This window comes from Zingiber officinale, chromosome 10B (genome assembly GCF_018446385.1).
Source record: "Zingiber officinale cultivar Zhangliang chromosome 10B, Zo_v1.1, whole genome shotgun sequence".
In the NCBI taxonomy this organism is placed as follows: Eukaryota; Viridiplantae; Streptophyta; class Magnoliopsida; order Zingiberales; family Zingiberaceae; genus Zingiber; species Zingiber officinale.
In genome coordinates, this window is record NC_056005.1 from 79,948,941 (window position 1) to 80,021,029 (window position 72,089).

Consider the following 72,089-nt stretch of genomic DNA (forward strand, 5'->3'; position numbering starts at 1 on the left):
ATGTTAGTGTGGACGTATACAAATTCAACATTTGTAAAAGGAGGGTTTTAACCCATTAATTTTATTATCTTGTCAACCTAACTTTTTGACAAATAAAATTAATAGTTGGTATCATTTGGTCACACAAATAATAGCAGTGGCTCTGATGGGGAGGATACTATTAAATGTGTCTAAGTGTATACCATTACTTGACACTAAGTCCATTAATAAGATTATGCCCCTTCCGTTGGGGAAGATCACACGCTCTTAATTAACTTCCTATAGTCATCCAAAAATGGAAGTCTGTTCTAGTGATCCACAAACAAGCTCATCCGTTATGGAGGAAGGCACTCAGAGCCAACGCGCAAGCTTGTTTGCATCACTTACAAACCAGTAATGGAGACCATGGGATTTACTTAAAAATCCCTCTCCCACTTAGTTATTTATAAATGAGGAATTTTAACTATGCTAGCCTACTAAATATGTAAACCAACATGCACACACAACACAATATAAAAGCAATAAATAGAAAATCTAATTTTCAACTATTATGGCTTTTATCTCTAGTTGTCCTCCGTGTGTTGTCATCCCAAGCTGCTGCCATATTTGGCCACCGCCACCGGGTCTAGCTGTCGCATCCATCTTGCTCCTAGTTCAGCTGCGCCTCTGGTCCTCAGAAGGTTCCACGCTTTGCAAGATTCGATCCGCGACATAAATAGAATTTTACATTTTTGATCCTATATTCCATAAAAGAATGTGCATGTATCTAGATCAAAAATAAAATCCTAATAAAACTAAATACAGCTCCTGCTGTATTTTATAATACAATCATACACACACAATAAAATGCCCTTGACATGTCCAAGGGTCCAATCACACACATAATAACTATAAGTCATAATAGTTGGATCCTGCATCCACAAAGTTAGCACATCCTACTATTATCCTGCCTAAATTATGTATAACATGTGCATAATTAAACTAATACCAAATACACAGAGGCAAAACCCTAGCTCTGATACCAATTGTTGGTTGCTACTCGGAAAACCTAGAGGTTCCACTGTACAAAAATTTTATACAAAGGTCTGAACATTTTCCTAGCTACCATGTGTTCTTTTAAATTAAATTTTGGATCGCCTGCGAAACTTAACACGTTTGATCCAAAACTTAATCTATTTGTTCTTTTAGGTTTTGACTTGGATCTCCTGCGGAACTTAACACGTTCGACCCAAATCTCCTTAAGTTATTAATTCCATTAAATATTAATTTCCATAATTGGTTCCCAGTACTGACGTGGCGAGGCGCATGGCCTTCTTGGATATGGGAGCAACCACCACCGACTATACAAAACCTTTTATGGAAAGATAATATTTAATTTCCTAAAATAACTTTAGGTTAACCGAAAAGAACAATCAAATCACAAGGGAAAGAAAAACAAAAGAACACTATATCGAAAACAAATTCAAAACTCTAGAATCGTATGCCTCTTGTATTTAGTATTATTTTCAAAAATAACTAGTATGATGCGGAAAGAAAAATACTAGTTATACCTTTTAGAAAAACCTCTTGATCTTCTACCATATTCCTCTTCTAACCTCGGACGTTGTGTGGGCAACGATCTTCCGAAATGAGAAACCACCAATCACCTTCTTCTTCCTTGCAAGTTTCGGCCATCAAAACATCTTCTAGGATGAAGAGGTTCGGCCACCACCACCATGCTCCAAGGGATGCTAGAAAAGAGGCTTCTTTTCTCTCCTTCTTCTCCTTCTTAGATCCGGCCACCAAAGCTATCTTCACCATGAGAAAGTTTCGGCCACACAAAGGAGAGGAGAGAAATAGGGCCGGCCACACCACCAAGGAAAAAAGAGGGAGAAAAATAGAATAGAGTCCTTAGCCTTGAAGCCTCCTCTACCCCCTCTTTTATAATCCTTGGTCTTGGCAAATAAGGAAAATTTAATAAAAACTTCCTTAATTCTTTTGCCATTGAAAAGGAAAATTTATTTAATTAAAAATAATTTTTCTTTTCAATTTTGCAATGGCCGGCCACACCAAGAAATCTCCAATAATTTAATCCCTTCATGATTGGTTTATAAAAAGGAAATTTAATAAATTAAAATCTTTCTTTTAAACATGTGGATAAAAAGAAAGTTATCTCTATAAATTAAAATCTCTTTTAATCTACAAATAAGGAAAGATATCAAATCTTTTCTTAATCTTTTGTAGAGACTTATAAAAGAGAATATTTAATTTAAACTCTCTTTTAAATCATGAACATGATTAAAAAGGAAAGTTTTCTTAAAATTTAAAATCCTCCTTTAATCAACAAATAAGGAAAGATTTCAAATTTTAAACTCTCTTTTAAACATGTAGATGATTTACAAATAAGGAAAGTTTTTACCAAAAATTAAAATCATCCTTTTAAACTACAAATAAGGAAAGAGATTAATCTCTTCTCTTAATATTTTGTAGAAAGCTATAAAAGGAACTTTTTAATTTTTTAAACTCTCTTTTAAAAACATAATATCCACATAAGAAATAATTTTAATAAAAATCCTTTTAAATATTCTAGTGGCCGGCCACCTAAGCTTGGGACCCAAGCTTTGGCCGGCCACCTACATGGCTCATCCACTTGGTCTTGGCCGGCCCTAGCTTGGGTTCCAAGCTAGCTTGGCCGGCCCCATTGGATGGGTAAGAAGGTGGGTATGCGGTGGGTATAAATCTCTATATACTAGAGGCTACGATAGGGACCGAGAGGAGGAATTGGTTTTGGTCTCCCGATGAAATTAAGCATCCCGTGTTCGCCCCGAACACACAACTTAATTTCATCAATAATAATTCATTCCACTAAAGAACTATTATTGAACTACCGCACCTATCCCAAATTACATTTTGGGCTCCTTCTTATTATGAGTGTGTTAGTCTCCTTGTGTTTAAGATAACAAATGTCCACTAATTAAGTAAGTTACTGACAACTCACTTAATTAATATCTAGCTCCAAGAGTAGTACCACTCAACTTCATCGTCATGTCGGACTAAGTCCACCTGCAGGGTTTAACATGACAATCCTTATGAGCTCCTCTTGGGGACATTCTCAACCTAGATCACTAGGACACAGTTTCCTTCTATAATCAACAACACACACTATAAGTGATATCATTTCCCAACTTATCGGGCTTATTGATTTATCGAACTATATCTCACCCATTGATAAATTAAAGAAATAAATATCAAATATATGTGCTTGTTATTATATTAGGATTAAGAGCACACACTTCCATAATAACTGAGGTCTTTGTTCCTTCATAAAGTCAGTACAGAAGGAACGACCTCAAATGGTCCTACTCAATACACTCTAAGTGTACTAGTGTAATTATATAGTTAAGATAAACTAATACCTAATTACACTACGCTCTTCCAATGGTTTGTTCCTTTCCATCTTGGTCGTGAGCTACTGTTTATAATTTATAAGGTACTGATAACATGAACTTCTGTGTGTGACACCACACACCATGTTATCTACAATATAAATTAATTGAACAACTACATTTATCATAAATGTAGACATTTGACCAATGTGATTCTTATAAATGTTTATACCAAAAGCTAGACTTTTAGTATACACTCTAACACTCCTGTTGTTGTTCGGCTAGTTGCTTTTGTAACTGAGCCACCACCTCTGTAAGGTCTGGGGGAGGCACTGAGCTGCCTGCCTCATGCTGGGGCTCAGTAGTTGGTGTCTTCCTAGCTGGGCGTCCTCGTACCATTTTCTAGAGAAATAGAGGACATACATAATTAATACAATCATAGGTACATAACTACTATTATCATGTTAGATGTTATCATATATAAACAAGCTCTAGTCATCTATAAACATGAAAGCAAAACATATATAAAGTGAGAGGTATTCTTACTTGGAAGTTGCAGGTTCAATGCTGATGTGTGTGTGAGGAAGTATGGAACTTGCTCTGATACCACTCTATAACGACCCGCCTCCTCAACTGTCTCAGCTGTGAGACCGGGGGTTACATTATGCTAACTATTCTTGTGCGGAAGAAAAACTGAACTAATTAAAACTCTCTGCTATTTACTATGAAATTTGGAAATTATTCTCAGAGTACACTTCTGAAGTTGTACATACGCTAAAGAAGGGAACTTGACTTTCTATTTGGTCAAAAACTAAAATTAGGTACTTCTAGCTGAAATCAGACATTTCAATCGATCGGCTGATCGATTGGAGTTGTCTGATCAATCCACTGATCGATTCAACTCGCTACTGTGCACGAGGTCAAATCTGGATCGATCGGCTGATCGATCCAGCCTGGCCAATCGATTTAATGATCGATTCAGAGGCTCTCTGTTCGTGGAAATTAAATTCCTGATCGATCAGCTGATCGACCCATGACCGATCGATCAGCTAATCGATTCAACAGCTCTCTGTACGCGACAGATTACCTCCCAATCGATCGGCTGATCGATTGGAGCTCTGATTTATGATGCATTTCAGAATCTTGTGTACAACATGGTTATATCAACTAATAAACACTAAACTCTTACTAAATAGGTCATGATTCATAACTCACCGACTGACATCAAGGTAACTAGAAGTCTAGGCATAACATAGTGCATACATTCACAATTCATGACACATAATATTCTAGAAGTGCAGAAAATAACCAAAACTGAAATACTGAGTTCTTAAATTTGCTAGTTTCCCCAAAGATCTTCATTCCAAGTTCCTTCTCACACACATCTTTATCGCATTACCCTCCAGCCTCCGTTAATCCATCTTCCCTTTACCTTTATCTGTAGTATAAGGAAAAAGGAAACTATAAGCTTGGGAGCTTAGTAAGAAACCATCTACCTCACAAAAGCATGCATTCAACGAAATCATGCTTTCTTTTTAAAATATGTTGTGCTAATGAACATGATGAGAATCATACTAGAATACTGAAACATGGCAGTCAACTACTAAACATAGCTATTTGTGTATCAACAAGAACGAAACTGATATATAAGATAAGCTAATTGTTATCACAATAAGAACTAAACTGAAACTAAGTTGTATCCACATATTTGTTTTGTGAAGTTTGAAAATTATTTTCATAAATATATAAAAATACTAAACATGCTGCAGATGGGCCCGGCAACTGTACTTGCTGTGTGCGCATCCCTAACTAGGCCCGAGGTAGCAAGTCCCGAATCTGGTAGGGTTACTAGGTTATCTAAACCTAGGGACAACTATGAGAGCCCAACCCAAGCACAACTGAGGTCCAGTACAGTGCCACTGATACAGTAAAATACTGTTTATAAGCTTATTTATCTTATCTTGCTTTTACTAGGTTATCTGAACCTAGAGCTAGGTTATCTGAACCTAGAGGCGACTATGGGAGCCCACCCATTGGACCGTAGTCCCATATCAACTGAAGCAAGACTAAATAGACTATTTAAAATGCACCTATGGCATTTAACTGAGCTATTAAAATGCCTATTGTAGCATATAACGGTACTAGGCATTTTATCGAACACCTGGTGTGCTCTAATTCTCCTTAACTGAAGGATCATGCGTAAGGCTAAACTGAAAACATAAAAATGTATGATTAACTACTTATACTGCAGGTGAGGGGTTACTTACATCCTGCGCTAGATTTCTTACAATTCCGATCGCTAGGTTTCCGGAGGAGATGATCGTTTTGGCGATCGTCTTGCGTCTACGCTTCCTTCTCGCGGAGGGGAGCGTCCTCGTATCGGAGACGTCGTCGGGAGGTGCTCCTATGGCTCTAGGGATGAAACCCTATGTTCCCTTGGCCTTGTGCGCTGAGAGGGTGAAGGAGAAGGAGGGGGCGGCGTGTGAGGGTGAGGGAAGAGAGTTTCCGATCCAAATAATAACTCTCCACTTAATTTCCCTATTTATATTAAGTGGTAAATACGCCCCAACTAAACCTTAAATATAATTGCCCTCCTTTCCTTTCAGCACACCCTTGCTGGGGCCCCTTGGTTACTAGAATCACCCTATATGTTATAGAGTCCATAGGTCTCGGGTTCGATTCCCGCTTAAGCTGTTTTATGTTTTCATTTATTTTTGTTACTTCGGCTATTCTAAAAATTCTATAAAAATATTCTAAAATTCCAGAAAAAAATAATAGAATATTTCTAAAATTAATTTGAGAATTTTCGAGCGTTACACCTTATATCCAGAGTCACACAGTTGACTTATACTAAGAAGGTTGTATTTGAGTTTTTCAACAAGTAATACTTTCTTAATAAAGAAATTGGTTTTGAATTCAATATTACCTATCCCAATTACCTTAAGTTTGTCATTGTTTCAAAAGGTAACTGTTCCTAAACTTTTATAGGTTAATTGAGTGAATTTGGAGTGATCCTCAGTCATGTGTTTGGAGCAACTACTGTCCAATATCCACTTGGTTCCCTAGAATAGGTAAGAATTTAATATTAGTTTTATTTTAAGTTTAAGTTTAATTAAATTTTTAAGTTTTTAATTTAAAGTTTAATTTAATTTTTAAGTTTGGGTTTAATAAAAATTTTAAGGTTAAGTTTAAATTTTAAGTTAATTTAAGTTTTATGTTTTATTTTTAAGTTAATTTAAGTTTTAAGTTTTAACTTTAAGTTAATTTAAATTTTAATTATTATTTTTAAGTTAATTTAAGTTTAAATTTTTAATTTAAGTTAATTTAAGTTTAAAATTTTAAGTTTCAATTTAAATTTAATTTATTTTAATTTAATTTAATTATTTAAATTTGATTCAATTTATTTTAATTTGAATTAATTTAATTTAATTTATTTTGATTTAGTTTAATTTAATTTTAATTCAAGTCCTTAGTCATCTCATCCGATCTATGTTTTCAATTAGGGAATTCTATACTTTTTGTGAGATGAGTTAAGTTCAATTTTAGGGTTTGGTTTAACTTTGTGTTAGATTCAGTTTTAGCTTTGGGTTCAACAAACATACATTCTTTGGATAAACTTCTTAGCTATGATGAGTCACCTGGATATCATTAGAGTAACCATACCTTCGAAGTTTTCCAAATAGTCATATTCACTGAACTTAGTACAAAATCTTCGTCTAACTAATTATGATTCGTATGGGGTAGCTTCAGTTAGTTCCACTCAGCCAAATGCACCAGGTCGAAGCCATATCTTCCTAGACATGCATACACTGAGCTTCCCTAACTTACTATCATTCAAAACTTTACCAGTACCGTAGGTCAAGTTAAACTTTGTCCCTTTTCACTCTAATCCTAATTACCCTGCCAGGTAGGTTATTTTTGGAGGTGTCAACTAGTTTGTAACCTCCTCCTGAATTATTGATCAGAATTTCTTAAGTTTTGGTTTTGAGTTTATGTCAGTTACTCTTGTAATTATAGTAGACTTGATGATAGTTTGAGTTTGAGTTTATTCTATAGTTGTTTTTATGATTTAATTTTAGTTTAGTTGATTTAGTTTTATAGTTAGGATTTTAAATTGGGTTTTTTTATTTTACATAATATATTTTATTTTTAGGTATATAATATTGGTTAATTCCTACTTGCATGGTTAGACATGTTTTTGAAACCCAAGCTTTAGTTTGTGTTTTGTTTTGAGTTACAAGTGACATAAATGATTTATTTGTTGAGTTGGACTTGTATCCAAGTCCAGATTTGTTGTTTACACTTTTTTGATTTTTTAGAATTAAATCCAAGTTTTTAGATCTAGTTGTAAAGTTTTCTAACAATCCTTTAAGTTTATTAATTTCAATTTTTAATATTGAGTTGTCCTCCTCAAGCTTTATAATTTGATTTGGATTTTCAATTTGTTCCTTGAGTTGTTGGTTTTCCTCAAGAAGCATTTTATTTTGATTTCCATTTTCAATTAATTTTCTATTTAAGCATGCGATGAATTTAAAAATCTTTTTGCTTAAATTAAAGTATAGCTCATCGGAACCTTCAGAAACGAGTATGGACTCGTGGCTTGATTCGGGTTCGGACTCGTCTTCCGATTCGTCCTCTGATTCTAATTCGTAGGCCATCAGCAAGAGGTAGCTTCAGTGCTTCTGATCTTCGGCATCCGATTCATCTGATGATTTATCCCACGTCACCTTGAGTGCTTTCTTCTTGGTTGTTTTATTTTTTTCATTCTTCAGCTTTAGGCACTCGTTCTTGTAGTGACCCTTCTTGTTGCATCCGAAGTATGTCACATTTTTTGTATTATAGTGGAGTTGATCTTCTGCAAGCCATTTCTACTGAAGTTCTTCTTTCTCCTGGTGAACATTTTTCTTACCAAGTTCATCAGGTATTCTTCATCTTCTGAGTCTTGGTCAGACTCACCTTCAGATTTAGGTTTGGTTCTTGACTTTTCCTTGGAGGAACCTGCAAAAAGAGCAATTCCTTTCTCAGCCTGTTTTGAGTTAATCTACTCATAGAGTTCGAGTTCACAAAATAATTCGTTAAGTTTTAATTTAGAAAGATTCTTCGAAATCTTGTAAGCATCCACGATGGATGTCCACAGTGCAATTTAAGGAAATGCATTCAGGGCATACCCTATTAGATTGCGGTTCTCCATTTGGTGGTCGATAGTGTGAAGCCTGTTGAGGATACCCTTTATCCTCACGTGGAGTTGACTCGTAGATTCTCCTTCCTGCATTTTAATATTAAATAACTTATTTAAGTAGAGGTCTCGTTTGGTTACCTTCGCATCACTGGTTCCCTCGTGTAGTTCGATGAGCTTGTCCCACAGTTCTTTTGCATTTTCATATGGGTCGATGTGGTTCAGTCCTCCTTCATTAGCCGACACTGGAGGGTGTTGAGAGCTTTGAAGTCTATTTGGACATTCTTCTTCATCTCCGGATTCCACTGTTCTAGGTCCATTGAATTTTGGGAGTTGTCGACGGGTGCGTTATAGCCTCTGGTGATGCTGAACCACTAGTTGAAGTCGGTTTTTAGATAGACCTCCATTCACTTCTTCCAGTATGAGAAGTCATCGCCGTTGAAGAGGGGAGGACGGATAGTGCTAAATCCCTCGATTTGGGCCATAATTCTTGCACACAAAGAAACAAGGGAAAGAATCCCAAGACTTGGTCTTAGATTTAGCAGTGTGGGAGAAAAAGTAAAAATTTAAGACTGAATTGGTGTTACACCAGTTCAGTTTAATTTGTTACGAAAAAGAATTTTCTAAAGAGGTAATTACACTAATTTGGATTATGTCAAAAAACTTAAAATCGAGAAGAAAAAAAATCACCCCCTTTGCTTGATTGGTGGTTGCACCAAATCAGAATGGTACCTGCTCTGATACCACTTGTTGGGTCATAAGGTTCGCTAGAGGAGAGGGGGGGTGAATAGCGATCGTTGAAAATCATAAATCGAGTACACAACGGAAATAGAAAAATTGAAGCAACGCTAACAAACCAATTTTAATTAGTTCGGAGCCTTCGTTGACTCCTACTCTAAGGCCCGCACGTGAGAGTGTTTACATTGGGTAATCACTAATAATTCACAAAATGTATTATACAATTTAGTACACAAACTATAAAAATTACCGACAACAAGGAAAAGGAAACTAAGTTGCAGGTTGTCGGAGGAGCTTCGCAGCATCGCAGGAGCGTCTTTGGAGTAGCGCGCAATAGAGCAATCGTAGAAGAAGTTGTGTTTGGCTCTTGGTGGAAGACTGCTTATATAAGTAGTTCTGAGCACCCGGATCCCTTCCGGGCGCTTGGACTATGATGTCAGCCTAGCCAATCAGCGTGCTCCACGGTTGCGATGAGATAGAGTTTTGCATTCTGGGCGCCCGGTGTAACGACCCGACTCCTGGGTACCAGGCTGTGAGCCGGATCGCTACATTAACTACTGAAAATACTGTGCGGAAAACTGAGCAAATTTGAAATTTGCTAAACTAATTACTGTAAAGTCTTAACCTGACATTCTAGGAGTACCTGAGTGTTGTACACATGCTAGGAGAGACAATCTATGCCTCTTGGATGTCCTGCTAGCTGCAGTCAGACATTTCAACCGATCCGTAAGTCGATTGAGCCTTCGGAACGATTCACAGATCGTTCCAGCTGATACTGGCACGGATGCACCCTCTGGATCGGTCGGGAGACCGATCAGTGAGCCTCCGTGCTTCTGCTGCGTTCTGTTCGCATCTGGATCGGTCTACCGAAGGAGCACTTGATCGGTCGGTAGACCGATCGGTGCGCTTTCGTGCCTGTCTGGATCGGTCTGTCGATCGATCCAGTGATCCGATCGGTCGGCCGACCGATCGCTGATCGCAGATTTCGCCCCGAACTCTCTTCGGTCTTGGATCGATCGACGGACGATCGATCGATAGCATCTGATAACATTGTATCTGAGGCTCGATCGGTGGCCGACCGATCCAGATCCTGATCTTTAGAACGGATCGGTCGGCGGACCGATCCAATTTCTCTTCGAGTTTCGATTTCAGAACTTCCGCACTCGAACGTGCCACAACTCACAGAGACCAGTTCTAGATACATGAAAACACTCAAGAATGTGAATACTCATATTCTAAACATGATGACTAAACAAGATATAGTTCACTAAACTGTAACAAGACTAATTCATAAAACCAGACGTGTTAAGTACTAAAACTGAATTAAAAGCGTGTAGATCCCAAGGATCTTTATTCCGACCCCTTGCACACACACATCATTGTAGCATCGCCTCCAGCCTCCGCTAGTCCACTTTTCCTTTACCTGTATCTGCAGTATAAGAAAAGTAGTACCTGTAAGCTTAAAGCTTAGTAAGAAACCATCTACCTCACTAAATCATGCATACGATGCGAATATGATTTTAAATCATGTTGTTTGAAAAACATACTGAACATGCAAGCATGGCATGGCATATCAAACAAAGCATAAACTGGAACTGAAACATGGCATAACATATAAACTGAGCATGAAACTGAACTAGTCATGCATATGTCTAAATCTGTACATGAACTCAAATCATGTAAACTGAACCTGAACTGAACTGAAAGCTAAATTAGTGTTCTCATCACTGGTTTCAAATTTGAAAACTATACATATAATAGATGAAAATACTAAACATGCTGCTGGGGCCTGTACTTACTGTGCGCGCATCCCTACGAGACCCGGGATTGCAAGTTCCGAATCCAGCAGGGTTACTAGGTTATCTGAACCTAGGGACGACTGTGGGAGTCCAGCCCATGGATATCTGATCCAAGTACAGTGCCAACTGAATAAAAGTAAAATACTGAATACTGTTTTATTTTACTTTGCTATTCTAGGTTGTCTGAACCTAGAGCTAGGTTATCTGAACCTAGAGGCTACTGCGGGAGCCCACCCAATGGATATCTGATCCATATAGCTGTAATAACTAATAATAAACTGAATAAAATGTTTCTATTACATTTTATATGCTGTTAGGACGCCTATTGGTACATCCTTCTGAACTGGGCATTCTACCGAATGCTTGGTGTGCACTAAAAGCATGCCCTAAAACTGAAAACTATAAAATTACTGAACTAACGCCAAAACTAACAAGCGAGAGCAATTATACTGCAGGTGAGGGGTTTCTTACCTCAATCGTAAGGTTTTCTTACGATTCTATTCGCTAGGTGTTTCCGGAAAACTGTCCGCTCGACGAACCGCTTCGCGTTCCTCTCGCGGAGAAGAACCCTTCGTGTTGGAGTCGTCGCCGGAAGATGATCCTATGGACCCTTGCCTTGGTGTGCCGTGCGTGAGGAAGAGGAGAAGAAGGGAGAGGCGGCGGTGAGGTTTTGGAAGAGAAAGTGTCGTGAGGTGAAGAGGTGCCGAACCAAAATAAACCAAACCCCACTTAAGTTTATTATTTATATTAAGTGGTTTAATGAACCCAACTCTAATATAAATATATTTGGTTCTCCTTCCTTTCAGCACGGCCCTCTCTGGGTTCAACTGGTTACTAACATTATCCCTTACACCATAGGTCTCGGTTCGATTCCCCCTAAGCTATTTTACGACCTATTTGTTTTTGCTACTTCCACTCGGAAAATTTCGGAAAAATATCTAATAATTCCAGAAAATCATAGAATAATTCTAAAATAAATTTGGGAATTTTTCGGCTTTACAATCCCCATACCTTATAAAAGTTCGTCCTCGAACTTAAAACATTCTGTCTCATGCTGCCTCTGTCTCCCAAGTCGCCTCTGATTTTGCCAGCTGACTTTAACTAATGGTACTTCCTTGTTCCGTAATTTCTTTATTGCTCGGTCTATTATCTAAATAGTATCATAGCTGAGATCATCACGGACTGTACTAACCGGGGCTCAATCACCGGTGGCGCCTCGGAATATGCTTCTTGATGGAAACATGAAATACGCTTGGATCGCTGACATCTCCTGAGGTAGCTCTAGCTCATATGCTACCTTGCCCACTCTCTTCGTAATAAGGTATGGTCCCACATATCTGGGAGCTAGCTTGCCCTTCTTCCCGAAACGCATGACTCCCTTCATGGGAGCTACTCTGAGGAAAACTGTATCCCCAACTGAAAACTCTAGGGGTCTGCGTCGTGTATCGACATAGCTCTTCTGACGGCTCTGTGCTGTCTCTATCCTCTGGCGAATCTGCCGTATGGCTGCTGTGGTATCTGCTACTAGATCTGTCTGAAGCTCTAGTTCCTTCTGTTCCCCACTCTCATACCAGCAGATTGGTGATCTGCACCTCCGCCCATAGAGTGCCTCATAGGGTGCCATGCCGATAGTGGCCTGATAACTGTTGTTGTATGCAAATTCCGCTAGACTCAGATATTTGCACCAACTTCCCTTGAAATCTAGGGCACAAGCTCGGAGCATATCTTCGAGTACCTGATTTACTCGCTCCGTCTGACCATCTGTCTGAGGATGGAAGGCTGTGCTGAATTTTAACTGGGTGCCCATAGCTGACTGTACACACTTCCAGAAGTGTGATGTAAACCTGCTGTCTCTGTCTGATATAATGGTTCGTGGGACTCCATGCAATCTGACAATCTCCTGGAGATACAACTGAGCTAGCTTCTCCATAGAGTAGGATATCTTGATAGCTAAAAAGTGGGCTGATTTAGTCAACCTGTCGACTATTACCCAGATGGCATCAAAACCATTCGTGGTTCTGGGTAGTCCCACTATGAAATCCATGGAGATATCCTCCCACTTCCATTCTGGAATCTGTATAGGCTGCAGAACTCCTCCTGGTCGCTGATGTTCTGCCTTGACCCTCTGACAGGTGAGGCAGATGCTAACATATCTGGCGATGTCTCGCTTCATCCCGGGCCACCAAAAGCGTTTCTTCAGGTCTTGATACATTTTGGTGGAGCCTGGATGCATCGCGTAGGGAGTCCTGTGAGCCTCGTCTAAAATCTGTCTCCGTAGCTCCTCCTGATCTGGAACACAGAGTCTGTCGCCAAAATACAACACCCCGCTGTCGGACACTCTGAATTCTCCACTTTCCGATTCTGCTAGCCCTTGCTTGATTTTCTGAATTTCAGGGTCCTGATCCTGAGCTGACTGAATATCACCAAGCAAGGTAGACTCTAAGGTCATAGTGGAAAGTTGTCCGACTATAAGCTCGAGACTAAAGGCCGTAATCTCCTTCCTTAGGGGTGGTGACATAGTCTAAAGATAATAAGGTAGCACTGGACTTCCTGCTGAGTGCGTCTGCTACCTTATTAGTTTTTCCCGGATGGTAGAGGATATCTATGTCATAATCTTTGACTAGTTCTAACCATCTACGCCGCATATTCGGATCCTTCGAGTAAAGAAATACTTGGACTTTGATGATCTCAGATACACTCGCTGAGCTCCGCACAAATAATGTCTCCAAATCTTGAGAGCGAACACCATTGCTGTAAGCTCAAGGTCGTGAGTAGGATAGTTCCTCTCATAATCCTTGAGTTGGAGGCATAGGCGATCACCTTGCCTTCAAGTATCGCTCCTAATCCCAATTTAGAGGCGCCACTGTATCGAAGCTGTCTGTGTTTTCTGGTATAGCTAAAATAGGAGCATTGTCAATCTCCGCTTTAGTTCGCTAAAACTGTTCTCGCAGTCCTCCGTCCACTGAAATTTCTTGTTCTTCCGGTGAGGGCCGTGGGGAGGCTATTCTGGAGAAGTCCTCTACGAATTTCTGTAGTAGCTGCTAATCCCGTAAAGCTTCGATTTCACGGCGTTCTGGGTCTCTTCGATTTATCGCTTCTATCTTCTTGGGATCTACCATAACACCATCTTTGGAGATGATGTGACCGAGAAAGGCTACCTGGTCCAGCCGTAATTCACATTTCGTGAATTTGGCGTACAACTGGTTCTGCTGAAGGATCTATTTTCAGATGCTCTGCATGGTCCTCCTGAGTGCTGAATAGATAAGAATGTCATCGATGAACACGATGACAAACTTGTCTATGTATTCTCTGAATACCTGCTCATGAGGTCCATGAAAGTAGCTGGAGCATTTGTCACGCCAAAGGCATGACTACGAACTCATAGTGTCCGTATCCGGTCTGAAAGTTGTTTTAGGTATATCACCTTCCTTGACTCTAACCTGGTGATATCCCGATCCGAGGTCAATTTTAGAGAACACTGGCTCCCTTTAGGCTGGTCAAACGGTCATCTATCACGGGAAGAGGGTATCTGTTTTAATTGTGACTGGTTCAAGGCACGGTAGTCTATGCATAGCGCATGCTTCCATCCTTCTTCTTCACAAACAACACAGTGCTCCCCATGGTGAGTGACTGGGCGTATGAAACCCTTGTCAAGAAGCTCCTTAGTTGTTCCTTCAGTTCTGCGGGAGCCATGCGATATGGTGCCTTGGAAATTGGATTTGTGCGGAATGAGCTCTATCTCGAATTCAATCTCCATGTCTGGTAGCTCTTCAGGGAAGACTTGGGTAGTCACAAACGACTCGAACCTCCGATAGCTGTTGGTTCTTGTCCTGGCCGGTGTTGACTACATTTTCTAAAAATCCCCTGCATCCTGAATCCAATAGCCGTTGTGCTTTCAATGCTGGGAGAAACTTCCTGGCTTTCCTCTTTGGCTTTCCCGTGTACTCAAACTGTACTCCTGCTTCAGGTTGGAATATGACCTTCTGTTTACGGCACTCTATAGAAGCGCCGTATCGATCGAAAATCCATTCCAAAGATGACATCGTAGTCGGTCATTTCTAGCACTATCGGATCACCAAAAGCTCCTGCGCTATAATGACCTTGCACCGCCTCGAGCCGTCGTAGATGCCATAATGTCTCCGAGGGTAGCGTTGTCGAACCGACTATTGAGTACTTCGAGGTGTTGCTAGTTTCTCGGCAAATGCCACGGATACATAAGTGGGTTGCCCGATATCGAATAAGACAGTTGCATTATCTTTGAAAATCCTGATCGACTGTGACAACTGTCGAGGCATTTGCTACGTCCCTCTCGGTGAGAAAATCGGCATTTGTGGTAGTGGGGGCTTCTAATCGCCTCGACTGATCCGGACCATCTAAGACGATACATCCGGTGTAGTTGGTGGTCGAGCTCCATCTTATCGGTGAGGCGGAGGAAGATCGTTTTGTTCGAACCTTTGCTAGCCATGTGCCCTTCCTGTCCACATTCAAAACAACCTCGCGTACCCTTGCGGCAAACTCCTGGATGATGTTTCCCACAAGTAGCACACTTGGGATGTCTGGAATGTTTTCCAGCTGGTCCTCCTTTTGGGTCACTACTTGCCTTGCGTTTCCCCTTCCAGTTGGAGCTATGTCCCTGTTGTTTCTGCTGAATACCTGAGCTAGTTTGTCCCTTGGGCTCTGTGGAAACCTGCTTCTGCTGGGTGATATTGTGCTGATAGTGCTCGGTGATCAGAGCACTACTCACTAGCTCCTCTGTGGTTTGTGGCCTATGAACGCCACCAGCTACATTCATTGCGATCTCTGGTCTGAGCATCTTCAGCATCAAGCGTACTCGTTCTTTCTCTGAGCTGACTAGTTCTGGACATAGACGGGCCAACCTGTTGAATTTCTTCACGGCCTCCTGAACTGATAGGTTGCCCTGACGAAATTCTGTAAACTCGTCATAGTGTCGGTTTGTGACTTGCATATGAAAGAATTCCTCGAAGAATTCTTTCTCGAAGTTGGCCCATGTCATCTGGTTTACTGGCCACTTCGATTTAATCCGCTCCCACCACATGCGTGCGTCTCCTGTTAAACAGAAGGAGGCACACTTCACCTTTTCGTGCTCTGGCCAGTCTAGAAGTTCCATCGTGCTTTCCAGTGTTTTAAACCATGCCTGAGCATCCCATGGTTCGCTGGTGCCTGAGAAGTTCTCGGGCTTAATTCTCTGCCATTGGATAAGGTAAGCTTCTCTCTTAGCCCCGCCATCGGGCTCTTGGGACCCGTCTTGCGGTGGTACTACCTCTGATTACCGAGTCGTGAGGTTCGATCTGAGTGGTGGGGAGTAGTCTGTGGTTAGCCTTTAAGGAGGCTATCTCCTGCTCACGCTAGCTGTGGTGAGCCACTAATCTTTGTAAGGTCAGGGAGGCACCGAATCGCCCGCCTCATGTCGGGCTCACCGCCGCTTTCTTAGGGACGTCCTCGTACCATTTTCTAAATAGCAGAGAACACATATATATAACTAAGCTATCATGTTATAGTTAACTACTGGTAACATGTTAAATACTATCACTGTAAACATAAATTAATTAACTACCAACATGAGAGCAAACATGGAAGCACACATAACTGATATGAAAGCTGAAAACAAACTGAGTGAGAGATGTTCTTACTTGGAAGCTGTAGGCACAATGCTGATGTGTGTGTAGGAAGTAAGGAACCCTGCTCTGATACCACTCTGTAACGTCCCGACTCCTGGGTACCAGGCTGTGAGCCGGATCGCTACATTAACTACTGAAAATACTGTGCGGAAAACTGAGCAAATTTGAAATTTGCTAAACTAATTACTGTAAAGTCTTAACCTGACATTCTAGGAGTACCTGAGTGTTGTACACATGCTAGGAGAGACAATCTATGCCTCTTGGATGTCCTGCTAGCTGCAGTCAGACATTTCAACCGATCCGTAAGTCGATTGAGCCTTCGGAACGATTCACAGATCGTTCCAGCTGATACTGGCACGGATGCACCCTCTGGATCGGTCGGGAGACCGATCAGTGAGCCTCCGTGCTTCTGCTGCGTTCTGTTCGCATCTGGATCGGTCTACCGACCGATCCAGAAGCACCCTGATCGGTCGGTAGACCGATCAGTGCGCTTCTTATGTTTCTGTTCGCCTCTGGATCGGTCTGTCGACCGATCCAGCTGCTCACTGATCGGTCGGTCGACCGATCAGTGACTGCAGATTTCGTCCCGAACTCTCTGTTCGGTGCTGGATCGATCGGACGACCGATCAGATAGCATACAGTAACATACTGTATGCCTCTGGATCGGTCGGCTGACCGATCCAGGATCCTGATGTTGTAACGGATCGGTCGGCAGACCGATCCAACTCTGATATGAAATCAGAGTTTCTGATTTCAGGAACTTCCGGCACTGGAACGTGCCACAACTCACAGAGACCAGTTCTAGATACATGAAAAACACTCAAGAATGTGAATACTCATATTCTAAACATGATGACTAAACAAGATATAGTTCACTAAACTGTAACAAGACTAATTCATAAAACCAGACGTGTTAAGTACTAAAACTGAATTAAAAGCGTGTAGATCCCAAGGATCTTTATTCCAGACCCCTTGCACACACACATCATTGTAGCATCGCCCTCCAACCTCCGCTAGTCCACTTTTCTTTTACCTGTATCTGCAGTATAAGAAAAGTAGTACCTGTAAGCTTAAAGCTTAGTAAGAAACCATCTACCTCACTAAATCATGCATACGATGCAATTATGATTTTAAATCATGTTGTTTGGAAAAAACATACTGAACATGCAAGCATGGCATGGCATATCAAACAAAGCATAAACTGGAACTGAAACATGGCATAACATATAAACTGAGCATGAAACTGAACTAGTCATGCATATGTCTAAATCTGTACATGAACTCAAATCATGTAAATTGAACCTGAACTGAACTGAAAGCTAAATTAGTGTTTTCATCACTGGTTTCAAATTTGAAAACTATACATATAATAGATGAAAATACTAAACATCTTCTTGAGGCCACAGCAATTGTGCTTCTTGTCGCGTCCCTACGAGACCGGGATTGCAAGTTCGAATCCAGCAGGTTACTAGGTTATCGAACCTAGGGACGATGTGGAGTCCAGCCCATGGATATCTGATCCAAGCACGATGCCAACTGAATAAAAGTAAAATACTGAATACTATTTACTTGCTTTTCTAGGTTATCTGAACCTAGAGCTAGGTTATCTGAACCTAGAGGCTATTGTGGGAGCCCACCCAATGGATATCTGATCCATATAGCTGTAATAACTAATAATAAACTGAATAAAATGTTTCTATTACATTTTATATGCTGTTAGGACGCCTATTGGTACATCCTTCTGAACTGGGCATTCTACCGAATGCTTGGCGTGCACTAAAAGCATGCCCTAAAACTGAAAACTATAAAATTACTGAACTAACGCCAAAACTAACAAGCGAGAGCAATTATACTGCAGTGAGGGTTTCTTACCTCAATCGTAAGGTTTTCTTACGATTCTATTCGCTAGGTGTTTCGCTCGACGAACCGCTTACGTCTTCGCGTTCCTCTCGCGGAGAAGAACCCCTTTCGTGTTGGAGTCGTCGCCGGAAGATGATCCTATGGACCCTTGCCTTGGTGTGCCGTGCGTGAGGAAGAGGAGAAGAAGGGAGAGGCGGCGGTGAGGTTTTGGAAGAGAAAGTGTCGTGAGGTGAAGAGGTGCCGAACCAAAATAAACCAAACCCCACTTAAGTTTATTATTTATATTAAGTGGTTTAATGAACCCAACTCTAATATAAATATATTTGGTTCTCCTTCCTTTCAGCACGGCCCTGCTGGGTTCAACTGGTTACTAACATTATCCCTTACACCATAGGTCTCGGGTTCGATTCCCGCCTAAGCTATTTTGCGACCTATTTGTTTTTGCTACTCCCGCTACTCGGAAAATTCCGGAAAAATATCTAATAATTCCAGAAAAATCATAGAATAATTCTAAAATAAATTTGGGAATTTTTCGGGCTTTACAATCCCCCATACCTTATAAAAGAACTTAAAACAATTCTGGGTACTTCTGTCTCATGCTGGCCTCTGTCTCCCAAGTCGCCTCTGCTGCTGTGTGATTTTGCCAGCTGACTTTAACTAATGGTACTTCCTTGTTCCGTAATTTCTTTACTGCTCGGTCTATTATCTGAATAGGCCGACTGTCATAGCTGAGATCATCACGGACCTGTACCATCGGGGCTCAATCACCTGGGTGGCGTCTGGAATATGCTTCTTCAGCATGGAGACATGAAATACGTTGTGGACAGCTGACATCTCCTGAGGTAGCTCTAGCTCATATGCTACCTTGCCCACTCTCTTCGTGATAAGGTATGGTCCCACATATCTGGGAGCTAGCTTGCCCTTCTTCCCAAAATGCATGACTCCCCTCATGGGAGCTACTCTGAGGAAAACTGTATCCCCAACTGAAAACTCTAGGGGTCTGCGTCGTGTATCAGCATAGCTCTTCTGACGGCTCTGTGCTGTCTCTATCCTCTGGCGAATCTGCTGTATGGCTGCTGTGGTATCTGCTACTAGATCTGTCTGAAGCTCTAGTTCCTTCTGTTCACCACTCTCATACCAGCAGATTGGTGATCTGCACCTCCGCCCATAGAGTGCCTCATAAGGTGCCATGCCGATAGTGGCCTGATAACTATTGTTGTATGCAAATTCTGCTAGACTCAGATATTTGCACCAACTTCCCTTGAAATCTAGGGCACAAGCTCGGGCATATCTTGAGTACTGATTCACTCGCTCCGTCGACCATCATGCGAGGATGGAAGGTCTTGAATTTTAACCGGTGCCCATAGTGTACACACTTCAGTGTGATGTAAACCTCTTTGTCTCTATCTGATATAATGGTTCGTGGGACTCCATGCAATCTGACAATCTCCTGGAGATACAACTGAGCTAGCTTCTCCATAGAGTAGGATATCTTGATAGCTAAAAAGTGGGCTGATTTAGTCAACCTGTCGACTATTACCCAGATGGCATCAAAACCATTCGTGGTTCGGTAGTCCCACTATAAAATCCATGGAGATATCCTCCCACTTCCATTCTGGCATCTGTATAGGCTGCAGAACTCCTCCTGGTCGCTGATGTTCTGCCTTGACCCTCGACAGGTGAGGCAGATGCTAACATATCTGGTGATGTCTCGCTTCATCCCGGGCCACCAAAAGCGTTTCTTCGGTCTTGATACATTTTGGTGGAGCCTGGATGCATCGCGTAGGGAGTCTGTGAGCCTCGTCTAAAATCTGTCTCCGTAGCTCCTCCGATCTGGAACACAGAGTCTGTCGCCAAAATACAACACCCCACTGTCGGACACTCTGAATTCTCCACTTTCCGATTCTGCTAGCCCTTGCTTGATTTTCTGAATTTCGGGGTCCCGATCCTGAGCTGACTGAATATCACCAAGCAAGGTAGACTCTAAGGTCATAGTGGAAAGTTGTCCGACTATAAGCTCGAGACTAAAGGCCGTAATCTCCTTCCTTAGGGGTGGTGACATAGCTGCTAAAGATAATAAGGTAGCACTGGACTTCCTGCTGAGTGCGTCTGCTACCTTATTAGCTTTCCCTGGATGGTAGAGGATATCTATGTCATAATCTTTGACCAGTTCTAACCATCTACGCTGTCGCATATTCAGATCCTTCTGAGTAAAGAAATACTTCAGACTTTGATGATCTGTATACACTCTGCACTGAGCTCCGTACAAATAATGTCTCCAAATCTTGAGAGCGAACACCACTGCTGCAAGCTCAAGGTCGTGAGTAGGATAGTTCCTCTCATAATCCTTGAGTTATCTGGAGGCATAGGCGATCACCTTGCCCTGCTGCATCAGTACTGCTCCTAATCCCAATTTAGAGGCGTCACTGTAGATGTCGAAGCTGTCTGTGTTTTCTGGTATAGCTAAAATAGGAGCACTGGTCAATCTCCGTTTTAGTTCGCTAAAGCTGTTCTCGCAGTCCTCTGTCCACTGAAATTTCTTGTTCTTCCTGGTGAGAGCTGTCAGTGGGGAGGCTATCCTGGAGAAGTCCTCTACGAATTTCCTGTAGTAGCCTGCTAATCCCAGAAAGCTTCTGATTTCACTGGCGTTCCTGGGTCTCTTCCAGTTACTTACTGCTTCTATCTTGCTGGGATCTACCATAACACCATCTTTGGAGATGATGTGACCGAGAAAGGCTACCTGGTCTAGCCAGAATTCACATTTCGTGAATTTGGCGTACAACTGGTTCTGCTGAAGGATCTGCAAAACTGTTTTCAGATGCTCTGCATGGTCCTCCTGAGTGCCTGAATAGATAAGAATGTCATCGATGAACACGATGACAAACTTGTCTAAGTATTCTCTGAATACCCTGTTCATGAGGTCCATGAAAGTAGCTGGAGCATTTGTCACGCCAAAAGGCATGACTACGAACTCATAGTGTCCGTATCTGGTCCTGAAAGCTGTTTTAGGTATATCACCTTCCTTGACTCTAACCTGGTGATATCCTGATCTGAGGTCAATTTTAGAGAACACTGTGGCTCCCTTTAGCTGGTCAAACAGGTCATCTATCCTGGGGAGAGGGTACCTGTTTTTAATTGTGACCTGGTTCAAGGCACGGTAGTCTATGCATAGGCGCATGCTTCCATCCTTCTTCTTCACGAACAACACAGGTGCTCCCCATGGTGAGTGACTAGGGCGTATGAAACCCTTGTCAAGAAGCTCCTGTAATTGCTCCTGAAGTTCCTTCAGTTCTGCTGGAGCCATGCGATATGGTGCCTTGGAAATTGGATTTGTGCCGGGAATGAGCTCTATCTCGAATTCAATCTCCCTGTCTGGTGCTAAGCCTGGTAGCTCTTCAGGGAAGACTGCTGGGTAGTCACAAACGACTCGAACCTCTGATAGCTGTTGGTTCTTGTCCTGGCTGGTGTTGACTACATTTGCTAAAAATCCCATGCATCCTGAATCCAATAGCTGCTGTGCTTTCAATGCTGAGAGAAACTTCCTGGCTTTCCTCTTTGGCTTCCCCGTGTACTCAAACTGTACTCCTGCTTCAGGTTGGAATATGACTTTCTGTTTACGGCACTCTATAGAAGCGCCGTATCTGATCAGAAAATCCATTCCAAAGATGACATCGTAGTCAGTCATTTCTAGCACTATCAGATCCATGTCTGCTATAATGACTGGTACTGCTCTGAGCCAGTGCGTAGACGCCATAATGTCTCCTGAGGGTAGCGTTGTCAGAAACTGACTATTGAGTACTTCTGGAGGTGTTGCTAGTTTCTCGGCAAATGCCCTGGATACATAAGAGTGGGTTGCCCCAGTATCGAATAAGACAGTTGCATTATGCTGAAAAATACTGATCTGACCTGTGACAACTGTCGAGGCATTTGCTACGTCCTCTCTGGTCAGTGAGAAAATCCTGGCATTTGTGGTAGCTGTGGGGGCTTCTAATCTGCCCTGACTGATCTGTGGACCATCTAAGACAGCATACATCTGGTGTAGCTGGGCTGGCTGAGCTCCATACTGTATCGGCTGAGGCTGAGGAAGACTGTTCTTGTTCGGGCACTGCTTAGCCATGTGCCCTTCCTGTCCACATTCAAAACAACCTCGCGTACCCTTGCGGCAAACTCCTGGATGATGTTTCCCACAAGTAGCACACTTGGGATGTCTGGAATGTTTTCCAGCTGGTCCTCCTTTTGGGTCACTACTTGCCTTGCGTTTCCCTTTCCAGTTGGAGTTATGTCCCTGTTGTTTCTGCTGAGTACCTGAGCTAGTTTGTCCCTTGGGCTCTGTGGAAACCTGCTTCTGCTGGGTGATATTGTGCTGATAGTGCTCGGTGATCAGAGCACTACTCACTAGCTCCTCTGTGGTTTGTGGCCTATGAGCCACCGGCTACATTCATTGCGATCTCAGGTGCGAGCATCTTCGACATCAGCGTACTCGTTCTTTCTCCGAGTGACTAGTTCGGACACGACGGCCAACTGTTGAATTTCTTCACGGCCTCCTGAAGCGATAGGTTGCCCGAAATTCTGTAAACTCGTCATAGTGTCGGTTTGTGACTTGCATATGAAAGAATTCCTCAAGAATTCTTTCTCGAGTTAGCCCATGTCATCGGTTTCTTGGCCGCCGATTTAATCCGCTCCACCACATGCGTCGTCTCTTAAGCGATGTAGGAGGCACACTTCACCTTCTCGTGTGCCGGTCTAGAAGTTCCATCGTGCTTTCCGGTGTTTTAAACCATGCCTGAGCATCCCATGGTTCTGGTGCCTGAGAAGTTCTCGGGCTTAATTCTCTGCCACTGGATAAGGTAAGCTTCTCTCTTAGCCCCTGCTACTGGGGCTACTGGGACCGGTACTGCAGGCTGAGCTGGTACTACCTCTGTGATTACTGGAGTCGTGAGGTTCGGTACTGGAGTGACTGGGGGAGTAGTCTGCTGGTTAGCCTTTAAGGAGGCTATCTCTTGCTGCTGTTCAGCTAACTGCTGTTGTAGCTGAGCCACTAATGCTGGCTGCTGCTTTCTTAGCTGGACGTCCTCGTACCATTTTCTAAATAGCAGAGAACACATATATATAACTAAGCTATCATGTTATAGTTAACTACTGGTAACATGTTAAATACTATCACTGTAAACATAAATTAATTAACTACCAACATGAGAGCAAACATGGAAGCACACATAACTGATATGAAAGCTGAAAACAAACTGAGTGAGAGATGTTCTTACTTGGAAGCTGTAGGCACAATGCTGATGTGTGTGTAAGAAGGAAACTGTGTCTGTAACGACCCGACTCCTGGGTACCAGGCTGTGAGCCGGATCGCTACATTAACTACTGAAAATACTGTGCGGAAAACTGAGCAAATTTGAAATTTGCTAAACTAATTACTGTAAAGTCTTAACCTGACATTCTAGGAGTACCTGAGTGTTGTACACATGCTAGGAGAGACAATCTATGCCTCTTGGATGTCCTGCTAGCTGCAGTCAGACATTTCAACCGATCCGTAAGTCGATTGAGCCTTCGGAACGATTCACAGATCGTTCCAGCTGATACTGGCACGGATGCACCCTCTGGATCGGTCGGGAGACCGATCAGTGAGCCTCCGTGCTTCTGCCCTCTTTTCACTGGATCGGTCTGCCGATCGATCCACTGATCGGTCGGTGAGACCGATCGCGCTCTTATGTTTACGTTGCGCCTCGGATCGGTGCATCGGCCGATCCGATCGGTCGGTCGACCGATCGCTGATCGCAGATTTCGTCCCGAACTCTCGGTCTTTGGATCGATCGGACGACCGATCGAGATAGCATCTGATAACATCTTATGCCTGCAGATCGATCGGTGACCGATCCAGGATCTGATCTTTAGCGGATCGGTCGGCCCGATCAACTCTGATATGAAATCGAGTTTACGATTCAGAACTTCCAGACCGAACGTGCCACAACTCACAGAGACCAGTTCTAGATACATGAAAACACTCAAGAATGTGAATACTCATATTCTAAACATGATGACTAAACAAGATATAGTTCACTAAACTGTAACAAGACTAATTCATAAAACCGGACGTGTTAAGTACTAAAACTGAATTAAAAGCGTGTAGATCCCAAGGATCTTTATTCCGGACCCCTTGCACACACACATCATTGTAGCATCGCCCTCCAACCTCCGCTAGTCCACTTTTCTTTTACCTGTATCTGCAGTATAAGAAAGTAGTACCTATAAGCTTAAAGCTTAGTAAGAAACCATCTACCTCACTAAATCATGCATACGATGCAATTATGATTTTAAATCATGTTGTTTGGAAAAACATACTGAACATGCAAGCATGGCATGGCATATCAAACAAAGCATAAACTGAAATGAAACATGGCATAACATATAACCGAGCATGAAACCGAACTAGTCATGCATATGTCTAAATCTGTACATGAACTCAAATCATGTAAATTGAACTGAACTGAACTGAAAGCTAAATTAGTGTTTTCATCAATTGGTTTCAAATTTGAAAACTATACATATAATAGATGAAAATACTAAACATGTTGTTTTGTGCGCACATCCCTACGAGACCCGGGATTGCAAGTTCAATCCAGCGAGGTTACTAGGTTATCTGAACCTAGGGACGATTGTGAGTCCACCCATGGATATCTGATCCAAGCACGATGCCAACTGAATAAAAGTAAAATACTGAATACTTATTAATTCTTGCTCTTTCTAGGTTATCCGAACCTAGAGCTAGGTTATCTGAACCTAGAGCTCTGTGGGAGCCCACCCAATGGATATCTGATCCATATAGCTGTAATAACTAATAATAAACTGAATAAAATGTTTCTATTACATTTTATATGCTGTTAGGACGCCTATTGGTACATCCTTCTGAACTGGGCATTCTACCGAATGCTTGGCGTGCACTAAAAGCATGCCCTAAAACTGAAAACTATAAAATTACTGAACTAACGCCAAAACTAACAAGCGAGAGCAATTATACTGCAGGTGAGGGGTTTCTTCAATCGTAAGGTTTTCTTACGATTCTATTCGCTAGGTGTTTCCGGAAAACTGTCCGCTCGACGAACCGCTTACGTCTTCGCGTTCCTCTCGCGGAGAAGAACCCCTTTCGTGTTGGAGTCGTCGCCGGAAGATGATCCTATGGACCCTTGCCTTGGTGTGCCGTGCGTGAGGAAGAGGAGAAGAAGGGAGAGGCGGCGGTGAGGTTTTGGAAGAGAAAGTGTCGTGAGGTGAAGAGGTGCCGAACCAAAATAAACCAAACCCCACTTAAGTTTATTATTTATATTAAGTGGTTTAATGAACCCAACTCTAATATAAATATATTTGGTTCTCCTTCCTTTCAGCACGGCCCTGCTGGGTTCAACTGGTTACTAACATTATCCCTTACACCATAGGTCTCGGGTTCGATTCCCGCCTAAGCTATTTTGCGACCTATTTGTTTTTGCTACTCCCGCTACTCGGAAAATTCCGGAAAAATATCTAATAATTCCAGAAAAATCATAGAATAATTCTAAAATAAATTTGGGAATTTTTCGGGCTTTACACCCGGACCCCCTTTTTCTAGCAAAGCTTTTTCCTGCAAGAAAAGATTAGTCCGAGGTAATAAACATTATACTACCATGCAAAACAAAAGTTAGGACAATTTATAAAAATAGAGTAGTAATTAGATTCTGTCTCTTCGAGACCAGAATCTAGTCAAGATCTCAACTTAGATTTTCGAAATGGATCTAAGTTAGATCGATGCCTACTGTTCCATCAAACAGGAAGCACGCCCTCATTAAGTCACTCCCCTCCAGTGACTTACCTTAACTTACCATTTTGTCAAACATTCAGTTAACCCGTCGACCTGGCTGGACTTCGTGCCAGCTATCCGATCGGTCCGTTGACTTAGCTGGACTTCGTGTCAGCTATCCGGTCGGCCTGTCAACCTAGCTAGACTTTGTACTAGATATCCGGTCATCCCATTGACCTATCCAGACTTTATACCAGCTATCTGGTCAGCCCGTCAACCTATCTGGACTTCTCCTGCACTCTTAGTTACATCGTTAGATCATAACAAATCTAACTTAACTTACTTTGTCATTTATCAAAACCTGAGTTCGACCGTTAGTGCAACCTGCACCAACACTTACCTCAAGATCTTCGGAGATATAGTAGGAGTCTACTATAGATATCCATTCCGGTGTTCTTGGGAACGCATTTAATGCATACCTTTGTGCACCCCAATTAGTTACTGTTTCTTTGAGGTTTGTTAATCTGGTAATTAGCACATTGATTCTTCCATATAGATGTGCTACTGACTCTCCTTCTTCCATTCAGAGGTTTGTCAGTTGGTTCCGAAGCAGGTCCCATCTCGCAAGCTTTGTTTCGAAAGTTCCTTCGTGTAGCTCCAGGAACTTCTCCCAAAGTTCCTTTGCTGATTCGTAATCTCCGATCAGATTTACTTCCAGGGATGGAAGTACGCTAAATAGGTGGAACTCGGCTTGTTCGTTCACTACGAAGTCTGCTTGCTCCTTCTTGGTCCAATGATATTCTTCTTTTTCTTCTCCTTGGGGGTTTTTAGGAGCTACAAAATTATATTTAATTATTAACAAAATTTCAAAGTCAGTTTTGAAAAATACCTCCATGCGTTTCATCCATGATGCAAATTCTCCCTCGAGAAATAATGATCAAAATAATAAACAAATAAAATAAATGTAGACAAATATTTGAAATTTTCTTAGATTTTTTTTATTTAAAACATATTTATAATATTTTAAGGAATAATTTAGGTTTATTACGAGTAGTTGATTGGACGAGAAAATGAAAACCTAAGTTCCATCCGGACCACACTCGCGTGTGGACGATGCCGCTGCTACCTCTTATTCGCTTTTCCTCTCCACGTGCGTTGTAGCACGACCAGCCACTACAGCCCTTGCCCTCACGACCTCCATCGTCGTTGGACACGACCTCATGCCCCATTGCAACCGGCGACCCCTTCGATCGGGATACTCATTCATACACACGACCATAACAATCTGCTGCATGCTGGCGTCGCGCACCGCCGCCGTTGCGACCCACCACTGACCCCCATATTCCGTCTCCAACAGTGTGCCACGGACGTCCGCCTGCGACCATGAGTCATAGCTGGAGAAGAAGACGCCGCCGCAGTTAGGGTAAGGGTTTAGTTAAGTTTTATTACCGTTGATTTAACCCTTGATTAATGATAGTTGGTAATGGATTATTACAGGGAGTAATTGGTTTCTTGATGACTGATTTGGGGATTAATTAAGAAGAGTTGATCCTGTCCGAGTGCGAGTAGACGAACGCTGGGAAGATGACGCTCACGTTGACTGGATGTCGACTAAAGGCGATGCAGACCTCCGACGAGCTAAGCCTGCACCCACAGAGTCGTTAGTACCGAGCCAGGGAGGGGTTCCCCGATGATGACCCTCCGACGCTCAAGTCAGTCACCGGCAAGCGAATGAAGAATGAAGTAGAAAGGAGCAGCGTAACTATAGCTACAGTAATCCAAAACATACCTCCGACGAAGTCTGGGGGTCCCTTATATAGGGCTCCTGAGAGGCGTGCGCACGCTTCCCGAGGCATGCACACTTCTAAAAGCATGCCTAGAAAGGATGTGTCAGAAAAGTGTGTCTGACGCCATACCTTAACAGCCCGGGCATATTCCTGACGTGATAGTGGAAGCTTCCACCGTATGATTCTTTGTCTAACCCTGCCACCGACCACGCCGCTTGTCAATGACACTGATCCCCAAGAAGATATTACTAACTGCTCCCTTTATCTGTTATTGGGCCGAGCAGGAGAGCCACTCAGCCAGTCGGCCATCCAGGCGAAGCAACGACTGGGCCGAGCGTCCGCTCGGCCGATGAGCTGCTGCCGACTACACCTCGTCAGGCGAAGGAGTCCTGCATGTCGGATCAAGGCTGCATCCACTGTTTGCTCGAGTGGGATGGACGCTCGGCCTTCGTGCCTCCCTGGTTGAGTTTCATGAGCGTCAGAAGCTCGGTGTCTGACCGAGCTGTCGAAGTGTCTAACCGGCTACTCTTCCTGCTACCCATGAAGGTAATTCGCCCGACCGGACGCCCGCCTAACTTTGACCTTCTGTCAATCGGACCCTATCTTACTGTCGGATCACGTGCCTCCCCCTCAAGTCTAGTCGAAGGAGTCAAAGGAGGCTGCAAGTCCAACTGACTGGACAAGTAGTCTGGTGACCAATTGGTGGATCAGCTAATGGGTTGGTTGGATTCCGATCGGCCCGTGTGGGACTGATCTTTCTCTGCCGATCGGCGCTTTAAGCCTTTGTACTTGGATTTTTTTTCCCCATCGCTCTTGGAGGGGTACGAGTCGGGCGGTCAATGTTGACGCCGCCCAAATCTCCTCGAAACACGCATAAATCATCCCCATTAAGGCCGAGTACGCGCCCACGCCCATTAAATGCTGCCTTATGGGAGGACGCCATGTGTCACCGGCGCAGCCGCCACATGTCACAAGTGGCAGCTACTGATGTGATGTTTGGCGATTCGAATTTAATGGCTAGATGTGCGCTCCGATTCCTGTGCCCTAGATCGGACGACTCCGGTCGGCCGCACCGATCTTGATAAAGCCTCGACGTCGCCATTTCTTCCTCTATGCTTTCTCTGTTCTTTCCGACGATTCTGCTTCGGCGGCTCTTCTGTGTCCACTACTCCAGCAATCCTCAGCTTTCTGCTGCGGCGATTCCTTGCTCTCTGCGGTGGTCCTTTTCCCTCTCGTAAGCTTCCCCTCTCTATTGCTGCTTTCCCGCTGCTTCATTTCTGCCACTGTGTTTTCCAGCTTTTTGTGTTTTCCAGCCATCTTTCCCTTCGCACTTTCCTGTCTTTTCATTTCCCGGTAATGGCGAGCTCCTTGCAGCCGTCCGACCCTGTTTTCGATCTCTAGTACGCCACCATAGAGACTCGGTTCGATGCGAGCGATGCCACGCATCTGATAAATGCTTTCGACCTCCCGCCCGACCATGAAATAGTTTTAGCCTCCCCGTCCGACCGGCCCAATGACTCGCCGAATGACACGATTTTCTTCTTCCGAGACCAATTCATGGCTGGTCTTCGGTTTCCCATTCACCCCTTCATAACCGAGGTCTGTAACTACTTCCGCATCCCACTTGCCCAGCTCGTTCCTAACTCTTTCCGCCTGCTATGCGACGTGGTAGTGTTGTTCCGAGTGCACAACATTCCACTGACCCCTCAGGTTTTCCACTACTTCTACTATCCCAAGCAGTCTGAGCTGGGCACGTACCTTTTCCACTCTTGGATCGGTCTAGTCTTCTTCAATAAAATGCCTACCTCCAACAAGCACTGGAAGGAGTACTTCTTCATCCTGAAACTCCCCGAGCGGCCCTGCTTCTGGACCAAGTGGCAGGTCGGACTCCCTACTCAACCTGATCTGAAGAGATACAAGACCCAACCGGATTACCTCCACGCTGCTAATATGTTGGTCGACCTGAAGTTCGACATTCACAAGCTATTGCTAGAGGGTGTGATGTACACGTTTGGGCTAAGTCCAATCTGAATGAAGCTCCCGAGCAGCCTAGGTATGGAATTTCTCAACCTTCTTCCTTTGAGTCTAACTGATTCTATTTTTCTTTTGCAGCTGACATCATGATGCGCACCCGAGCAGCCGACATTATGAAGGCCAAGCAGACCAAGATTGAAGCAACTGCAGCCAAGGAGATGGAATGGCTCGGCCTAACCCCTGTCGGTTCACAGGAGGGCACAGCTGGGGAAACAACAATTGTGGGCGATGGGACCGCCAAGTGGACGCCCAGCGCAGGAGGGGCGACCGACCCAGGAGCGGTTTGAGAAGCGCCACCCGTCATCCCTGTTGAGGGTTTGGGGTCCTTGGGCGATGAAGTACCGCTCAACCGCAAGAGACACCGGACGGACGCGCCTTCCCGTTCTGCCACCTCGGCCATCCAAGCCTCTGCAGGGGGAGGCACCCCATCCCCATCTCTCGCAACAGTGGAGGCTACTTCTTCCGATTGGACTCCATCTGTGGTTGAGTTACTAGAGCCACTCACCGTGCAGCTGATCGCTTCCTTGCCACCATCTAGGCGGAGGATAACATGATCCCCTGTCCTTCCAGTTCCCCCTGCCCACACTTCAGGATCGAGCGCTTCTTCTCACTCAGCGTTGAGCAGGTGACGATTCGTCACCGCCACTCTTCACCTGCTGATGGAGGACTTTCTTATACCAGGCGACCAACCCAGCTCTCCCCAGCATCAAGTCTATTTTCGTGGTCGGCTCGCTCGCATCTGGGAGGAAGCGAGGGCATGAACAACCATGAAACCCCCGAGGCGTGCTTGGTGATAGCCATCTGGAGATGTCCACTGGGGTTAGTATTTTCAACAATCAATTCATAAGTTACCTCCGCTCGGCACTAATATTTGCTTGCAGTACTGGGTGGAGAATATTGTCATGTGCCAGTGGTTGGCACAAGTGGAGGACGAGCTGAAAAAGCTCAAATTTCTGGAGATGCCTCCTCCTCCCAGGGGCCAACGGTCGCTTGTTTGCAGGCCGACTTGAAGAAGGCCCAACAGCTCCTCACGGAGGAGTAGCAAAAGTCGGCCAAACAGGCCAGTAGGATGGGCCAGATTGAGGCATAATTGAAGACCTACGATCATAAACTCGAGCTGGCTTTTAAAAGGAAACAACAAGACATCGTCGACTTGGAGCAAAAGAACCAGGATGCTCGACAGTTGGCCAAGAAGCTCAGAAACACGGAGGGCTTGCTGGCTGCCGAGCGAGAGAGCCGCTCGGCTAAAGAGGTTGAACTTAAAGAACAAGTGAAGCACCTCGAGGATGAGCTGGCGGCCTCCCATGCTGCTTTGACTGCCTATTAGGAGGCCGAGCCGGGTCGCTTCGCGATCTTGAAGCAACAATACCTCCGCTAGGACCAATTCTTGGAGAAGGCGACTAATCGGATTGCTCACTCATTTGAGTTGGCAATCGACGCTACGCTCCTCCAGCTTAAGACGAATGACCATATTTCTGAAGCTCTGTCCGACAAGGATGTCGACCGCGTCCAGCTCCTCGAGTCCATTCCCGACGAAGCATTTGATTATATTGAGTGAGCGGAGGGCTTGTAGAGAGCATGCTTTTTGTAAGTTTTGAGTGTACTACCATTTGGCAGTGTTTAACCTATCAATGAAATCTTTTTGTGCTCTCTCCTCATATGCTATCTTTTTGCTAGCATTTAGCTGTATAGTTCCGATCGATTGTTACGACCGCACTTTCATTATTGAAAGATTCGTTGGGATCATACCTCCGGGGTTTATAGTTGCCGCTCGACTCTGGGTTTTAACGTCTTCACTAGACGATCTTCTAAGGCAAGAGTTTAAGGTCACCGCTCGGCCGCCTATGGAGACATGGGTTTAACGTCGCCCGCTCGATGATTTGGTGAAAATCGAGGTTTAAGGTCGCCGCTCGACTGTCAATGGAGACATGGGTTTAATGTCGCCGTTCAACGATTTGGTGAAAACCAGGGTTTAAGGTCGCCGCTCGACCGTCGATGGAGACATGGGTTTAACGTCGCCGCTTGACGATTTGGTGAAGACCGGGGTTTAAGGTTGCCGCTCGACCGTCGATGGAGACATGGGTTTAACGTCACCGCTCGACGATTTGGTGAAGACGGGGGTTTAAGGTTGCCGCTCGATCGTCGATGGAGACATGAGTTTAACGTCATCGCTCGACGATTTGGTGAAGACCGGGGTTTAAGGTTGCCGCTCGACCATTGATGGAGACATGAGTTTAACATTGCTACTCCACAATTTGGTGAAGACCAGGGTTTAAGGTCGCCGCTCGACCGTCGATGGAGACATGAGTTTAACGTCGCCGCTCGACGAGTATTTGGGTAACCTTTCATTTTTCATTTCAATCCTGCAATCAAAGGACACAGGAAAAATGGAAGGTACACTTCAATTACATTGGCACACCTTTTATCTAACTCGGTACGACTAGAGGTGATTTGCGCTCCAAAGACATTCTAGTTGTCGTCCGTCTTCATCTTCTAGGTAGTAGGTGCCCGAGCGAAGCTTCTCCATGACTTTGAATGGTCCAGCCCACGAAGCTTCTAGTTTAGTGACATCGCCAACCGGCTTCACCTTTTTCCGCATGAGGTCGCCGACCTGGAACGACCTCGGGATCACTCATCCATTGTAGCTCTGCCTCATCCTTTTCCTATAAGCCGTTAGCCGAACGACTACTTTGTCATGCGTCTCATCCATGAAGTCCAACTCCAGAAGCCTCCGCTCGATGTTGTCTTCGTCATAGTGCTGTATTCGATTAGACTCGACTCCCCCTTCGACCGGGACGACCACCTCATCGTCGTATACGAGGTGGAACGGGGTTACACCCGTACCTTCCTTAGGAGTTGTTCGAATTGCCCATAACACGCCGGGGAGCTTGTCCACCCAGCTCCCTCTGATGTGGTCGAGCCAAACTCGGAAAATCCACAAGATCTCCCGATTGACGACTTCAGTTTGTCCGTTGCTCTGAGGGTACGCTACGGAGGTGAAGGCCTGCTGGATGCCATACTCCTCACACCACTCTTTGAGTTTCCATCCGACGAATTGCCTACCATTGTCTGAGACGAGTCAACACGGAATGCTGAACTGACAGATGATATGCTGCCAGATGAACTTTTGGACCATATGCTCAGTTATTTTGGCCAGTAGCACGGCTTCAACCCACTTGGAGAAATAGTCCACCGCGACGAGCAAGAACTTTCGCTGCCCGGTCGCCGTGGGGAAGGGTCCCACAATATCCATGCCCCATTGGTCAAACAAGCACGACACAGTGGAGGCCTTTATCTCTTCGGTCAACCGGTGGGAAAGGTGGTGGTACTTCTAGCAGGATAGATAGTTGGCTACTGTCCGAGCGACATCTTCCTGTAGAGTCAGCCAGAAGTACCCCACCAGCAGGATCTTCTTTGCTAGCGATCGACCGCTAGAATGCCCTCCACAGGAGCCTTGGTGTACTTCTTGCAGTATATAGTCAGCATCCTCTGATCCAACGCATTTAAGCAATGGACTAGAGAAGACCTTCTTGTAGAGCTGGTCCCTGACTAAGGTGAAGCGGCCGACCATTCTTCTCAATAAGCGAGCTTCCTCCCGATCAGAAGGAGTAGCTCCCGACCGTAGAATCTCTATTATGGTTGTTCTCCAATCGCTGGGGGAAAGTGAGCCCCTCCATCTGATTGACATGCATCACCAAGGATACTTGCTCGATCGGTTGAGTAATGACGATCGGCCAGAGTGAGCTTACCAATTTGACCAGCTTGTCCACAGCTTGGTTCTCTGCTCGATGGATCTTCTGGATGATTATCTCCTGAAAGTTTGCCTTCAGCTTTTCGAAGGCTTCGACATACAACTTAAGTTGCGTGTTACTGATCTCGAATGCTCCAACCAGCTGTTGAGCGTCTAATTGAGAATCAGAGTGGATAAGAACTCTGCCCACGCCAATGTGCTGAGCGACTTATAAGCCGGCTATAAGAGCCTCTCGTACTCGGCTTCATTGTTAGTTGCCCGGTACTCTAGCCGAACGGACAACTGCACCCCCTCCTCTTGTGGGGAGATAAGAAGTATGCCTATCCCATTACCCTGCCGGGTGGATGACCCATCCGCATATACTTTCCAGACTGAATCTGGCTCGGAGTTTTGTACCTCCGTGATGAAATCTGCCAAGGATTGTGCCTTGATGGTCGTTCGGGGTTGATATTGGATGTCGAACTCGCTGAGCTCCGTTGTCCATTTGATCAACCGGTCGAACGCCTCTAGGTTAAGCAAGACCCTACTCAGAGGATTGTTGGTCATCACAATAATAGTGTGCACGAGGAAATAAGGATGGAACCTCCGAGTGGCGAGTACCAAAGCAAATGCGAGCTTCTCAAGACCGGTGTAGCGAGATTCAGCATCCTTTAATATATGGCTTAAGAAGTACACTAGTTGTTCTGTCGAACAAGCGCCGAGCCAACAGCGTGCTCGGTCAAAGATAGATAGATGCGGAGTGGTTCACTAGCATTAGGCTTAGCTAATACATGCAGTGAGTTCAGATACACCTTGAGTTCCTCGAAGGCTTGGTCACATTCTTTATCCCATTGGAACTTGGTGGCTCGGCACAGAATCTTGAAGAAAGGTAGGCTTCGATCGGACGACTTGGAGATGAACCGTGATAATGCTATTATCCGACCAGTGAGTTTTGCTCGGTGACTGTATATCCCAGGAAGCGCCCACTCTTCGCGCCGAATAGACACTTCTGAGGATTTAACTTGATTCCGTATGCCCGAAGGGTCTGGCACGTCTCCTTGATATCGGTGCAGAGATCGGCAGCTTGGAGGGATTTAATTAATATGTCGTCAACATATACCTCTATGTTACGGTCGATCTGCTGCCGAAACACTTTATTTATCAGCCTTTGGTAGGAAGCTCCCGCGTTCTTCAGGACAAATGACATTACATTGTAGCAGTACGTACTGTCGGCAGTGATGAAGTTGACTTTCTCTTAGTCTTCTCGGGCAAGCGACACTTAATGATACCCCTAATATGTGTCCAGCATGCATATTAGCTCGCACCCGCCCGTGGAGTCTACCATCTGATCGATCCCGGGCAAGGGATAGAAGTCCTTCGGGCATGCCTTGTTAAGATCCTGAAAGTCGATGCAGACCCTCCACTTGTTGCCCGGCTTGGAGACCAGCACCACATTGGCGAGCCAGCTCGGAAACTGAACCTCGCATATATGGTCGTCCTCCAGCAACTTCTCAATCTTCGCCCGGATGATCAAGTTCTGTTCAGCGCTGAAGTCTCTCTTCCTCTGCTTCATCGGCCGAGCATCTGGTCGGACGTGAAGCAAATGCTGCGCGACGCTCGGGGAAATGTCGGGCAGCTCATGCGTTGACCATGCAAAGACATCATGATTCTACTGAAGGCATCTGATCAGCTCGGCCTTCTGCTCGGCCTCCAAGTTAGATGCTATGAAAGTCGTCGCCTCTGCTCGGCTTGGATGTATTTGTACTTCCTCCTTTTCTTCATAAATTAAAGTAGGGGGCTTCTCGGTTATGGTGTTTACCTCTATCCGGGGTGTCTTCCGAGTGGTCTTCACCTCGGTCTTGACCATCTCAATAGAGCATCTCTGAGCATCCAGTTGATCCCCCTTTACTTCTCCAACTCGATCTTCTATCGTGAACTTAATCTTCTGGCAGAAGGTTGAAACGATTGCTCAAAAGTCATTGAGGGTCGGACATCCCAAAATGACATTGTAGGCTGAGGGGGTATCTACTATGATGAAGTTGGTGGCCCTTGTCCTCCGGAGTGGTTCCTCCCTGAGCGAGATGGCCATCTTGATCTGACTGATTGGCAAGACTTCATTGCCGGTGAACCCGTATAGAGGGGTCGTCTCATTGGCAACAGTTCACCTTTGTCAATTTGAAGCTAGTCGAACGCCTTCTTGAAAATGATGTTGACCGAGCTGCCTGTGTCAACGAATATATGATGAATAGTGTAATTGGCGATTATCGCTCGAATAATGAGTGTGTCGTCGTGCAGCACTTCAACTCCCTCGAGATCACGGGGACCGAAGCTGATCTCGGGTACGCTGGCCTACTCCCGACTGCAGCCCACCGTATGGATTTCTAACCACTGGGCGTGTGACTTTCGAGCCTAGTTGGAATCCCCGTCGGTCGGCCCACTAGCTATGATGTTGATCTCGCCTCGAGCAGCATTGCTTTGGTTTTCCTCCTCCCGAGCGGACGGCCTGCTTCACTCGCGCCCGGCTCTTGTCGGCTCCGCGCTTCTCCGATGAGGCCACCTTGGTGATCGCCTTGCTTCTTCTCGTCGATCGGCCCGATGATGCTCGTGTCGTCGGTCAGGAGAAGGGGATTGGCGACGATAACTCTTAGGCGCCGGTTGGGCGATCGGATCGAACCCACAACAGTCGTGGGTGTTATGAGATACAAACTGATGGAATGAGCAGAACAAAGGGGTTCATACCTTCCCCTTGGGCTTCGGTCGTTCTGCGGCAACATGTTGGACGACATATGGCCTTGCTTCCTGGTGTGGGCGTACTCCCTCGGCTCGAGGCCCTCTTGGAGGTTGATGGCTGGACGGCGGTCGTCGTTCAGTCGGCGCCGATGGTTCGGATGGAGTCTCCTTCCTTCGGGCTGCCTGAGCTTCTTCCACATTTATGTACTCATTGGCCTTCTTCAGCATGTGATCGTAGTCGCGAGACGACTTCCTGACGAGCGATCGGAAGAAGTCCCCATCCACGAGCCCTTGCGTGAACGTGTTCATCATGGTCTCGAACGAGACCGAGGGGATATCCATTGCAACTTGGTTGAAGCGTTGGATGTGGGCTCATAGAGTTTCCCTCTGGCCCTGCTTCATGGAAAACAGGCTGACGCTTGTTTTCTGATAGCATCTGCTGCTCGCGAAGTGGTGAAGGAAAGTCATTCGGAAGTCTTTGAAGCTTCAGATAGACCCGTCCAACAGCCTTCTAAACCACTGTTGGGCCGAGCTGGAGAGCGTAGTGAGGAAGACTTGGCACTTGACTCTATCTGTGTACTGATGAAGGGTAGCGGCGTTATCGAACTTACCCAGATGGTCATCCGGATCGGTCGACCCATTATACTCTCCGATCGCCAGGGGAGCGTAGTGTTTCGACAGCGGATCCTGCAGAATAACCTCTGAGAATTGTCGGTTGATCCGTTCGAGTGATGAATCGGCTCGGGGCGCTTTGCCTTTTTTTTTCATCCCAAGCGGGGGCCTCATCTGAGGAACTTCTATCCTGGTTGAACTGATCAATCTCTGAAGGTGTCTAAAATAATGCCCGGTGAAACGGGATGGGCTCTGACGGAACCTCTCCTGGAGTGCCGGTCGACATCTTGTTCTGCCCCCATATAGAGAGTTGTTCTGGCCGATTTTCGTGCGCCGCTCGACCCCCCGAGGCCGACGTTGCTTGCTGCGCCAGCCGGTCGGCTAGTGCCTTTTGTTGCTGCTGCTCGACTATCTTTGCTGCTCGTACTTGAATAAGCGCATCGAGCTCCTCTGGAGTGAGCGTCACGGTGTGGAGACGTCCAACTTCTTCTATTTGCTCAGCTCGGATTCAGGTGCGTTCTCACAGACGGCGCCAAATTTGATCCTGTCCGAGTGCGAGTAGATGAATGCTGGGAAGATGGCGCTCATGTTGACTGGATGTCGACTAAGGCGATGCGGACCTCTGACGAGCTAAGCCTGCAACCACAGAGTCGTTAGTGCCGAGCCAGGGAGGGGTTCCCCGACGATGGCCCTCCGACGCTCAAGTCAGTCACTGGTAAGCGAATGAAGAATGAAGTAGAAAGGAACAGTGTAACTGTAGCTACAGTAATCCAAAACATACCTCCGACGAAGTCTGGGGTCCTTATATAGGGCTCCTGAGAGGTGTGTGCATGTTTCTCGAGACATGCACGCTTCCCTAGGCATGCACGCTTCTCAAAGCATACCTGGAAAAAATGTGTCAGAAAAACGTGCTTAACACCATACCTTAACAGCTCTGGCATATCCCTGACGTGATAGTGGAAACTTCCACCGTACGATTCTCTATTTGACCCTGTCGCCGACCACGCCGCTTGTCAATAACACTGATTCCCAGGAAGATATTACCAACTGCTCCCTTTGTCTGTTATTGGGCCTAGTGGGAGAGCTGCTCGGCCAATCGGCCGTCCGGGCGAAGCAACGGTCGGGCCGAGCGTCCGCTCGGCCGATGAGCTGCTGCCGGCTACACCCCGTTGGGCAAAGGAGTCTTGCCTGTCGGATCAAGGCTGCATCCACTGTTTGGCCGAGTGGGATGGATGCTCGGCCTTCGTGCCTCCCTGGTTGAGCTTCATGAGCGTCGGAAGCTCGGTGTCTGACCGATCTGTCGAAGTGTCGAACCGGCTACTCTTCCTGCTGCCCATGGAGGTAATTCGCCCGACCAGACGCTCACCTAACGTTGATCACTTTGATCTTCTATCGATCGGGTCCTATCTTACCGCCGGATCAAGAGTAATTGTTATTCAATTTATATCTGTATAACGAATTAATTAAGTAATTAATGGTAAGGTTAGTTGGATTAGGATTTTACTCATACTTTAATTAATTATGAACTATTAATTAATTGGCTAATTAATGACCTCCTTGATTGATTAATTCATATTTACAGATTATTTAAATTGGATTAATTGGATGATTAAATTCAGATTAGTTAGTGTATGAACTCAAGGGAATTATTTTGATTGATGATTGAGAATTAATTAAGTTATTATAAATCTAAATAAGTGATCAGGTGACGCAATACTTATAATTAATCAACTAAGTGATAGGATTGGTAGTTAAATAATTAATTGATTAATTATAAGGCTATTGGGTGATTTGATTGATTTAATTACAGATTAATTAAATTTGTAGATGAATTAATTGATAGATAGATTAATTAATTCATTTGGTTGACTAACGAAATAGCTATAAATCAGCTAAGAAAATGGGTGCAAACTTATTTAAGGAAATTAAGAAACTTATTAAATAGATGGGGAATAAATTATTCATTTGATTTTTATTATTAGGATTATTCTGATACTTAAATAGTCTTACTTTATAATTGTAGATTTGACCTCGAGGCAGAGTATCTAGTCTAAAGACGATTAAGACGCTCTACATTGAAGTTGGATAGTTCTTCTTGACCTTTATAATTTCTTTGATCTTAGTGTCTCATTATTTCTTATTGTATATTGATTAGGCTGTTAATTGTTTATCTTGTATACACTCTATAATATTCTTGCGAGGGACCTTTTGTTGCTTATCTTATTTTAATCCATTTAATAGCTATGCAGTCTCATTTGTTATTCATGCTGGGATTGATTATATATATATATATATATATATATATATATATATATATATGATATTACCATACCAATATAATTATAGACTTATGCTCGTGTATTTATACCATAGTATAATTATATACTTAGACTTGTGCCTATATGTTAGTGATACCATAACATACTATAATTGTATACTTATGATAGTGCTTATATGTTAGTGATATTGTACCTTAGTATAATTGTAGATGTATGTTTGTGCCTATATATTATAGATATTATACTGTAGCAAAGTGACAGAGTATACTACTAAGTTATCTTCTTTGGGCTAATCTTTAGGGCTATTTGATTCCAATCCCGTTATTTTACTTATTCATGATGATACCATGAAGATAGTTGACATATAATGACTAGATGACTAGTGTTTTATCGATTGATATTATTATTGTTTTATTTACTATTATTATACTTATATACATTTGGACGACCCATTAAACTAGATAGTGGTAGAATGTTATCGCTCACAGTCCGTAATTAGATAACTACATGTTCTGTCTACGAGATCAAATAGTGTAATGTAAGGTTTTACGAATATAATTAAGAAATTTATTTATGAAATTTTTAAAGTCGCATGAGCACTAATTAAAGGATTAATTTATAAAAATTTCTACGAATTTTAAATAAACTTATACCACATGTTTTAGGAGGATAGAGGTAGAAAATTTGATGAAAAGATGTAATATTCAATTAAATTGGGAGTTGATTACTTTAATAATTAAACGTAGGTATAAACGCTATACCTAGCTTTGCCGATACTTTTCTCTTCAGTATTCCCGAATCTCCGTCTTCTTCCCCTTGCCTTCTTCACCATCTTCCGGGGGAGTTTTCACCGAGCCCCGAGCACCGGCCAAGCATCTCCCCGCACCGGCAAGCCGTGGAGGGCACTGCACGCAGAGACCTGCAAATACCTCCCTGTCGGCGCGACACCACTGGGCGAGGGATTCCGACGGTGACACGAGGAAGAGAAAGGCAAGTACTCTTTAGATATGTGGATATGAGGTCGGTAAGGTGAGGAATCGGCTCCTAGGAGGAGCCGATGTGTTTGCCTATTGTCCGATTTATGGCATGTATTGCGATTCGATTTACCGTGCTGTTTTTGTTTCATTCAATGGGATGGGAGGTAGATGTCTCGAAGATTTGGTCGCGAATCGTTCTCCTATGATTTTTTGCTTCTTCCTGTGTTTTCTATCGGGATTCCGGTAACGGATTTGGGTTGGTGATGACTTAGTTTTCTTTCTCCTTTCTTCCACTGCCGAGAGTTTTGGATGGATTTCTTCTTTGGGTATCTAGGTGGATCGGAATGTTTGGCTAAGGCGTCGGATTGGGGGGAAATAGGTTGCGATTTGATATTTTTCTCCTAGATGTTCTTGCGCCGGTTTGCAACGTTTCTGGACTTCCGCTAGTTAGTGATTGAAATTGGTTTTTTCGGGTTCTTCTTGAGGAATCGAGCTTCTGGACCTATACTCTTGGCGGTTTGGTGTGGATGATGGTGTTCTTGGTTCTCCATGGGGTTTCCGGTTTCTGATTGTTCTTGGGTACTGATGAATACGGTGGATTCGCGGGTGTTACGGAGCTTCTTTCATTGTCCTGTTCTTTTCAGCGTGTTTTCGGAGTTTGTTCGCATTATCATTGGATTTGGATTGAGTTCTTGTGACTTGCTTCGGTAAGGTGCCGAGTTCTAGTGTAGATTGTTTTCTTTGTGATGGTGCTGAGATGTTAGTGTGGATTGTTTTCCGCTGTGATTGTGTTGAGTTACTGGTGCAGAATAGCAGATTTCGCCGAGGTTGTTGTATCTTTAGTTCCTGAGAATTGATTTCGGAGGCTGTGGGGGTTTTGCTGTGTTGTCGGGATTTCAGATCAGTAATTGCACTGTTAATTTTGGATTTTTGTTAGGATGTTGTGACGCATTCTAGTGATGTTGGTATTTTCGTGAACAGATTTTGGGGAAAAAGGACTAGGGTAGTTTAACTTGTAGTGTTTTCGTTATTCTTTTGAATATATGGATGGAAAAAACTGTGCTATTTATAGTTCTAGGTCACTTTGCTATGCATGCTAGTTTTATGCTCCAGTTATGCTACTGTTTGTTATTGTTGCTTTGATGCGAATGGATTCTGTTCCTTAAAGTCGGGTATGCATGTTTTTAATGTCTTCTTCCAGTGTAGGCATATTTACAGAATGAATAAAATGTGCTATAGATATAAGTAGAGTGTGGATCGACTATGTTTTCTTATGTGGCTAATTGGATGGGTATGAGCATATGTGGTGACAGTACGGGATGGGTGTCCGGGATGAGCTTCGGGGAAGGTCCTTCCAAACATGACTGATACTATAATTTATGACTGATACTGTAATTTATGTTACCTTCGGCTATATGATTATATGTTCTCCTAGGAGGTACCTTTAGGGTCATGGAACGGATTGACTAGCTCAAATGGTGGTTATCACTTTGTGACATATCCACCCTTATTAGCCATGTAGGCTCTTTTACATATTGTATCCTTCCCTTCTTTATTCTGTATTTGAGTTTATGTTCTATGCCTATTAGTTACTGTTCTTGCTACTTCATATCTTTTATATTGGATTGTACTTGCTGGGTTCGTAGACTTATGATGCCTACGTTACAGGTGAGGGAGACGTCTCCCAGGATACGATGGAAGGCTTGTGGATGGAGTAGCTGAGGAGGCGGGATGGACGCATGACAGTGTTCGGATGTCTTAGGAGTGCCGAGTAGGCTTTGTTCTCTCATGTGTCCTTCTTCATTTGTTTAAGGAATTGTATTGGTGTTTTCCCTGTTCCTTTTGATAACCTCTTGCTAGTGATGCTATCGTTTACCTGTGATAAGGTGATTCATTCTGATGGGATCATTGCTACGGTTATTTTTATAGAAAATGTTTAGAGGGTTGTTCCTTATTCGATTACTGGTAAAAATTTTTAAAAAAAATCTAGGGATGTTTTATGTAGTGTGAATTTGTCAGTGGACAATGACTACCCACTAGATCGAATAGTAGTAGCGTTGCTTGCAGTCAGTAGCTGAGAAGCTAGATAACTACCTCACCTTGTCTGCCCATTAGACCAGATAGTGATAGCATGAGTTTGCGCGCAGTCAGTACTTGTGATGTGTTTGTTATATGCTAGTTTTAAGCACAATTTGAATGTACGGTATGCACATCCTGTTTATTTGGCATACCTAGTTGATCAGGTTAGCAGATGGTTATGTTGGTACTTTTGTTTTTGTTAATAGTTCTATGTTAGTGCTTGTATTTATGTTGGTAAGTAACATTACTTGAGACTTCCCCCTTTGATCTAATCTTCATACACTATTTCGTTTTATGCACTATTTTTCTATATACCCATGAAGTTGTTTGTACAATTGTACTCACTATCCATTGTTTTTTTTTTTTTTTTGACTTTCAAGACTTCCCCCTTTTATCTAATCTTCATACACTATTTCGTTTTATGCACTATCTTTCTATATACCCATGAAGTTGTTTGTACAATTGTACTCACTATCCATTGTTTTTTTTTTTGACTTCCAAGTTAGCAAGTAGAGGAGTCCTAGTTGTTGGTCCCATCTTGCTTTGAAATGCTTTCTTTTTCTTTCATTGTTGCACTTTGTTTTTCTCAACACTTGACATTTGAAATTTGCTTCTGTTCAGTTTGGCCTATTCTTTTATATTCTCGGTAAACACATTTTTTATTAAGACATGCGCGTATGGAGACTTTTTTTACCTATATATATATTTATGCATGCTCGTATGAAACTTTGGGAAAAAGTAATAGAAAAAAAATTAAGGAGACGACAGAAAATCAATTTGGGTTCATGCTTGGAAGGTCGACAATAGAAGCTATATATCTTCTTAGATAATTAATTGAAAAATATTGGGAATAAAAACAAGATCTACACATGGTATTTATTGACTTAGAAAAAGTTTATGATAGAGTCCCAAGAGAAATTATATGGAGAATTTTAGAAAAGAGAGGTGTTAGCGTAACATATATTGAACTAATTAATGATATGTATGAGGATGTAACGACCAAAGTAAAGACTTCAGGCGGAGTAACCGAAACATTTCCAATAAAGATAGGGTTATATCAAGAATCAACTCTAAGTCCCTATTTTTTTACACTAATTATGGACGAACTCACTGTGCATATTCAAGATACAGTACTGTGGTGTATGTTGTTTGCAGATGATATTATTTTCGTAGATGAAACACGTGAAGGAGTAAATGCTAAACTAGATCTTGGAGGGAAACATTAGATGGGAAATGTTTTAAGCTTAGTAGATTAAAGATAGAATATATGTAATTTAAGTTTAGCAATATTAGAAGTAATGAAACAATTGTTAAGATAAGAGAGGATGAGTTGCCCGGAACCGAGAGATTTAAATATTTAGGATAATTTTTGCAAAACGATGGAGGGATTGAGAGAGATGTCTTACATAGAATACAAGCAGGATGAGTGAAATGGAGGGAAGCGTCGAGTGTTTTATGTGACCGTAAAGTACCTCTTAAACTTAAAGGTAAGTTCTATAAAACCGCAGTTAGACCTGCTATGTTATATGGAGCTGAATGTTGTGCTATGACTTGAGCACATGAGCAGAAGATGAGAGTTGCAGAATGAGGATGTTAAGGTGGATGTGTGGATATACGAGGATGGACAAAATAAGAAATGAGAGCATTAGAGAGAAAGTCGGAGTTGCATCTATTGAGGAAAAACTCCGAGAGACACGTTTAAGATTGTACGAACATGTACTTAGACGACAGATGCTCAGTTAGGCGATGTGAAACTATGATAAACATGCATATCAAACGAGGAAGAGGAAGACAAAAAAAAACTGGGTTAGCAACAATAAAACAAGATAAAATTTATTTAAATATAGATGATGATATAATAGGAGATAGAGCTCAATGGCGTAAAAGGATTCATATAGCCAACCCCACCTAATGGGAAAATGCTTGGTTGTTGTTGTTGTATATTTATGCATGTTCAGTTGTTTTCTTTACTGCCATTTGTATTTTACTACTTGTGTGTCAGCAATGCTTTAGATTCTATTATATCAGAATGTCACTAAGGGGTACCTCGTCGTCAGATGACGATTTATACCCATGGGGTGTGACGCTAATCCTATCTATGTCGGCTGTATTTTTTATAGATTAGGAGGTAAGTTTTCTACATTCAAAAAGTGTTACATTTAGGCTGATGGCTTTATTCTTGCAGAACCAGAGCAGATAAACAATCAAGCCAGTCTTTGGTCAGATTACCCTTTATGCGACCCCCTCCTCCTTTTGTTGCAAACTATATTGTATCTCTTATTTTAGTTTCTCATAGATTATGAGGTAAGTTTTATACATTCACAGCGTCACATTCTAATGGTTCAATTCTTGAAGAACCAGAGATAACTGCAATTAAGCTAGTCTCACATCAAATTACCACCATCCCTTCACCCCTCCTTTTGTTGCAACATATATTGATCTCCTATATTTTCTTTCATGCCTTCTTATGCAAACATGTATCAATACCATCTTTAGTAAGCTCCTTAAAATGATGTTTGTGTTCTGAGATGCTAACAGATGCTAGATGAATGTATGATCTTTGAAATCAGAAGGTCTGAATGTAAGGAAAAAAATTCCTCTTCCATTGATTTGTTATTCAGTTCTGATGCACATGCACACAGCTGAAACTTCAATTTTGTTTACACGTTCTTCTTGCACAATTGGAATTTTGAAACTATGTGTTTCTTGTTTTGCTTTATGTAGACTTGTCATTCTTCAATGATCAAAATGTTAAAGTGTGATTCATATTTCATACTACAGATATTTTTAATCGCAGGTTCTGATTTCTAATTGCCATGGATCAACAACGGAAGCACACTATCTTGATGGTTTCTGATTTCTTCTACCCAAACTTTGGTGGTGTGGAAAGCCATATCTATTATCTATCTCAATGCTTGCTTAAGCTTGGCCACAAGGTTGAATAATTGTTTTCTTTTAGAATAAGAAGTTCACTAGCTCAGGTTTTTTTTTTTGGTTGCATCTTTTTCAAAGACGGAAGAAGGGGAGCCTTGGCGCAACGGTAAAGTTGTTACCATGTGACCAAAAGGTCACGGGTTCGAATCCTGGAAACAACATTTTGCAAAAAGCAGGATAAGATTGCATACAATGGATCTTTCCCCGGGACCCCGCATGGCAGGAGCTCGTTCACCGGGCTGCCCTTTTATCTTTTTCAAAGACGGAAACGGATCTTAATGCTTTTGCTTTAAAAATGGACTAGTATGATCACTTGTAGTTTTTTTTTTCTATTATCTAGCTCAATGTTTGCTTAAACTTAGCTGCAAGGTTAAACAATTGTTTTCTTTTATCATAAGAAGTTCATTAGTTCAGTTTTTTTTGTTGCATCTTTTCCAAAGACAAGAACTTTTGCTTTCAAAATTGGACTAGTATGATCGATTCTATTTTTCTATTATCTATCTCAATGCTTGCTTAAGCTTTGCCACAAGGTTGAACAATTGCTTTCTTTTAGCATAAGAAGTTCATTTGTTCAGGATTTTCTTTGTTTTTTTTGTTCTGTTGCATCTTTTTCAAAGACAGAACCTGATCTTAATGCTTTTGCTTTCAAAATTGGACTAGTATGATCGATTCTAGTTTTTGTTGGTAATTTTTGTTTTTCAATCCTGGTTTTCTAAATCTGTTTGTTATTTTCTACATTTGTAGCTCAGGTGGTGGTTATGACACATTCATATGGTAAGCGAACTGGAGTACGATATGTAACCAATGGTTTGAAAGTTTATTATGTGCCATGGAGAGCATTTCTTATGCAGAATACATTACCAACCTTTTATTTGACACTTCCCATCATAAGGACCATTCTAATTCGGGAGAGGATATCCATTGTTCACGGGCATCAGGCCTTTTCAACTCTTTGCCATGAAGCACTGATGCATGCCAGAACCATGGGTTACAAAGTCGTATTCACGGATCATTCACTATATGGTTTTGCTGATGTTGGAAGCATTCACATGAATAAGGTGTTGCAGTTTACTCTGGCTGACATTAGTCAAGCTATATGTGTTTCTCATACTAGTAAGGAGAACACAGTTTTGAGATCTGGGATAACACCTGACAGGGTCTTCGTGGTGCCTAATGCTGTGGATACTGCTATGTTCACTCCTTCTACTTGTAGACTCAGCTGTGATGAAATTGTTATTGTTGTCATAAGTAGATTGGTGTACCGAAAAGGTGCTGACCTCCTTGTCGAGGTCATTCCAGAAGTTTGCCACCTCTTTTCAAATGTAAGTAAAATTCATTAATTCCACTTTCATTTTACATTGGGGAAGCTCCGTAGATTAGACAAGTTCGTGAAAATAGTTTGTCACCTAAGACAAGATTCATACATCTTCCAATTCAAATTTTCATTCAGAAATTTCATGTTAAGTTATGCCCCCTCATTGCTTCCTCTGTTAAGGTTCGTTTCATAGTTGGAGGAGATGGCCCCAAACGTGTACGGTTAGAAGAGATGAGGGAGAAGCACTCTCTTCAAGATAGAGTCGAAATGTTAGGTGCTGTGCCACATGCTCGAGTGCGATCTGTTCTGATTTCTGGCCATATATTTCTAAATAGGTATTCCTTTCTTAAGCCTTTTTTTTATATACTCCAGTGAAATTAAACTATCTACATGGTGCTGAGAATATTGTATTAATGGGTGCTAGTTAGTTGAGTTGGAATTTCTTCTTGATTGGATTTGACAATTTTTCACATTTATATGTTTGAGGCTAAAACTGTGATGGAATCATCAGTTGTTGATTGAACCAACTGGTTCACATAGGTTTTTGAAAATATTTTGTATACTGAAAAAATAATTCTTAGCTCTAACAGTGCTTAAAAACCTGGAAAGCATAACTGAGATAGGCTTCTTATTGCAGTTCCCTTACAGAAGCTTTTTGCATAGCTATTTTGGAAGCTGCTAGCTGCGGTTTGTTAACTGTAAGCACAAGAGTTGGAGGCGTCCCAGAGGCATGCATCCAAGTCTGCATATTGTTATTGGCTTTTTGTAGATTTTTTTTCCTCAAATATTTTACCTTGTTGAATGGCAGGTCCTTCCAGATGACATGGTTGTGCTTTCAGAACCTGATCCCGGTGATATGGTCCATGCTATTAGAAAAGCTATCGTTATGCTTCCAAGTATTGATCCATATGCTATGCACCAACGTGTAAGTTGTACTCAACAATGTTTCCAAATTCTTTCCTTCTAGTGTTTGATAATTTTGTTATTATGTACACGTATGCTTTACATTTTAAAGGATATTATGTTTTACAATAAATTATATCAGATGAAGAAGCTTTATAGTTGGCATGATGTGGCCAAAAGGACAGAGATTGTCTATGATCGTGCTTTACAGTCATCTGATGAAAATCTGTTGCGGCGCCTGCCACGGTGAGAAAATAATCAATCACATTGCAATTCTTCACTTGTATCGTTGTATTGTGGTTATATCGATGGAAAACAGAATCAAATATAAGTGTTCCCTTTCGACTCAATTAACTAGGTTTTTCTGTTTATCTACTAAACCTTTTTTAGTTGAATGAAATATGTTTAATTCTTTTGGTTGTATATTGAATTTTTTTATGGAAACACACAATGTTCTGAGCATGGCCAGGGATCTTTATTATGGTTCAGTCCGTATCACTTCCTTTTTGTTGATTTATCCTATTGTTTCTATGCAATCAGATACTTAAAATGCGGGAGTTGGGCAGGCAAGATGTTTTGCTTGGTTATGATTGTCAATTTTCTGCTATGGTGCCTCTTGGATTTGTGGCAGGTAAATTGATTACCTTTTGCTGATGATTCATGGCCGGTCTCTCACATTCATCACCATACTTCTTTGGAGGAAATTTCTTATGCTACATGCCCTTTTTTGTCTTTTGATTTTATGGGAAAAGCCTGTTGAAAGCATCGAAGAGGTTCCTGACCTGGTGTTTATTCGCAATGAGCACGAAGATGTTGTGCATGACTCGATTTAAACTTAGCATTAAGGTGGACTCTACAAGAACTTGGTGCAGTTTGCAAGTGGCCAGCATACTTAAGGTATCAAGTTTTTTTTTTATTTAAAGTGAGGTAGAAACCCTTCTGTAGATTGTTGTTATAGGAAATCATTCAGTTTTATTATCGGGTCACCTAGCTAATTGGAGAAAACAAAATATTTTATGTAGTTCATTTTAGATAATGGACAATTACAGATTCTGTTGTTTTACATTTGGTATCATAGTTTGGTTGTTGATTTGCTCAATTCGCTACACACTTTTATTCCTTGTGCTCCTTGAAAAGGTTTCTATTGTATTTTGTTTCAAATGATCGTGTATTCCTAAACTATTTGCTTTATTCGACTATTGTTTGATCACACCACAATTCAATCATTGCACTGGAGGCATCATGGAGTAGAAGAATTTCCAAGTCTTCTTCCAAAATCAGGTAACACAAAATGCAGTCTCTCAGGTTTCTGCACACTTTCAGTGTATTCTTATGTTTCTCTCGATCTGAATGCGATCGAATGACACACAGTTCAACCGAAACTTAAAAGTGATTTCTGCAGTGGAGTTTCCAAGTCTTCATCCAAAATCAGGTAACACAAAATGCAAAGTGTAAGGTCCACGAGCCATGTGTAAATTAGGAATATGAGCATTTTTTTTACGTTAGTTTAATGTTTTTCCAAGATAATTCAATGATAAATAAATAAATAAATAAATATAATAATAATAAAATATAATATAAAATAATAATTGTATCATAAAAAATTATTTTATAGAATTTTAAATAAATATAATAATAAAAAATATAAAATATAGAATAGTAGTGGTTCCTTAAAGAAATTATTTTATAGAATTTTTAGAAATTAATAAATTTAATTAATCAAAGTATATAAATCTAAACTTAACTCATAATTCGTCTCTAGCACCTTGATTCATCTCCTCTTCTTCGCCTTCGTGCCTAAGCCGGCTGGCCGGTGCCACCATGCCGGTGATCTCCTCGGTGGATAGTGCCTCAAGTCGTAGAAGTCCGCGACAACCCTTCATCTCCGGCACGTCGTCCTATGGTTAGGCAACTAGTTTTCCTTTGTGGATATGGATGGGGGTTTCCTTTAGGTAGGCAAGCAGAGAACCACGATTTACTGTCCTTGTTTCTGTGTAATAGCTTTGCATCTTATAAGAGTTGAATTCATGAGAAAGTGTTAGGGAATTGGTTTTCTGATTTTTGATTCCTGCATTTGCCTTCCAGAGGATTTTTGTTTTCCTAAGGCTGAACGGTTTTAGATGGAGAGGTATGGATTGCTCGCAGTGGGTTTTCGGTGATGCATTTATTCCTTCTTCTGGTTCTGGTTTCTGCAACAGATCAGGGAAGTTTCAATGGATTTCCGAAGTAGCATTTATTTTTCGAAGGGTTTTTGATCTTCGACAACGGATTAGGTAGATTGCTATTTGTTTCGATGATGCTTTTCTTCTTCTTACGGGGTTCAATTTCCTGCAATAGATGTGGGGGTTGCAATGCGTTTTGATGTTGCCTTCTTCTTGAAGGTTTCGGTTTGTTTTCCGCAATGGTTTTGGGGGTTTGCGATTGTTTTGTTTTGTTATAGCATTGCTCCTTTGTGTGCTGAATTCTGTCCGATTTGAATCAGGAGTTTCCTTAATTAGAATGTTGGTTTCGTTTGACTAATTGTTCTTCCATTAATTTCTTGAGATACATGGATTATATATGCATTGCTAGTAGTTTTGTGTAGAGAATTCAGGAATTATGCAATATTTACCTGCGATGTATGTTATGATGGAGCCATGTTTACCCAATATAGATAACTTGTTAATGATGTACATGTGTGGTGCCGGTACGGGTTGGGTGTCTCAGAATGAGCACTGGGGAGGACCCTTCTAAACATAAATGATAATGCAACATGGTTATAAGTGTTGGTGCAGCGAGACCAACAAGAAAAGGGGGATTGCTTGTTAAGAATAAAACGAACATTTCTCATCTTCTCAACTTATATTAGTAGCACAATTAAATTAACAAAATTGAACAACTATAAAATTAAAAGAGGCGGAAGCACTAACAAAATCTCCTTCGTTGTTAATCCAAGACAAATAAAAGCACTAACAAAATCTCCTTCGTTGAACGCGGAGAAGCCTCTTACACTCTTTGAAAGCTTAGAAATAAACTAGAAAATGAATACTGGAATTCTTGAATATTTCCAAGTTCCAGGGGTCTTTTTATAGTTTCTGGATAATCCTATCCATAGCTTGAAGGCGCCTGCAATATGGTCCAAGGCGCCTCTTATTGGATAAATTTTATCCGCTGAAGATAAAACTCTATTTGTGCCTAACGGTTATTGGAAGGCGCCTTCATAAGGTAGATCAGCTCTCTTTACGCTGATCTCTTCTTGGGTGATGCTTCGACTAACCGGAATTGAGCTCACCCGAACCCAACTCTGACTTTCTCCTCGAGCAGCCTTCCTCCTCGGCTTCTTGTCCCTCGTATAACGTGCACGTCCTTCTTATCCATCGATATACTCTTTCGCAGCACCTCGTCCCTTGGATACACCGAGTCTGTCGGCTCATTTCCCGTGCTATCCTTCTCGCTAGTTGCATCTTCCACTCGACCTTCTGTGTTTCTAACCTTCTGCACACTTAGACATAAGGATCAAACACACACATGACCTAACTTAACTTCGTCGTTCACATCAAAACTACCACAGGGTACTTACAATCTTCCCCTTTTTGATGTGCATCAACCTAAGTTAAAATTAGGGTTAAGAATAAAATGCAATAACATAAGTAAGTGCAATAACATAAGTAGATGCAATTATAACAAAAAAATTGTAACACAATAAATTAACTAAGTTAAAGAATTGTGCAAGAATAAGTAGATAGAAAAAAAAAATATCCTAACTCCCCTTTAACTTGTATCTATTTCTCCTCTTTTGATCACATCGAAAATAATGTGAAAAATATGTAAAAAAAGAGTGAGAAAAATTTGAAATTCTTCTCTAGGGGTACTTAACAAGAATGATCAATAAAATAATATTTTTAGAAATAAATTTTAAAAATATTCTATTTTTACTAATTAATCTTATGTTTTGACAAAAAAACAATTTAAAATTAGTTTTCTATTTTAAAAAAATCCTGCAAATTTTTGTTAAGTTTGAACAAAATAATCTATATCAGAATAAAAATTTTCACAAGAAAAAAAAGTAGTTTATCAAACAGAAATCTATTTGAACGATCAATTTTGAGAAGATAAATCTTAAAATTAGTTTTTAGCTCTAAAAATTCTTTTAAAATTTTCTAGATATGTAAAACATATTTTCAAATAATAGAAAAATCAAAATTCCCAAATTTCTATTTTCCTTAATTTTTAATATTAAAAATTAACTTTTCAAAAAATTATTCGTAATAATTCAGATAAAATTCAAAAAATATCAAAAACTTTTATTATGATAGAGAACATTACATTTTATCAAAGAAAAATATACGTTTTTAAAAATAATTCTCCAAATTATTTTTAATTTTCAAAATATCATTTTTATTAATAAATTCATAGAAAATAACTTATTGTTCAAACAATTTTAAAGATATTTATTTTGACATATTTTATCATAGAAAAATAAATTTTTCTAAAAATGGATATGCGAAACCCTTTTAAGTTTAATATTACAAATTTCGTTAAAAAAAATTCAAAACAAATAATATAATAGTCAAATATTTTTAAATAATGTTAGTAGATCAAATCATCTAATAGCGTGGTAAAAATTTTCAACTCAAAATATGAATAGTAGACATGCTAAATAATTAATTTGTTTAAACAATGTAGAAGTTAACTTACATTAAAGCATGCATAAAATTGATTTAAATTATGCTAAGCATGATTTGAGAATCCAATACAAATTTTTACCTATTGGATTTATCAAATAATTTTTATGCATTTTAGTTTTGGCTATTTTTGTAATTTGGTACTTGTGAAATCGTAAATACCAATTAAGCCATCTAAAATTTCTAAAATTTAAATTTCATAAATATTTTGGAGTTAGAGCATGTAGTCATTTTTAAATGATTCTATTTGTTTCTTTAACTTATCATTTTCAAATTTGATCTTGTCAAATAAATCTAGTGGGCATGCATTAGCTAATTATTTTTTTAAATCAACATTATTTTTTTTCTAATTTACACAAATTTTTAGAAAACATTTTGATAAACTCGTAAGATTGTTTAGAAGATAAAATACATACTTCACTTACTTCATGCTATGCTACTCCATCTTCATCGATACTTTCTTCCGAAGACTCTCCTCCTTGATCGATGCTCATCTCAGATGAGCTTTCTTTGTCTTCAGGTAGGTATTCAGCTAAAAGTCATGTTCCGACAGTTTCCTCAATCTCGGATTCTTCTGACGACGACTCGGTGTCCATCGAGGAGTTAGATTCGACTTCTTTTGATTCTTCATAGAGCTTTTCCTAAAGTTCTTTTGCACTCTTATAGTTGTCGATTCTGTCGAGTTCCTCAATCGGTAGTACGCTTATAATTAAGGTGAAATTCAGCCTTACTGTTTGCCATAAATTCGTCACGCTTTTTTTTTTGTCCAGAGGTGTTCTTCGAGGTCTTCTCCATTCGTGTTCTTTGGTGCTTCAAAACTATATTTTATTATTAATAAAATGTTAAAGTCTGTCTTAAAGAATACATCCATTCGTCGTTTTCAAAACGCGAACTCCCCCTCGAACACTAGCGGGTGGATGTTCGCTCCGACCATCGTCTTTGTACTTCAAACGACGATTAGTCCTTCTAAAGCAATTGAGCTCTGATACCACTTGTTGGTGTAGTGGGGCCGATAAGAGAGGGGGAGGGGGGGAGGAATTGCCTGTTAAGAATAAAATGAACCTTTCTTGTCTTTTCAACACAGATTAGTAACACAATTAAGTTAACGAAATTGAACAACTATAAAATTAAAAGAGGCGGAAGAATTACTTGGTTACAACCTAAGTGGTTGTTAATCTAAGGCAAATAAAAGCACTAACAAAATCTCCTTAGTTGAAGGTTAAAAAGCCTCTTACACTCTTTGAACGCTCAAAAATAAACTAGGAAATGAATACTGGAGTTGTTGAATATTTCCTAGTTCCAGAGGTCTTTTTATAACTCCTGTAAAATCCTATTCGCAATTTGAAGGCACCTCCAACATGGTCTAAGGCGTCTTCCATCGGATAAGTTTTATCCACTGAACATAAAACTCTATCCGTGGCTAACGGCTATCGAAAGACGCCTTCAAGGGATGGAAGATGTCTTCGTACTGTTCATGGAAGGTGCCTTCCATAAGGCAGATTATCTCTCTTTATGTTGATCTCTTCTTGGGTGATGCTCCGGCTAACTGGGGTTGAGCTCACCCGAACCCAACTCTGACCTTCTTCTCGAGCAGCCTTATGTTGGTGCAATATTTTCTGGGTCAGGTTGACCAGGTTGACTAAGCTTGAGTTGACTCAAGCTTGAGTCTTGATATTTGGGTTTCGATGTTTGACAATACATAGAGATTACAGATGCAATCGTCCGATTGAGGAGATTGTTGATACAATTCTTATTTTGTCGAGGACTGATCAATTTGATGTGAAGAAGAGTCAAGTAGGTCAAGGTTGACCGGATACTTGATTGGGAAAGTCCTAACTAGATGTTAGGTAAGGAAAAATCCTGGTGAGTGAAGTCAGGTGAAAGACCTAGTGAGTGAAGCTAGGCAGTTGGAAAATCCTTTTGAGTGAAACTAGGAGAAAGACCTAGTGAGTGAAGCTAGGCAGGTGAAAGTCCCGGTGAGTGAAGTTGGGCAGTGGGAAAGTCCCGGTGTGTGAAGTCAGGCAGTGGGAAATCCTGATGAGTGAAGCCAGGTAAAAACCCTAGTGAGTGAAGCTACGTGAAAGTCCTGGTGAGTGAAGCCAGGTAGATGGAATGCCCTAGTGAGTGAAGTTAGGCAGAAGGAAAGACCTAGTGAGTGAAGCTAGGTGAAAGTCCTAGTGAGTGAAACTAGACAGATGGAAAGTCCTAGTGAGTGAAGGTAGGCAGATGAAAATACCTGATTAGTGAAGCCAAGCACGTGGAGATCCAGGCGGGTCAAGGTTGACCGGACACCCGATTTTGGGAAGTCCAAGTAGGTCAAAGGTTTGACCGGATATTTGGCACGAGAAATCCAGATGGGTCAAGGGTGACCGGACATCTGGTGAAAGTTCAAGTGGGTCATGGAGAACCAGACACTTGGCACGAGACGGTAAGTCCAAGTGGGTCAAGGTTGATCAGACACTCGGCACGAGGAAAAAAGTCCAAGTGGGTCAAAGGATAAGCCGGACACTTGGTGAAAAAGTCCCAGCAGGTCAAGGTTGACCAGATGTTAGGCAGAAGGAGTCCCAAAAGGTTATGGTTGACCGGATGTTGGATTTGGGAACCTTGGACTTGAGTTTAGGCAAGTCAAGGTTGGGGCAATCGATCGGCCGATCGATTGACCCAAGTCCAATCGATCAGCCGATCAATTGGGAGAGTGTTGCGACAAGCAGTGACCCAATTGATCGGCCAATCGATTGGGAGCAAGTGTTGCGAGCACAGAGAGCTGCCCAATTGATCAGCCGATCGATCGAGCACCGCCAATCGATCGACCGATCGATCGGGCACTGCCAATCGATCGACCGATCGATTGGCAACTGATTTTCTCGCGCGATTGTGAGAAAGCCTGGATCGATCGGTCGATCGATTCAGGCAGCTTCCAGTGAGCACAGAGGCACTTTGAATCGATCAACCTATCGATTCAAGCCTCCCCAATCAATCAGCCGATCGATTTGGATTCGACCGTTGCGTAGGATACAGGCGATGGACGGTTGCGATGGCTAGGATGTGACGAGGCAATTGATTGGGACGAAGTCTAATTGATTGGGAGTCGTAGGAGCGCACAGTATATAGCCGTTGCGAGCGTTTTTCTCAGCACCTTTCATACACGATTCTTCCCGATTCTTCATGCGATTTTTCCACTGCTCACAGCCAGTTTTTGAAGGCTCTTGGGGATAAGTGCTGGTGCACTTCCAAGGTTCAAGAGGCAACAACAAGTGACACGTAAGAAAGAAGAGAGGGTTTTTCATTTGGATTCATTGTATTTTTCTTCTTGTGTTGAGTTGTTGTATGTGTGAGTGTTGTACGAGGTTTCTCCACCTCTGGTAGTTACCGAGAAGGAGTGTTTTTATTAATGAAGTGAGCATCGTGTGTGGATCCTTGGATTAGTCAGTTCTTTTTGAGGTGGATACCAAGTAAATCCTAGTGTTAGTATTGTGAGTGTGCTTTGTATGTATTTTCGCTACATTTCATCATCACAAAGTGAACAACCGAAGCGCGACGAGCTATTCACCCCTCCCCCCCTCTAGCACAAATCGACTGTAACACCTTTCTTTTTGGCTTCTCATCCCTTGGATGTCGCGCACGTCTTTATCGTCCACCGGTGTACTCTTCCGCAGCACGTCATCCCTCGGATGTACCGAGCCCGTCGGCTCTTTTCCCGTGTCATCCTTCTCGCTAATTGCGTCTTCCGCTCGACTTCTTGTATTTCTAAGCTTCTGCACACTTAGACACAAGGATCAAATATACATAGGACCTAACTTAACTTGGTTGATCACATTAAAACTACCACATGATACTTACAATAAGTTCTCCTAAGAGGTATCTTTAGAGTTCATGATTACAGACCTAATGAATGTGCACTAAAGACGATTGCCACACTTGCATTATGTTTACCCGTCACTAAGTATGTATAGTTTTTTTTTCTTTGTTTTTTCTGGTGTAAATAAGTTCAAGCTGCCTGTTACTTCTAGTTTCACTCTTGTTCATTTTTTCTTAACTATATTGAGGTTCCTTTACCGTGTATGTAATACCATGCTTGATATGGTTAGAATTCATTTTTAAATGTTTTATCTTTATCCTAGAGTGATATGTTATATGATTTTTTGGAAATATTGATCAGATCTATACTAGTTTGATGATATCTAGTTTTAGAAAACTGGTAGAAGAATTTTTAACTAAGCAAGAGAAGTTAAAATCATAATTTGCAGACAAACATGCACGAAATTAAACATAGCCATTTCTAACAGTAAAATATCATCTTCATCTTAAACATAGCCATTTCTAGAAGTAAGTTTAAGTAAATTTACTATTCTTGATATTTTGCTCTTGTTTCGCTTCTCCTGTTATGTACCTACTTGTGAAATATTTATTTGCTGGGTCCATGAACTCACATTGTAAATTATGCAGTGGGGAGGATGACACTAAATATTTGATAGGGGACGTGGAGGTGGAGTAATTGAGGAGATGAGATAAGATGGATGCATAACACACTGTCCGAGGGTCTCTAGAGCACGTTATACCTTTTGTCTTTTGAATGGTTATCATAAAATTGTCATTTGAACAATACAAGCTCAGATTTGAGGTATTAATATGTTGCTTTATATACTGGTGTCATGGGTATAGAGTAAGGGTTGTTTCACAGAGTCTCAGGTTTCTGTACACTTTCGAAATATTCTTATGTTTTTCTCGATCTGAATGCGATAGAATAACATAGTTCAACCGAAACTTACAAGTGATTTCTGCTGTGGAGTTTCCAGGTCTTCTTACAATATCAGGTCACAAAATGCACATTCTCTCAGGTTTCTGCACGCTTTTGAATTATTCATATGTTTCTCGATCTGAATGCGATAAAATAGCACAGTTCAATCGGAACTTACAATTAATTTCTGCATTCGAGTTACATACTTGAGAGAAACCGGATCAGTACTTTCCCGCCTACGAATGGATTGACGAAATCGCTGGAGGTGAGTAAATCAATTTTTTATCATATGGATAAGTACTTTTCCAAAAGTTTACTTCTCTATAAATCTGCATTCCATATATTTTCAACGAAAGGACATTTTAGAAAATATATTTGCATTCCATGTATTAAATTTCTCATTCATTTGAAAAATAATTGAGGATTTTATTAACTGTTGATAGATTAATTAATTATGAGAACAATTTTACAATAAATTTTAAATTTTACTTTATACGCAGCGTTTCACAGGTTCTATCAAACAATAAAAGATACTGGGTTCTTGGACTGTCCACTACAAGCGTTTTCCGATTTATTCTGGTGGTCGGTAAAAAATTTTCATAGAATCGGATCGATCATCTCAGATTCGACGTCATCCAATCTGATTAATTATTTTTTATCAAATAATAATTTGATAGATTAATTTTTTTTTTATCAAATAATAATTTGATAGTAGGAGGTAGGATAAACTCTTATATAACTAAGATTTGAATTTCTTGTAGGGTATATATTATACGCTTGTGTGTTTGAATCATTTGTGATGTTGGATCGTGTCAGATTCCTCTATACTTTTCAAATTTATCCCAAAGTAGATTCAATCATCTTTAAAAATGAACCAGTGTTTAGAGGTACGAAGAATTAAAAAAATAAATAAATCAAATAATAGTTCAAGAAACTTCTGTATTTTACCTTGCTCGTTTGTTTTTCAAAATAAATCCGAAATTCACTTGATTTTAGTGTATAAACTATAAAGAATAACTCAAATGTAAAATAAGGCGATAAAATATGAATAATGATTAAAACATACACAAAATAAAGCATTATGAAAAAAAAATCGAGGTCTTATTTTTCTAACGAAACTTATAAGAAAAATAAAAAAAATAAAAAAATAGAGAAATGACTTTTTAATTGCTTTCGAAAGGAAGTGATCCGGTGGTAAAGACGGAGGATCCTCGTTGGCAGGAGGTCAACGATACGTGGAGGTCAATGGTCAAAAGGGTCAACCCCAATGTCGTGCCGAGCGGACAGAGGTCGTGCCGAGCGGACTGGCGGGCTGACCGAGCATCCGGCTGACCGAACACACGGCCAGGGGTCTCCTAGGCCGGACGAAAGATAGCCCGACCAGGGTCGGGTTTCCGATCCTCAAGGTAAAAGAGTCTCTGGGCCGAGCGGACAGGTCGCTCGGCCGAGCCACAGGACAATAAGGCGCAATCTCATCCGAGCACATGAGCAGGGCTTCCCCGCCCGGTCCGAGGTATGCGCATTCCCGGAGGCTATGAGCGCCGAGCGGCTAGTCCGCTGGGCCCGGGAATAGGCCATAGGCGCAAAGGGACAAAAGGGGCAGCTGGTAATATCATCCTCGAGACACCTGCCGCCGACAAACAGCATGGTCGGCGGCCGAAACGGACAGAGTATCGTACGGTGGAAGTTTCCACCATCACGTCAGGGATATGCTTGGACGATTGCGGAATGGCGTCAGACATGCTTTTATGACACAACCCTACTGAGGTATGTTGGGGAAGCGTGCACGCATCTAGAAGCATGCCCGCGCCTCCCCGGGGTCCTATATAAGAACCCCCAGACTTCGATGGAGGTATGCGATTCTCATCACTGTAGCCACAGTAGCGTTACTTTGCTCCTCTTCTTCTTCACTGCCTAACTTGAGCGTCGGAGGGTCGTCGCTGGGAAACCCCTCCCGGCTCGGCTTCTTTGCAGGTTCGCCGGAGATCCACATCCCCAGTCGGAGACAGCGGAGAGTGCCACGTCCCCAGTGTCCGTCGACTCAGGGCTCGTATAGGATCAAATTGGCGCCGTCTGTCAGAACGCACCTGAATTCGAGCAAAGATGATGGAAGAAGTTGGACGCCAACTCATGGTGACACTCTCTCCAGAAGAACTAGACGCGCTCATCCAAGCGCGGGCGACCAAGATAGTCGAACAACAGCAAAAGGCTCAAGCCGATCAGATAGCGCAACAGGCAACGTCGACATCAGACGGTCGGGCGGCACCAGACGACCGGCCGGAGCAGCTCTCAATATGGGGCTAGAACAAAGGTCCAACCAGCACTCAGGTGGAAGCCTCGCCCGCCCCGATACTGTTCCATCGGACTCTGTTTCAAACGCCCTCGGAAGTCGTGCAAGCCAACCTCGACTGGGGCTCTTCGTCCGATGAGGCGCCCCTCCACGACGCAAGAAAGGGCAAGGCGCCACGGACAGACTCGTCTCCCGAGCGGATCAATAGGCAGTTCTCCGAGGCTATCCTGCGCGATCTGCTACCAAGGCATTACGCGCCCCCGGCGATCGGGGAATATAACGGAACCACCGACCCAGACGACCATCTGGGTAAGTTCAACAACACATCCACTTTGCATCAATATACAGATGGTGTGAAGTGTCGGGTGTTCCTCACCACCCTCTCGGGATCGGCGCAACGATGGTTCCGGAGGTTGCCGGACGGATCGATCACCAGCTTTAAAGAGTTCCACACGGCCTTCCTCCATCACTTCGCGAGCAGCAAGCGCTACCAGAAGACCAGCGTCAGTCTATTCGCCATCAAACAAGGCTCGAAGGAGTCGCTCCGAGCCTACATCCAGCGTTTCAACCAAGTGGCCATGGATATCCCGACGGTCACTTCAGAAACTATGATGAACGCGTTCACACAGGGGCTCATAGGCGGGGATTTCTTCCGTTCGCTCATCAGGAAGCCACCTCGCAGCTACGACCACATGTTGAATAAGGCCAACGAGTACATCAACGTTGAGGAAGATCAGATGGTGAGGAAAAATGAAGCACTATCCGAGCCACCAGCTCATGCCGAGCGGAAGCCGTCTTCCAATTATCAACCACCGAGAGGGCCCCACGCAGAGGTAGCCCGTCCTCATCAGCAAGCAAGGCCGCATGCCGTTCAACAAGTAGCGGCCGATCGGCCTAAGCCCAGGGGGAAAGTATGGACTCTCATATTCACTCCATCAGTCAGCAACCCACAACACGCGTGATTGTCGGAGCCTCCCCCCAATCGCTCATCCTACGCCAAGGAACTACTGCCGCCGATCGCCTTCGGCGGACCGGTGACATCGACACTAGAGCCCCGGTCGGTGTGTAGAAAGAAGATCCCCCGAGCGGCAACATCATCAGCAGCCCAGGACTCAACCTCAGGCATCGCACGAGTGTCCGAGGCCGTCCGCTCGGGAGGAAGAGAATAGAAGCAACGTGTCCCGAGGAGAAATTAACATCATCGCTGGTGGACCAACTGGAGGTGACTCCAACAGGGCACAGAGGCGCATGCAAGGCAGCTCATGATCCATACAGTTGGCTGCAGTCAGGAGCGGGCGAACGGGCCCGAGATCAGCTTCGGGCCTAGGGACCTCGATGGAGTCGAAGTCCCGCATGTTGACGCCCTCATCATCCGAGCGGTAATAGCTAACTACACTATTCACCGCATCTTTATTGATATAGGCAGCTCGGTCAACATAATCTTCCAGAAGGCTTTTGACCGATTGCAAATCGACAGAGCCGAGTTGCTGCCAATGACAACCCCCCTCTACGGGTTCACCGGTAATGAAGTTGTGCCGGTCGGACAGGTCCTGCTGGTTATTTCGCTGGGAGAGGAGCCGCTTAGAAGAACACGGACTGTTAACTTCATCGTAGTCAACGCTCCCTCCGCGTATAATGTGATCTTGGGGCAACCGGCTCTCAACGAGTTCCGAGCGGTTGTCTCCACCTTCTTCCAGAAAATCAAGTTCCCAATAGAAGACCAAGTTGGAGAAGTCCGAGGGGATCAACTGGCAGCCCGGCGATGCTACGTAGAGATGGTTCGAGCCGAGGCTAAATCCGCTCGGAAAGTGCCACGAGTCGAGGTAAACGCTATAACCGAAAAGCCACCTTCTCTAGTTTATGAAGAAAAGGAGGAGGTATAGATCCACCCTACCCGACCGGAGGCCACGACTTTCATAGCATCCGACCTGGAGGCAGGCCAGAAGGAGGAGCTGATCGGATGTCTCCAGCGAAACTGCGACGTCTTCGCTTGGTCAACTCATGAACTGCCAGGAGTTTCGCCGAGCATAGCGCAGCACGAGCTACACGTCCGGCCGGACGCTCGCCCTGTAAAGCAGTGGAAGTGGGACTTCAGTGCCGAACAGAACGTCATCATCCGAGTGGAAGTCAAGAAGTTGCTGGAGGCAGGCCACATACGGGAGGTGCAATTTCCCAGTTGGCTCGTGAATGAGGTACTGGTCTCCATGTCGGGCAACAAATGGAGAGTCTGCATCGACTTTCGGGATCTAAACAAGGCATGCCCAAAGGATTTTTATCCTCTGCCCCGGATTGATCAGCTGGTAGACTCTACCTCGGGGTGCGAGTTGATATGCATGCTGGATGCATTCCAGGGTTACCACCAGGTGTCGCTCGCCCGAGAAGACCAAGAGAAAGTCAACTTCGTCGCCGCGGATGGCAGTTACTGTTACAACGTGATGCCGTTCGGACTAAAAAACGCTGGAGCCACATACCAGCGTCTAATGAAGAAAGTGTTCCGGGAGCAGATCGGGCGCAACCTGGAAGTCTACGTGGACGATATACTAATCAAGTCACTCCGAGCGGCGGATCTTTGTACAGACATAGAGGAAACCTTCCGAACACTGAGGTATGGAGTCAAGCTGAACCCCTAAAAATTTCTGTTTGGAGCAAAAGGCGGACACTTCCTGGGATATATTGTGACCGAGCGGGGCATAGAGGCGAACCCTAGCAAGGTGAAAGCACTGCAAGACATGCCGCCTCCCAGGAATCTGAGGGAAGTGCAATGCCTTACCGGCCAGATAATGGCATTGTCGAGATTCATCTCTAAGACAGCCGACCGGAGCTTGCCATTTTTCAAAATCTTACGCCGAGCAACCAAATTCCAATGGGATCAGGAGTGCGACCGGGTGTTCGAAGAGCTAAAAGCCTATCTCAACTCGCTACCTGTGCTGGCTAAACCAAACGTGGGTGAGCCACTCCGTATATACCTGTCATCAACCGAGCATGCTGTCAGCTTGACAATGGTAAAGGGAGGCGGAGAGGAGCAGCCAGTGTATTTTCTGAGTCACATTTTAAAAGATACGGAGTCCCGCTATACCGGTCTCGAGAAGCTTGCTTTCGCGCTAGTCCTGGCCGCACGGAGGCTCCACCCTCATTTTTTGGCGCACATAATCATCGTTATGACAAACAGTCCGTTAGGAAGAGTGCTCCTAAATCCGGAAGCATCCGGGCGGCTCATCAAGTGGACGACGGAGCTCAGTGAATTCGACATCTAGTATCAGCCCCGCTCGGCGATCAAGGCGCAGTCCTTGGCAGATTTTGTAAATGAGGTACAGAATCCCGAGCCCGAAGCTTTGTGGAAAGTATTTGTGGATGGATCGTCCACTCGGCTCGGGAGCAGAATAGGTATTTTACTACTTTCCCCTCAAGAAGAGCGGATGCACCTATCCGTCCGTCTGGATTATTGGGCAACAAATAACGAGCCAAAATATGAGGCTGTCATAGCCGGCCTACAGGCCGCGCGGCATGTGGGAGTCCACCGGGTGATACTGTACTCTGACTCCCAATTGACCGCTCAGCAACTCTCGGGGTCTTTCGAGATAAACAGCGCAAGGCTCCGACTCTACATGGAGGCCTTTGAAAAGCTCAGAACTAACTTCACCAAGGTTGTCATACAGAAGATCCCCCGAGCCGAGAACCAGTTAGCGGATGAATTAGCCAAGCTCGCTAGCTCAATATTGTCGATCGTCATACAACAGCCAATTGAGCAGGTGTCCTTAGTGGCGCACATCGACCGGATGGAAGGCCTCACATTCTCGGGCGATTAGAGGACAACCATAATAGAATTTTTACGTTCAGAGGCCATGCTGTCCGATCGGGAGGAAGCTCATCTACTGAGAAGGAGAGTCGACCGATTTACACTCATTGGGGACCAGCTTTACAAAAAGGCGTTCTCCCGCCCGCTGCTAAAGTGTGTCAGCCCAGAGGACGCTGAATATATTCTCCAGGAAGTACATCAGGGATCTTGCGGAGGTCATCCGGGCGGCCGATCGTTGGCTAGGAAGATCCTGCTGGCCGGATACTTCTGGCCAACTCTACAAGAAGACGCCGCTTGGACCGTCGCTACCTGCCTTTCCTGTCAGAAGTTCCACAGCTTCTCCCATAGGCCAACGGAGAAGATGAAGGCGTCTACTGTGTCCTGCCCGTTCAACCAGTGGGGTATGGATATAGTAGGACCTTTCCCCATGGCGATCGGGCAGCGGAGGTTTTTATTAGTGGCGGTCGACTGTTTCTCCAAGTGGGTCGAAGTCGAACCACTCGCCAAGATAACTGAGCAGATGGTCAAGAAGTTCATCTGGCAGCATATAATCTATTGATTTGGCGTGCCTCGACGGCTCATTTCGGATAACGGGCGGCAATTCGTTGGTTAGGAGCTCGGAGAATGGTGCAAGGGATACAACATCGAACAACACTTCACTTCTGTGGCGTATCCTCAAAGCAATGGTCAAGCCGAAATAGTCAATCGGGAGATTCTGGGTGGACGAGCTGGCTAGCGTGCTATAGGCCATTTTCACAACCCCAAAGGAGGGAACGGGGGTAACACCGTTCGACTTGGTGTATGGGGGCAAAGCGGTCATCCCAGTCGAGATCGGAGTCGAGTCCGATCGGATCCAGAACTACGATGGGGACAACACCAAGCGGAGACAGCTGGAGTTGGACCTAGTTGACGAAGCACGAGATAAAGCAGTCGTCCGGCTGATGGCATACCGACAAAGAATGAAGCAGAATTACAACAGGCGTGTAATTCCCAGAGCATTCCAGGTCGGCGACCTAGTATGGAAGAAGGTGAAGCCGGTCGACGATGTGAGTAAGATAGCAGCTCCCTGGGCGGGGCCCTTCAGAGTCGTCGAGAAGCTCCGATCGGGTGCATACTACCTGGAAGATGAGGATGGACGGCGGCTAGAAAGACCATGGAGCGCAAACCATCTCCAGCCGTACCGAGCGGGGTAAAAGGTGCGCCGGTGTAGTTTATCTCATGTATACCTTGTTCGTCTGTATCCTTTGGCTGTAGGTGTAAAAATTAAAAAAGACAAAGGATATGAGCATTTGTTGTCGAACGGAAAAACTCCATGAAGACCGTCGAGCGGCAACATTAAACTCTAGAGTCGGACCAGCGACTATAAACCCCCGGCTTGAAGACCGGCGAGCGGCGACGTTAAACTCTAGAGTCGAACCAGTGACTATAAACCCCCCGGTCGGAAGACCGTCGAGCGGCGACGTTAAACTCTAAAGTCGGACTGGCGACTATAAGCCCCCCGGCTTGAAGACCATCGAGCGGCGACGTTAAACTCTAGAGTCGAACCGGCGACTATAAACCCCCCGGTCGGAAGACCGTTGAGCGGCGATGTTAAACTCTAGAGTCAAATCGGCGACTATAAACCCCCCGGCTTGAAGATCGTCGAGCGGCGACGTTGAACTCTAGAGTTGGACCGGCGACTATAAACCCCTCGGCTTGAAGACAGTCGAGTGGCGACGTTAAACTCTAGAGTCGAACCGGCGACTATAAACCCCCCGGTCGGAAGACCGTCGAGCAGCGACGTTAAACTCTAGAGTCGGACCGGCGACTATAAACCCCCCGGCTTGAAGACCGTCGAGCGGCGACGTTAAACTCTAGAGTCGAACTGGCTACTATAAACCCCCCGGTCGGAAGACCGTCGAGCGACGACGTTAAACTTTAGAGTTGAACCGGCGACTATAAACCCCCCGGTCGGAAGACCGTCGAGCGGCGACGTTAAACTCTAGAGTCAGACCGGCGACTATAAACCCCCCGGCTTGAATACCGTTGAGCGGTGATGTTAAACTCTAGGGTCGAAGTGGCGACCATAAATACTCCACTCGGAAGGTCGTTGTACGACCGCATCAAAGCCCGACACTTAAGGGCAGGCGAACGGCTATCCTATATCCCAGAAGGGACCAACGAATAGAAGCATTTTTGACATAAATTCCGCTCGGGCCATAAGGTTACCAATGACGAACAGGGGAAAACAAGCTAACAGAACGAAAGTTGCATTCAAAAGTTACATGCAAAAGTAGTTCAAACAAAAGTTGGCCGACCGAGCGGCAAAAATACAAAAATGCCAAAGACACTTCATTCAAGATAGTTAAAAACGCTCTTCGGTATGGTGGAGAGAAGAGCTGCATGTTCCCGGACGGGAATGACGAAAGACTCCGGCAAGTGACCTTGGGCCTTCAAGTGGTCCGCAGTGGCAGTGATAGCCAACTCGAATGCTAGGACGAGCCGATCGCACACCTTCTGGATGAAGTCGACCGAGCAGATGTAGGACTGCCTCATCGCAGCAAAGCGGCTCGGCTCGGCCCCCTGGTACTCCGTAAAGGCAGCACAGGAAGTGTCGAGAGCCTCTTGCACGGCCTTCAAATAGTCTTTGAGAGTCGCCGCCTCGACCGAACGACCCTTCTTCTCGCGGTCCAACAGATCCGCAAGCTCCTTCACCCGCTGCTCCAGAGCCCTCGCTTCAACATTCTTTTTGTCCAGGTCGGCGATGGCCTGGTTCTTCTGATCGGTGGCCAAGCTCATCTTCCGGTCAAAGGTCTTGACCTGCTTCTCGAATTGGGCCAGCATGTAGGCCTGGTCGATCGTCTTCTTCCGCTCGACCTCCAGCAGGTCCTTGGTTTTTGCGAGCTCCTTCTGCAGCTCGGCATATGAAGGGCCTTGAGAAGACGGGTCGCCCGGACTTTTCAGTCTCTTCAGCTCCTCCACCATGGCCAAGCGATTGGCGACAACAATGTTTTCCACCCATCTCTGATATAAATAGGAATGTTAAAATGCCGACCAGGAAGACTACATAAAAGAGCAGAAATGAGGTTTACCCCTGTGGACTGCTGCATGTGGCTGTCAGCCAGTTTGTCGAGCGGTATCATGGCAACACGGGCCCGGGCGTCCTCCCACATCTCAGCAAGGGGCCCCTTGATAGTGATCATGTGTTCAGGAGCCGTCGGCTGATCTGACTCGGCCATAAACGCCTCAGTGGGGAGGTGCAGGGTGGCCTTAATAGTGCGGCGCCGGCCCGGAGTTGTATGAGCGGACGCCGAGGGATCGGAAGTCGGGCTGGACATAGAGGACAGAATGCCCGAGCGGTGGACTCAACGGGGTACAGGAGGAAGAGAGCTGACCGACACCACTTCGATGGGGGCCGCAAGCGGATCCAGTTGGGAGGGGGTTCGGTCGGAGGAGAGCGCCTCGACCGATGGCACCTTGCCGCGGGAAGATGCGGTGCCCGTCCGCTCGGCTGCTTGCACTGCGGAAGTTGCCGAACGGAGTGGCATCTCAACACGCCGTCTCTTCTGGTTGAGGGGGAGTTCGTCATCCGACTCAGAGTCATCCTCCCGAATGGAAGGGCCCTTGCTAGAAGTTGCACCACCAGTCGCTTCCGCAGGTGAAGCTCGAGCGGCCGACTCCCCTGCATTTGCCTCGCTCTCACTCTCGTGAGAGCCGACCGGAGCAATGCCCAACTACTCCATTTCCTTGGCTGCTGCCGCCTCGAGTACGACCGCTTTTCTCTTCAAGATCCCGAGCAGCACAGACTCCATTACGATGTTCGCTGCAAGGAAAGGAGAAGAAAATCAGTTAGAACTCAAGGCAAATGCACAAGTAAATTTCTTACCGAAGCTGCTCGGGAGGGGGGTCCGGCTCGGACTCAAACCGAATATATACATCACTCCTTCAGGTAGGAGCTTGTTGATGTCGAGCTTCAGACCGGCTAGCATATTCGCTGATTGAAGGTAGTCCGGTCGGATTTTATACTTCTTCAGCTCGGGGGAGGTGGGTAGTCCGACCTGCCATTTAGTACGAAAAGGGAGCTGCCCGGGAATACGAAGAAAGAAGAAGTTCTTGTTGGTCCCTTTGGAGGCCGGCAAGAGGGGAGGGGTGAATTCCCTACAAATTAAAACACGAACCTTTCTCGGATTTCAACTATATAATGAACATTTGTAATAAATAAATAAAAGAGACTAAGTAAAGAAAAACAGACACCAGAGTTTTACTTGGTTTGCAATCAGGGGATTGCTAATCCAAGGAATGTAAGCGCACTATCTGATTCTCCTCTGGGCGGAGTAGCCTCTTACAGCGTTGAACGTACAAGAAGAAAAGTAAAGCACACAGAAGTTGATTACAAGTTCGTCGTTCTGATTAATTGATTTGCTTCTGGACCAATGCTATATTTATAGCCTTGGTCGAGGCGCCTGGAAGGGTTCCGAGCGCCCTGGGGGGATAAAACTTTATCCCCCAACGTTCAGATCGAGTTTGACTCGATCTGGTCAAAAACCTCATTCCGGGCGCCCCGGACCCCAAAAGTCAACTCTGGTTGACTTTTTCCGTCTGGTCGCTCCGCTTCGGTTCAGCTCGTCTCGGTCCGGGTTTTCTGTTCCGGCTCCACTAGCTTGGGTGATCTCGGCCATCCGGAATAGGGCTCACCCGAACCCATGTTCCGGCCTTCTCCTCGAGCAGCCTTCCTTCCCGGTTTCTCGTCCCTCGAACGCCGCGCACGTTCTTCTCGTCCACCGGTGTACTCTTCCGCGGACACCTCGTCCCTCTGACGCACCGAGCCCGTCGGCTCTCTCCCGTGCCGTCCTTCTCGCTAGCCGCGTCTTCCGCTCGACTTCCTGTGTTCCTAAGTTCCTGCACACTTAGACACAAGGTTTAAACAACGCAGGACCTAGCTTAACTTGTTTGATCACATCAAAACACCTCGGGGTTCCAACAATCTCCCCCTTTTTGATGTGAGCAACCCAAGTTAAGCTAGGGAAAAACAGATAAAATAAAAACAATTTATTTGTAATTAAGTCCAAAGATATTTCATAAAAAAGTTTATATACCTCCCCCTAGACTTAACATTCTTCTCCCCCTTTGATCACATTAAAAATAGGGGTTCTTTAAACAAGTCTAAGGTAAAAAAAATTTAAGTGAATTTTCATAAAACTTTCTAAGGCAATTAATATTAATTTCTAAGGCAATGTTTCAAAAGAGAATATTTAGTGGTAAAAAAATTCTAAGTCAATATTCAGAATATCTTTTATCTAATTTCATAAAAGATTTCTAAGGCAATTTTCAAAGGAAAATGTCTAAGACAATATTCATAGAAAAATTTCTAAGTTAATAAAATAAAAAAATATCTAAGTCAATAATTATCAGAAATTTTCTAAGTAAAAAAAATTTATTATTATTATTATTATTATTATATATTTTTTTAAATATTTTCTAACACAAATTGAATAACTCTTTTAAAGCATTAGGTAAATTAAAATTAATGCTTTTTCAGTTAGTCAATTAAACTTTTCATTTCGATACTTGGCTTCCAGGTCGTGGCGAGGCACTAGGCCTTCTTGGTTATTGGAGCAACAACCACTTCCTTAGACAAAGCCTCATAATGAAATTAGTCGTTTAATTTCCTTGCTGAAAATGCTAAGTCTAATTTTAAATTAAACAGGTTTTTGGAACCCAGTAGAGGTTTCTACCTACAGGGTTAACCAAGTATTTCCTAGGTACATAGATTTTTGATATATTTTTAATTTGACTTTGATGAAATCTGTAGTACCAATTTAAACCTCTATAATTTCTAAAAGTAGAAATATTTGAACTTTTATATTTTTTCAATCTTTCTATTTCTTCTTTTAGTTTTTCATTTTCAGTTTTCAATTTATCAAAATCCTCTATAAGACATGATTTTACTAAAATTCTTTTTGTTTCCAAAATTTCATTTTTTAATTTGATATTTTCATTTTCTAATTTATACATGGATTTAGTCATTGCCTTAATGCCAGAATAAAGTTGATCAGGGGGTAAGAGACATACCTCACTTACCATGACGGACTTGAAACCTGAATCTCCCCCTGCTTCACTGCTTTCATCCGAGGTCGCTCCCCCTTCATCGATGCTAGGTTCTGATATACTTTGTCTATCGTAGCTTGCCATTAGTGCTATCCCGGCATATTCTTGAGCTTCTGATTCGGATGAAGAAGTGTCATCCCAAGTTGCTTTTAGGTTGTGTTTTTTGGGAGACTTCCTTTTGGCCTTTTTGAGTTCTGGGCAGTCTTCTCTTAGGTGTCCCTCCTTCTGACACTGGTAGCACCGTACCTTTCTTCTACCTTTTTGATTCTTTTGATTTTGCATTTTAAATTTATTAGATCTAAAAACTTTTTAAAGTTTCTTACCATGTACGCTTCTTGATCGTCTTCGGATTCTGACTCGGGTTCATCCTTGTTGATTGCGTTCAGCGCCATAGTCTGGGTTGTGTCCTTTGATATCTCTGCATATCTAGTTTCGTGTAATTCAAGTGTAGAAAACAACTCTTCTAAAGTACTTACCTCCAAGTCTTTTGAGATGTAGTAAGCATCGACGATTGATGTCCACTCCGGAGTTCTTGGAAACGCGTTGAGTGCGTAGCGTATAGTGTCCCGGTTTGTCACCTTTTCACCAAGGTTTTCGAGACCAGTAACTAGTTCTTTTACCTTTGCATGTAGACTGGCTACTTTCTCACCTTTCTCCAGATGGATGTTCATCAGTTTGTTGCGGAGGATGTCCCTTCTAGCGAGCTTTGCTTCGGACGTGCCTTCGTGGAGTTCCAAGAACTTCTCCCAAAGTTCTTTAGCAGATAAATAGTTTCCGATGCGGTTGACCTCTTGAGGCGGTAACACGCTCAGCAGGTGATGTTCCGCACGGCTGTTTGCTACCGACTCATTCTGCTCCTTCTTTGTCCAATCGCTCTCTTCTTTTTCTTTTCCATCTTTATCTATTGGAGCTACAAAACCATATTTCATAATAAACCGAATTTCAAAATCTGTTTTTAGAAATACCTCCATACGACGCTTCCAGTCTGCGAAGTTCCCCTCGAATTTTGGTGGGACGATGCTTGGTCCGGCCATCTTGTTGCTTCGATCGTTAGTCCTAGTGGCTTGCTCTGATACCACTTGTTGGTCCCTTTGGAGGCCGGCAAGAGGGGAGGGGTGAATTGCCCTACAAATTAAAACACGAACCTTTCTCGGATTTCAACTATATAATGAACACTTGTAATAAATAAATAAAAGAGACTAAGTAAAGAAAAACAGACACCAGAGTTTTACTTGGTTTGCAATCAGGGGATTGCTAATCCAAGGAATGTAAGCGCACTATCTGATTCTCCTCTGGGCGGAGTAGCCTCTTACAGCGTTGAACGTACAAGAAGAAAAGTAAAGCACACAGAAGTTGATTACAAGTTCGTCGTTCTAATTAAATTGATTTGCTTCTGGACCAAGGCTATATTTATAGCCTTGGTCGGGGCGCCTGGAAGGGTTCCGGGCGCCCTGGGGGGATAAAACTTTATCCCCCAACGTTCAGATCGAGTTTGACTCGATCTGGTCAAAAACCTCATTCCGGGCGCCCCGGATGGTTCCGAGCGCCCCGGAGGGGTCCGGGCGCCCCGGAGGGGTCCGGGCGCCCCGGATGGTTCCGGGCACCCCGGACCCCAAAAGTCAACTCTGGTTGACTTTTTCCGTCTGGTCGCTCCGCTTCGGTTCAGCTCGTCTCGGTCCGGGTTTTCTGTTCAGGCTCCACTAGCTTGGGTGATCTCGGCCATCTGGAATAGGGCTCACCCGAACCCATGTTCCGACCTTCTCCTCGAGCAGCCTTCCTTCCCGGTTTCTCGTCCCTCGAACGCCGCGCACGTTCTTCTCGTCCACCGGTGTACTCTTCCGCGGACACCTCGTCCCTCGGACGCACCGAGCCCGTCGGCTCTCTCCCGTGCCATCCTTCTCGCTAGTCGCGTCTTCCGCTCGACTTCCTGTGTTCCTAAGTTCCTGCACACTTAGACACAAGGTTTAAACAACGCAGGACCTAGCTTAACTTGTTTGATCACATCAAAACACCTCGGGGTTCCAACAGTTCTCTTTCCAATGTTTGTTGGAAGAGGGCAGTTTATCAAAAAAGACGAAACCAGGCCGAGCCTGAAACAAATAAGTGTCCGGCTCGGACTGCTTGGGATAGTAGAAATAATAGAAGACTTCCGGGCGGAGGGGAATGTTGTGTATCTTAAATAATACCACAACTCCGCATAAAAGGCGAAAAGTGTTGGGAACCAACTGGGCGAGCAGAATGCCAAAGAAGTCACAAACTTCAACGATGAAGGGGTGGAGAGGAAACCGCAAACCGGTTGTGAATTGGTCACGGAAAAGACAAAAAGTGTCGCGCGGAGGTTTGTGCGGCCGAGCGGAAGGCGAAGGTAAAATCAGTTCAAAATCAGAAGGAATGTCAAAAGTGTTTATCAGGCTCTCGACATCACGCCGATCGAACCGCGACTCCATGGTAGTATACCATGGGCCGAGAGCGAGGTCCGTGGGCTGGGAAGAGCTAGCCATCGCCGGAACAGTGGAGGAGGCAGAAATCGGGAGAAAACACAAGGGTTCGAGGGAGATGAACGGAACAGTAACCAAAAGGCAAGAACGCGGCAAAGAACGCAAAGAAAACACAGAGCCGAAGAGAGAAAGGTAGAGAACCTTACAGAAAAGATGAGGATCGAAAGAAGAGGGCAAGGGGTCGCCGGAGTGCCGAGGAATGAGGTCACCGGAGCAAGGAACGCAGGAAAAGGCTTCTGAGCACGCGACGGCGAAAGTGCGGCGGAAGAAGGCGACGAGAGCTTTATAGGGATGGGCTCGATCCGC

The 72,089-nt window shown here is 43.5% G+C and overlaps 2 protein-coding genes across 4 annotated transcripts; one reads left to right on the forward strand and one right to left on the reverse strand.

The window, feature by feature from the left end:
• Positions 1-32,783: 32,783 nt before the first annotated feature.
• On the reverse strand, positions 32,784-33,722 carry LOC122029211. The gene is made up of 2 exons (XM_042588151.1): positions 33,547-33,722; positions 32,784-33,210 (listed from the first exon to the last, which is right to left on the reverse strand). Exons 1-2 carry the CDS (start codon positions 33,720-33,722, stop codon positions 32,784-32,786), a joined length of 603 nt encoding a protein of 200 aa, XP_042444085.1.
• A 6,534-nt stretch (positions 33,723-40,256) lies between these two features.
• Positions 40,257-48,816, forward strand: LOC122029651 (phosphatidylinositol N-acetylglucosaminyltransferase subunit A-like). Of its 3 annotated transcripts, XM_042588731.1 has the most exons (10): positions 40,257-40,492; positions 42,148-42,250; positions 45,356-45,494; positions 46,242-46,814; positions 46,988-47,142; positions 47,445-47,535; positions 47,616-47,732; positions 47,853-47,956; positions 48,251-48,341; positions 48,463-48,816. In XM_042588731.1, exons 3-10 carry the CDS (start codon positions 45,375-45,377, stop codon positions 48,541-48,543), a joined length of 1,332 nt encoding a protein of 443 aa, XP_042444665.1. In that variant the 5' UTR covers positions 40,257-40,492; positions 42,148-42,250; positions 45,356-45,374; the 3' UTR covers positions 48,544-48,816. The 3 variants fall into 3 exon arrangements, with proteins under 3 accessions (XP_042444665.1, XP_042444667.1, XP_042444666.1); XM_042588733.1 differs by lacking the exons at positions 40,257-40,492; positions 42,148-42,250 and having other exon boundaries at positions 46,237-46,814; XM_042588732.1 differs by lacking the exons at positions 40,257-40,492; positions 42,148-42,250; positions 45,356-45,494 and adding an exon at positions 45,965-46,022 and having other exon boundaries at positions 46,237-46,814.
• Positions 48,817-72,089: the final 23,273 nt, after the last annotated feature.

What these genes read in the sequence shown, in the direction of transcription:
- LOC122029211 (XM_042588151.1), bottom strand. Translation starts at nt 33,722, where the DNA reads ATGGTCGGCCGCTTCACCTTAGTCAGGGACCAGCTCTACAAGAAGGTC. An exon ending in AAGAAGATCCTGCTGGTGGG is followed by an intron (nt 33,211 to 33,546) that starts GTACTTCTGGCT and finishes AGACAATGGTAG; the next exon opens with GCAATTCGTCGGATGGAAAC.
- LOC122029651 (XM_042588731.1), top strand. Translation starts at nt 45,375, where the DNA reads ATGGATCAACAACGGAAGCACACTATCTTGATGGTTTCTGATTTCTTC. An exon ending in TGCTTAAGCTTGGCCACAAG is followed by an intron (nt 45,495 to 46,241) that starts GTTGAATAATTG and finishes TTTGTAGCTCAG; the next exon opens with GTGGTGGTTATGACACATTC. An exon ending in CATATGCTATGCACCAACGT is followed by an intron (nt 47,733 to 47,852) that starts GTAAGTTGTACT and finishes AAATTATATCAG; the next exon opens with ATGAAGAAGCTTTATAGTTG.